This window comes from Megalobrama amblycephala, linkage group LG13 (assembly GCF_018812025.1).
Source record: "Megalobrama amblycephala isolate DHTTF-2021 linkage group LG13, ASM1881202v1, whole genome shotgun sequence".
NCBI lineage: Eukaryota > Metazoa > Chordata > Actinopteri > Cypriniformes > Xenocyprididae > Megalobrama > Megalobrama amblycephala.
In genome coordinates, this window is record NC_063056.1 from 2,942,862 (window position 1) to 3,014,950 (window position 72,089).

Below are 72,089 nucleotides of genomic sequence, written 5' to 3' on the forward strand. Positions count from 1 at the left end.
CTAAGTATACTTGGCTTGTAGTTGTTTACTTTTTTGATTGAGTAGCCTATTAGCCTATTACACAATGTCTTATAAACTTATATAGTTTGAAAATATTGATTTAAACAGATATGTTCCTAATTATGAATATCTGAAATTTTGTGTATGCTAGTCCAATGGTAGTGTACATAGGAATTTACTTCAAATCTACTTTGATTTTTTTCCTGCCACTGACTGAATTTTCCGGCTATACATGTTTTCACTGTTATACAGTAGGGGGGCGCTGCTACGCTTCTTCTAGTAGAAAATCTCTGATCAAAACACAGGTGAAGAAGAAGCAAAAACAAGTAATAGAAGATTGCTTACACAAATGTAAAATAACACAATCATCAAACATTAAACAACATATAAATCAAAACTGGCTAGCATTACTGAATGAAATGTCGACCCAGGGTGATGGATGAAGTCGATCTGCTCCATCTATGTTTTGACCATCATTCTGAATTCCATTCGGACAAAGTCTTAACAAAAATACAGTTTTCTCAGCTTTTTGTTTAAAATATTGCATTTTAAATGAAATTACCCACATTCAAGTGTTTATAAAAAGGGATGCATGAAGCTAGAATAAAATGTTTTTAAAATGGAAAGCTAAAGTACAGTAAATTAATACCTAAATAGGAACATAGTAGTATACTTAAAGTGCAAATATAATATGTAAATAGAACACTATAACTATACTGTTATGCAGAGACGGGCGCTCGAGTTAGAGACTCGGACTCGAGTCGCACTCGAGTCGCATTTTAACAGACTTCAGACTCGGACTCGACCTGAAATGACTTCAGACTTGACTCGACTCGGCACAAAAGACTCGGAATATTTTTAAAACGACTCAAGTCTTTTACCCTTAACTATTGATATAATAAATAAAGAATTTTTATGTTATGTTTAAATGGTTTTTATGATATCTGCATACTGCGTCACATATATTTCCTTACGTGTCGTGGTAGATTGGACGCCTGTCATAGAATTTGATTACGTATGTCTGTCCGCATAAACTCCGAATGTCATAATAAGAGTCCCATGCAACATGACTAGAGCCACCGTGCCATATGTTCTTTCGTTTGGGTTTATTATCACGTCAGATCAGCTAGACGAACAGAATGTGGGAAAACAATTAAAGACACCGGAACAACATCATCAAATTTTATGAGACATTGCATCTACAAAGGTTAGTCACATTAACTCACACAGCTAGCTATTATACTGTGGTGTAGCTGCATGGCTCATTTGAATTGCCAGCCTGTTAAAATATGAACAAAAAAAATCTAGACTTTAAACCTAGCACTACGTTTTATCAATCTTCGTATTATTTGCAGCTTTTCTATTTCTTAATGTGTGTCCATAAGAGAGAGAGAGAGATAGAAAGAGATGTTAATCCATTTTTTACTTAAAGCTCATATTTTAATGTATCACAATCAGCATGTGTAGAGTTTTCATTTGACATTCTTAAACATTCTGAGGTTTGATATTTTCTGATAATGACTGTCGTCACTATCAACGAAGCTGTATAACAATCTGCTGTATAACAAACCGTGACTCACTGGCGCCATCTTGTGTCCGTTTAGCGACTGTATTGAAAATGACTACTCGTGTTGCCAGGACGACTGTTTTGTACATTGTAATGGATTATAAAGTAACAAACTGGATATACATTATCCCTTACATCATATGACCTTAATTTCAAATAAAACAGATTATAGAAAGATCATATAATTTTGTCTATATAATACAGCTAGGATAAAATATAGGATTTGATTATGAGAATTTCTTTTTTTTTTTTTTTTGTAATGACTCGAGACTCGACTCGGACTCGTGACAAAAGACTCCAGACTTGACTCAGACTCCATCTTAAAGACTTCAGACTTGACTCAGACTCCATCTTAAAGACTTCAGACTTGACTCAGACTCCATCTTAAAGACTCCAGACTTGACTCAGACTCCAGCTTAAAGACTCCAGACTTGACTCAGACTCCAGCTTAAAGACTCCAGACTTGACACAGACTCCAGCTTAAAGACTTCAGACTTGACTCAGACTCCAGCTTAAAGACTCCAGACTTGACACAGACTCCAGCTTAAAGACTTCAGACTTGACTCAGACTCCAGCTTAAAGACTCCAGACTTGACTCAGACTCCAGCTTAAAGACTCCAGACTTGACTCAGACTCCAGCTTAAAGACTCCAGACTTGACTCAGACTCCAGCTTAAAGACTCCAGACTTGACTCAGACTCCAGCTTAAAGACTTCAGACTTGACTCGGACTCCAGATAAAAGACTCGTGAACATCTCTGCTGTTAAGAAGGATCTTAAGAAGGATCTTACTTGAAAACTTACAAGTATACTTGCAGTATAAAACTACTAAACTAGTAGTTTACTGAGAGTATACTTCAAAGTGTACTTTCATGAACTAAACAAAAAAAATGTATTACTAGTATTAAAATAGTAAACTACTAGTATACTTATAAGTTCACTTGTAGTACAGATGCAGTACGAATGAGAAACGTAGTTGTGAACTTAAAGTTTACTACTGTTACACTTATAGTATACTAAAAAGTTTTGAAAATTTTGTATTTTTTAAATTGTACTAGTAGTAAACTTGTAAGTGTACATTGATATTAGTATACTTACTAAAAAAAAGTATACTTAAAAATATACTTGAACATTACTTGTACACTTAATAAAATGAACTTGAAGTATACTTATTTTTCATAAGGGTATTATTATTATTATAATAGTTGAAAGAATATCCCACATCTGACATTTGATATTAGAGTTTTATTTTGCAGCAATTAGCAAAATACTAATTTGAAACCATTTTGAAATGGGTATTTGAAATCATCCACTGCATGAGCTGAGTTGAGTTTTTTGTTTTTTTAAACACTGGCCCGTCAACCTTTATCTGCTTCATTGATGTGGTTTCTACTTTATTTAGTTAAACAGATTATAAAAGTTTCATAAAGTCTTCCAAGACTTTATCATTCATACCAGTGAATCCAGGTAAATTGGGGCATTTTTTACCAGTCATCTCAAAGACAAAAGTGTCCCAATTCATACTTTACGGTTTTTGAGTGTAAAGTCAAAAAATATATTTGCTCACATCACAGTCTCAATCCATTTCATTCCAAAAACTTATTTTACACTCCACATTGATTATGGAGTGGTTCATTTTCATATTTGCCATGGTAACACAATGCTATTTCTAGTATCAACGGAGCACACTGTTTTTACTCTGTTCCCTCCCTTCACCTCGCTGTTCAAAAAGTTGCGATAAGATGTGACAGTGTTTCCGATCTCTCAGGGGCCTTTGAGCGGTGAACACGGCAGCGCAGTTATCTCCACGGTATTTTGGTGGCGATATAACACAGAATCAATTATGAGTACACAGATATGGGAAAGGTTTAGTCTGCAAAAGATGCTACTTGACAGCTAGGATGATATGATGACAGTAAATAAGCCATGTACATTTCTTGGTCTATAAATACCAACCCCTTGAGGAAATGGCTGCGTGTTTAGATAAAGAGTTGAAAACAGTGACAAAAAAAGCATTGGAATTTCAAATCAGGCTTGAAGAAAGGAGAACTATAATGATGACAATAATACAAATGACAAGCAGAATTACAGTGATGGGGAGCGTCCTTATTTTAACGTGCCAGATGAGCTGTGGGGGGCATTATAGGACGAGTTCTGCTTAGTTAGCTGAAAACTCAAGTGTATGAATATGAAATATGCCAGCAATAGATGTTGTCAAAGTATCTATTAGCTGTGCTTGATTTTTCTCTCTCTCTCTCTCATGGTGTGTTGACAGAAAAATGGGTTTCCAGCTGTTAAAAATGAACATTGAGTCTTGCAAGAACATATGTCAGGTCAACGGATTCACACTTGACTGAGCAAAAGTCTGAACAGTGTTACTTCAGCCATGCTTTCGTACTATCCAATTTTATGTCACTGATGGACACTTTCACCAGCACTGTGGATACAGACTGGTTACAATAAAAATGGAACACATTTTTGTACTTTTTTATACTAAATTCAAAGAGCCCAGAAACCAATTAGTAACTGAGACAGTGGTGTAGAGAATAAAGACAGCAGATTTAGCTTTGGATTTGACAGACCCAGCCTTTTTCCAATCCTATGCATTCTTCTCCCTTTTTCCCACTGCATATCAGCTCAGAGAGGTGTTTGTTTAAAAGGGGTCATGGCATGGATTCTTTGTTATTCACCTATAATGTTAATAAAGTTTTTTGCTCTCTGTCTCTGAGTCTCTGTTTGAAACAATCTGTTTTTAAGGCACGGCCCCTTTACAGTTTGTCAGTAAATGATCACATATGATTGGCTAACGTCATTGCATAGCAAACACTATAAACTGGCTATTAGGGCTGCACGATTATGACAAAAATCATAATTGTCGATTATTCCCTTGAAATTGTAATTGCGATTATTAATTACGATTATCACAATTTACATTGAATGATGTTTTGAATAGCTTTATTCCATTGTTTGAAGCAATAATAATTTTTTACTTGGTCTGCTTGATTTCAAATGGTAAATTGAATTAAAAAAAAAAAATTAACAGTAATAAAATAAGAAAAAATTAACAAATTACTAACAATAGCACAAATAAATACAATAAAATAAAGATAGAAATTAAATAGACTGCTTTCTTTTTCAGGTAGGTCTAACAGTAGTGATCAGGTAAGAAACTGAATAAAGAAACAAAGTAGGCTAATCAAATGTAAAATAACACTGGATAATCTTCATTGTAAAAATTGAATACAGATTAAATCAATTAAAGTGACAGAAGTTAATCAGTCAAGAGCAGTAAGTGTTTTTTTTTTTTTATTTGATTCTTGTGTTGTTTGATTAACATTAACATAGAGAGCGGCATGTTTATTCGGCTACTGTCCCTTTAAGATTTGACAGACACATCCTTCCTGAACTGTTTTACGTTAATACTCACCATGATGGACATTGTGACATCGTTTCTGAGTGTATTTGACCATTAATAATCCGCAAAAAAGAGCTTATTTTGGTGCTTGTATGTCAAAGGCGGCTTTATTATGTGTCTACGCTTCGTGTGAGCGCGAAATCTGCGGGAATGAATAGAATTATGCGCAATCCCGCGCCGAAATTCAGACCCGGTCACACCAACACTATAGAGTGCCCCAGGGATGACGCGTTTTTGTAGGCCAACCCAGAAGTTAGCAGCGCACGGGTTCCCTCGGTTGAAAGCCTATGCATTTTTCCCATAGACTTTTGTAAAATCGCAGAAAATAAGCTCTGTGTTTAACAAAGGGTTATGACACTTACACGTTTTGTCTATCAAGATAATCTTTACAAGTGAACAACATTTATAGATTTTGAAGCCTAAATAAAGTGGTCAGATATAAAAGGCTAACAGTAGGCTATAAACGGACTACAGCACACCATGGTTGCGGATCAACGTCGTCATCACCAATCTTCCTCAAACTGTATTTAAAAAAAAAAAACTTTATTTACAAACATGCTTGCTGATTATGATATGCGCTGTGTATGAATACTTATCCACTTTTTTCATGAGAAATGCTGTCCAAATGTCCCGTTTTTAATGATGACGTCTAAAGTCCCCGCCAAAGGAAGTAGTCCCTTTTAGCAATTTGTTAGCAACCGCCGATTTTAAGACACAGTAAAAATTTAAAAAATCACAAGTGGGTTATAACTGGTGTGTTTTATATCATAGATCAAAACATGAAAGTATTTAGAGTCTTTGTTAACCACAGACCTTATTTCAGGCGATTTAAAAAAAAAAACATAGACTTTACGGCGTTGGAACCGGAAGTCCAAAAATGCTAACTCGCTTTTCGCTCCGGGTTTTGCCTACAAAAATGCGTCATCCCTGAGGCACTCTATTAAACTGGAGAGCATGAGACGATTGAATGAGAAGAGCGCGTGCGTCTCAACTCGCTGTCAGAGAGGACAGCAAGAACGCGCAGCTGGTATCATTGTGTATTGATACTGCAGAAAGGAGTATTGTAACCTTTCTGATATTTCAGTATATATACATATAGAAATATAGATACTTTTGACAGCACTAGGCTGTGTGCACGGCTTTTTGAAAATGGCGGGTCCTGGTGTTTCGTGTGCGTTCGACATATCAGTGTACACCTACGTCACTGGTAGCTCCTTTTGTGCTGGGTTAGACCGTTAGACCTTTTACACTCTGAAGTAGTCGTGATTCGCCTCTCACAACATGACATGCTCATAACACACCTCTTAAACATGCAGAATAATCTAAGTGGATATTTTTCCTTGTAATCGCGCCTTGAACGATTACGAAAATCGTGGCATCGCGATTAGAAATTCGATTAATTGTGCAGCCCTACTGGCTATTACTCACGAGTGAGTGTCTTGAAAACATTATCCATATAAAACCATCATCTACAGACAAAGCATTATGAAATAATTTACTTACGGTTTGTGATGCAGCTGCTGTCAGATCCAGAACAGTTGGCTGCTTCATCTTTCAACAAAAATTTCTTTGCAAACTCTCCATTACACATGCCTCGTTTACAAAACGATCTGCACTCACATTCTCCATACAAACAATCTTCTGACGCGATCCAGGACGCGATTAAAAAGAAACCATCCACTTGTTTCCGATGCTGGGATCCTTCTTAAGTCTGTACAGAGACCCAAACGAGCTGTTAAACTGAACGGGATGTTCTTTCACTCTACAGCATCAGCGATTTTAATGCCAATTTGCTTTTGACGTGATGCGCACATCTGTTGGCAGAAACAACATTTATGGACTCAGATTTTGTTGCTGATTTGAAATTGTGAGTTCATTAAGCAGTTTTTGACATTTCAGGATTTCCCCATTCAAGTAGACAGGATTTGGTCTTGGATGCCCGAAATAGATGCCTGGAGGTGTTGCAAATATGGCCGCTGAGTGAAAAAAAAACTTTCATTGAAAGGCGCTGTGATGTTAGCCATATGCCAATGTATTTACCCGTGTGACGTCAAAGATCCTGCAATATCAAAATAAGATGATTTTGTAGTTTAAATAAATACTTTGTTGATAATGAGGAAGTTTTAGGCTCTGAAACTTGCAGGATGTATTTATGTTACAAAGGCCTCTTACTCTATGTCAAAAGATCAAGGCACAATCATAAAGACAGCATTTCACCTCATAATTATTGAATAATAATAATAATAATAATAATAATAATAATAATAGGTACCCCAAAGTTATTTTTCTTTCTTTCTTCACTTTTAAAGGTTAGTTCATTCAAAAATTAAAATTCTGTCATACTCATCCTTCATGTCGTTCCAAACCCGTAAGACTTTCATTCATCTTCGAAACACAAATAAAGATATTTTTAATGAAATCTAAGAGATTTCTGTCCCTTGATTTACAGTCCGCTAACTACCACTTACCAACTACCAAACTAATCCATAGAGCGATTTAGTCCAAAATTTCCAAAGACACTAGATCCCTTTATATGATGAACAGATTGAATTTAGGCTTTAATTCATATAAACCTTAATCAACAACAATAAGCTCACTTGTACCTGTTTGACATGCGAGAACAAACCTCAATCAAAGAGTATAGAACCCAAGAGGTGAAACTCTTATCCTTTTTGGGCAACAACCACTAGATGGCGCTCCAGTAGCGCGGCCGCCATTATGGGGTGAAAATGCCAAATGGACCATAGAATCCTTCACATCTCACACACCCAAAATCGCTGCAATAGAACATTTTTCAAATTAAGTCACTACAGTAAATTGTATGGCTCCGACAGTAAGAAGCGACATGCACGTGACGTCACCGTCGACTGTTATGACTGCGGTCACGCCCGCTAAGTGGCAAAAGACTGAGTTGAAGCATTGGTTTTCAGCGTGAATGCAAACACACAAAACACATCCAAAACGGGAAAGAGCTTTGACACAAAACATGAGGTATATATTTAAAGACTGCTGAAAGCTACAGAAAAGAGAAGCAAATGGATCATTGAAATTCACAGAAAAAGCTGGACTCCAGCAGAGAAACATGGATTTGGAGTAATCATTTTGTGTCAAAATGCTGGATTTTGAGGTAAAATCATACCGTATATATTGTATTGTTATATATTGTGTTGACAACTCATAAATTAAATATTACCATCATATATTCTTCATAATTGGGAGTTTTTAAATAAACACTGACAAAAACTATACAAGTTTTAGGGCTGGACAATATGACAATATATATAACATAAGTGATTACTCGGATTTAAACCTACCTATATTGACTTCGGTAAAGTTGGTTTTATATTCGCACATTCGGCCATCCGTATTCAATAGCTTTGTTAATCACACTACATTGGACATTCAGTGGACATTCACAAGTAAATATGCCATTAAAACAATACTTGCCTATTCTGATCGACTGTGAAAAATGTTGTAAGTTGACAATCGTTGGTTGTCAATATCATGTCGCTGCTTAAAATTCGTAAACATTAATTTATTGCACATTTATTGGAAAGTCTGAATTTATCAGAAGTCCGAATGTGCGAATATAAAACCAACTTTACCGAAAATATTCACAGGCAGATTATTTCCCCGGCGTCGAAATCAGGCACATATAAATGTCAGGAAACACGACTGCATGTCAATATCCAGATGAAAGATGATTAGGTTTATTTGACAAGTTGTAAGAGACACTTTTGAGCCCAAACTTTAGTGTAATCGTTTGTTTTACTCGCGTTTTCGCAGTTTCCCCTATTAAATCCAGTCATGCTGCAGAGGTTCTTTAACCACTCAGTCCAGCTGAGGGAGCGTGTTCCGGCGGGAAAGTGACGCCGATTCATACCCTCTATTCTTTGCCACAATTGGTTCCTGCAGGAACGTGCTGCAAAACACACTAGAATGAATTTCACATTCAAATCAAATTTCAAATGAGCTTCCGCCATAACTGAAGTGTGCGTTGATCAATGTTGTTCATGTGAATAAAATCCTAAATTAAATCGAAACTTTTTCTTCAGAATCAATACTGATACAGTACATGAGAAATTTTCTCTTCAGAATATAGGTATTTTCTCTTCAGAAACCGCTAACCGCTTAACCGCTCGATTCATATGGATTTATTTTGATGAACGAAATTGGGTTTGGAATGAGGGTGAGAATGATGACAGAATTTTGATTTTTGGGTGAACGAACCCTTTAAGACTTTAAGTCTTTAAAATAGTTCTAAATTTTAATGTTACTTAGTTTTAACTTTAACTTTAAAATGTCTGTAGGTGGCGAACTGCGCTAGATTGATGAGGAAGTGACGTTCTGGCAAACGGTCAAATATTCAAGAAAGCGCCAGAACGCTGTAGAGTCCAATCTGTGTTGACCTCGTCGCTTTCTACAGGTAGGCTATGTTATATGTTTTTATGGACCAATATCCATCAATATTGACACACGAGGGATTCATAAATGTTCAGTAATGATGTATGTCCAGTTAAAAAGAGATTGTCCAGTTTTCAAATGTTACTTTATTCTCAATTCAATCCACGCAATTTCTAAGAGCAAGTTCAGAATTCATACTCTGAAGAAAATACGATTTCTATTGGTGTTGAACTTACCTATATCCAAAATAAAATGGCTTAAAGACAAATTAAAATGTTGAGTGAACTATTGTGTTGGTCAGACACACATCTGTTTATTTGTATGCAGATTGAAGTTGCTTAAATGTATTACGTTTGCAAATTTAAATTTCGTACAATAAACATTGTACAACAAAGTGCCAGAACGCTGCACATACAACTACAACAAAAATAAGTGTCCAAGTCTGAGATCAATAGTGGAAAAGTTTGTTTTGAATTTATTTAAATACAACACCAATACATTGTCAGAATTTATTTGTTTATTTATTTTATTTATGGGCTTTTCACAGTTATTTTGATAGGAAACTTGATGGAAAGGAGAGAGGGGAACAGGAACGAGAGAAGACTGTGAGCTGGGACTCAAACTTGGGTCACTCGAGGTATAGCTGATTTTGTTGTTATCTAAATTTATGTTTGTTGATCATTACTATTGTTGAGTTTATATATAGATTGCAGTTTGTACATCTCATACTAAAGAGACAGCATCCACTCAAATCTATATATTTTTGATTGTCTTCTGTTCCATACACCAAGTTTTTCAAAGTAAACTGCAAAGTACACAAATCTTTACACTGCAAGACAAATGTCTGGCTGTGCGTGACTAGTTCACGTTAGACAACAATGTGAAATGTGCAGTCTATATACGGTGACACCAATCAGTCATGTTTCATGATGTAAAGCAATACTGTGTCTATGTGACACAGTAATGTTCTTCTGTGCAAATTCATTGCAAAGAAAATATTTTGAGACACAAAAAAAGCTTTAATTTTAGATAAATTCAGAAATGCTGTGCAGATGCCCTGCTATGCAAATTTGTGTATTGGCTAAATTTGTGTATTGGCTTAGATGTGCTGCAAAGGTTTTTTAAGTATGCTCTCATTTGAGGTGTGTGTGTGTGTGTGTGTGGTGCACAGTGTCTTTGTGTGGACATCTCTCGTGTCCTTTCAGCAGAACAGTTGAGACCCTCAGCTCAGGTGATTGCTCATACAGAAACATGTTTCCCTCAGCATGTTTTGCCCTTTGGCTTCCATTCAAGATTAATAGATAATTCCCCCTTGTTCCTGTCTCCAAAACACCCTGCTCCCCCTCCGTATAAGGTGGCTAACACTAGCATTGACAAATGGACAAGGACACATATTAGCTTACTCTATAGGCTACACATCACCTTCCCAGTAATGGCTTCACCTCCCGGTGATCATAGTCCTCTATTAGGATGAGAATAAAATCGATAGTTTGTTTAAATGCAGTAATGGTTTTCATCCAGCAAGTTGATGCTAACCTGTTGCCTTTCTTTTTCCTATGCAAATTACTGGTTGATCCTGGCAGTCATAACGATTATGCTGCCTGCAGGAAATATTTGACAGGATATATTTGGATTCATAGACTGTAGATTGTAAGATACTATTTACACCCTGCGGGTGTTTGAGATAACTAGGCCACTACCTAAGTCTTGACATGTAAAAATAAGTTTCACAGTTTTCTAATCTTAACACTCTGAGGTCTGAGGGTATCGCCGGCGATACCACCACGTTTTTTTCTTACCAGTGTGAAAGAGACTCAAAATACTCCGTCAATGTTGCACATACAATTAAGAGTTATACACCATTTTAATCTGTTGAATATCTTCTTTCATTTGTGTACACTCAGAGTAAAAGCAAAATGCTGTGCTTTTTGTAAAATAAAGAAAACTAACATGATGCGTGATCTCTCATCTCCCTCTGAACGAAGTCCAATCTGATAGTTCTCAGAAAATGAACTGTAACTTAGTGAATACGAATGACAAAAAATTAAACTTATGTCTAAAGAAACGTTGAAATGTCAGGTTTTAAATCGTGCAAGTCATTTCAGGTCATTATTATGTGATTCTTTTGTCTTCTCAGGTGTAAATGGCCCATTATTCATCATCATTCACGCCTCCACGCATACTATGTTTCTTGACAAAAAGTGACTTACAAAAACTAAATCAATATATTGTTTTATATGAAGGAGTAGGCAGCATAATTTTTTACATAATTCTGAAGCAAAAACTCTAGTCTACAACCTCCAATACCCAGAAGTCTTGTGAACACAGATTTAAAGGTCCCGTTTTTCGTGGTTTTTTGAAGCTTTGATTGTGTTTATAGTGTGCAATATAACATGTGCTCATGTTTCGCGTGTAAAAAAACACAGTATTTTTCAATAAAGCCCGGAAAGGTCACGCCTCTTACAATAACGTGGAGATGCACGCGCTCAGTGTTATTGTAAACATGTCTTTAATTTTACCCTATCAATTTGAGCCGGAATCAGACCCGGTGATTGGACTGCGGGATGAAAATAACAGCGTTTCGACGACATGGCGACAAACACACTCTACAAACGCAACTCTTGTGTATTCCTGTGGGCGGAGGTTAGTCAAAAAACTGTTTTAGTGACGTCATTAAAGAAGGAAGTAGAGGGATGTAGTCCAAACTGGCCGTTCGATGTAGGCGACTTCTGTTAAATAAAATATCTCGCTTGGCACTGAACTTTGAGCTTTAACATTTTACAGATTTTATTTATACTCTAACAACAACATTACACACTAACTAAAGTTTGAAACATGGGATCATGAAGAACGGGACCTTTAATATACTTTTTTGGCCTCATTTCAGTGACTTAAGTTTTTTGTTTTTTCAATAACCACGCATAAACATTATTCCTTCAAAAACAAAAACATGTACATACATGTTCCTTTCATATTATTGTAGCCTAGTTTGTGTTGAATACAGTGTAATGACACTTGTGTCATTAATGTGTTTATGAACAAATGAAAAAAGCACAAATGTCAGGGCATGTCAAAACTTCTCCAGGCCCCAAATCAGCCTCAGACTCCAGAGGGTTAACCGAAACATTAATCTCCCCTTCGTTGAATTAAAAACCTCACATATCTGAAAACATCTAAAACAGTATCCATAACGCCATGATAGGGATGCGCTGATCGATTGGTCAGAGATCTGTATCTGCTGACAATCACATACTATGACATGATCGGGAGTTACTAAATCTGACTGATCGCAATATGATGAGGTACAGTAAAACTGTAAAAAGTTGCCACCAACGCGCATATAAACAGTATAAAGATGAGGCTTTTGCACCACATACTGCTTTGTAACTTTGCGAGACATTTGTAAACCTCAGTAAAAAACAGATCTTTATTTAGAGCAGTTTGTCTCGATTCAAACAAGCCCACGCACCATAACATGATGCAGAGATCTTGATGTTTAATGTGGTGTGACTGATGGCTGTAGCGCCTCAGTTCAAGCGGCTCGTGAACCGATCATCTCTTCCTCTTTACTACTAGTTATATCACCAAATAAACATGAATGAATGAACATCAGAAGGTATGTTGAATGATACAGAACAACTTACTGAAATATATCATGTCTCGTGTAATTGCACTTTTAGTGTTTCAAACGTGGAAAGACATCAATAAAACCGCTTATAAACAATGTCAAGTAATGTAACTTTTACCTCAGAAAAACCTTTCAATGACTACAGCTTGTTATCTAGAAAAACTTATGCAGAACTCTTGTTGTGTCGAACACAGTGCTGAAATTAGGTTGTGTTTGCTTTTTCTTGGCAAATCGCCCGCTTGGAATTATAAGGTTCTGGCCTGATGTGTTGTGCCCCTTTTATCGAGGATGCATCGAGAGGTGACTTGTGCGGACTTGAGACAGCCAGGTATCACAGAATGCATGTCACACTAACCAGGATGCATCATTAGTAAAGGAGAAAACCTGCGTAATTTAAACATACTTCTGTTATTATTTAATGAAATGTAGTTTTAAAAGTTCTTCAGGTGAGAATGTAATTGTTTAAAGCTCAAATCTTTTGTTTATTGATAAAGAGAGCATATATTTGAAAATTTGATCTGACGTTTTCAGAGTTGTGAGATCCAGGCGATCACCGGGCGCTCATGTACCCAGTCGAGAACAGTCTTACCTTGGCTAATCCTTCTGACACTCTGATGTCACTGTAGTGGTTAAACATGAGATATAATAATTAGTCTTTTGTATATCTAATGGGCGGTCTCATGAATCTATCATTTGTTCCCTGCTGAGGGCAAAGTGACATTTCATAACTTTAGCCTGTATATTTAGGCTATTTACTAGCACTGACTTTGTACATTTGACTGACTTGTTTGCTTTATTTCATATTGTATAGCTTCTTATACAGTTTACTTAGGCCTTTACTTTTATAACAGCTATTATTGATCATTAAAACTGACATTTAACAAAAAGATACAGGGTTGTGTTTTATGTTATATTGCATTTTATTACAGTGAAGATAATCAGAGTATGCACATAGGCTTTTGCCTGAATAAACATATTAAACATATTAATATGTTTAATATATTTAAAATGTAGGCAGGGTGTGTTTTTATATTTTGTTTTGTTATAAAAGATACATGCAGTGAAGATAATTAATGAACGTGTGAACCACATTTGGGAGGCTATTAATATGTTTACAGTTTTTTAAATGAAAACAAAAAGAGGCAGAGTGGTGCTTGATAAAATACGTAATTTTATTGTTGCCTAAAATATTCATACAGAGATAACGGGAGTCCGTTCTCCTGAGTCGAACTTGCCAAGTCCGAACTACCAAGGTAGCAAGTCCAAACTTTGCATACTTGGTATTGAGAAACACCTTCTATCTTTATTCTGAGCAGTTTTGAGATATTGACCTTCAAAGTTTTTGCATTCCATTCGACTTTGTAGATCAAAGCTTTTTGATTTCTAAATTAAAAGTCTCTAAATGTACTCAACATTACCAAAAACATCACACAATGTAAATAAGTTGTCACAGAATATGAATATGTGAATAACTCAATTTTGACAAAAAAGTCAGATAGAACCTTGCAATTCCAAGGGGAGGAAATGTACAATACTATACAAACTCCCACAAATCTTTTTGGAACAACACAAGGTAACACTTTGGGGCTGTTTACACTTGGTCACGTCATGTGTTTTTACTGTTCGGACAGCTATCTGATGTTAAAACTGTTCCATTTGCACAACGAAAATAAATCTGATCTTCAATTCCTGCTCTATATGCAAATTTAAAGGAGTTCACGTCAACGAAAGCAACAGATATGATCTGCATTTTATTGATTATCAGCTAATTTCAAGATCAAAGACTTCAGTAGGAGAAAGAGCAGCATCAGCACTGGTTAGATAATTTAGTCTCACTACTTTCACTGAAGATGGTTGTGTGTTGAGGGCCTGTGACACCTTATTTTCAGTTTCAGTTGCATCAGTTTGGACATAGGCTTGCTGAAGAGATACTCAGCTACTCATCTGTGGTGATGTGTGTTGCTGTAGCGCTGTCATTTCTGGCTATGCATGTCATATAGCCTATAATAAGCTCACACGTTCATTTTCATACAGTTATTTTTTATAACATTTTGGGAAGAGTAAAATTGAATACAAAACAGAGGTTGTGCTAAAAATGTGTTACTTGAGGATAGATCAGTAAACTGTTTGTGTTCAGCTTACAGCCTCCAGAGTGATACTGGATAGGGCAGTAATGAATGTGAGAGCACTTTATTACAGTTCATTGGAGTTGATTTACAGATATAAAGTGTACCAGTTTATTAAGCACCACCCGGAAAGGCATAATACATTATTGTGCGTCCTGACTGACTCCTGATACCGGAGAATCAGCTCGTGAAGCTCCGCCCTCTTAGGTCAAGTGCAGCATCTCATTTGCATTTAAAGGGCACACACTGGAATGGCGTGTTTTTGCTCAACCCAAAAAAGTGGCAATTTTAACATGCTATAAAAAATTATCTGTGCGGTATTTTGAGCTAAAACTTCACATACACACTCTGGGGACATCAGAGACTTATTTTACATCTTGTAAAATGGGGCATAATAGGTCCCCTTTAAAAAAAGTATTTTTAAACAATTTGTGACTGCATTTCCAAAAAAAAAAAAAAAAAAAAAACTGGTGGTAGTAAAGATGGTAGTTCTGAAGCTCATATTACCATTTCTGGTTGAACTTAAATTTTTGTGTGGATCAGAGCGGTTTGCATCCAATTTTAGCATTTGTGGGCTTACAAAATAGGTCACAGGGTTTGGAAGAATATAGTGCTGATGTGGCTTTACGGGCAGTGGTCACTAACTGCAGCACTGTGATTAATTAAAGCAATGAAGTTCATTATGGTGATGTAGGGGGAGTTACAGGAAACTTATTGATCATTATCCCTTAAATAACCTTAAAGTTTGTTTGTGTGTGTCTGTTTAGAATGTAGGTACTGGGAAAAAAGCAAATAGATGTTTAACAAGTAAATACCTCATTCATAAACATTAGATGTCATAGACTAATCTAATCTAATATAATCTCAATCACAAGCACAGCTGTCAATCATGACGTCACACCACATTTTTATAGCATCAAATAACCAACTAATACAGAACTCATTGTGAAAACGAACACTTGAACATACATCTGCGTGATGAGAACTACCTAAAATGACAAACCATCTTTGTAAAAAACAAAAAACAAAACAAAACAAAAAAAAACTATTATTATTATTATTATTATTATTTTTTTTTTTTCAGTTTGGCTCACATCCCATTTGATTACATGGAAAGGGTGGGGTTTATGACCTATACTGCAGGCAGCCATCAGTAACCTTAGTAAAACCTTAGGAAACCATAGTAGATCACATATCTTTATTTAGAGCAGGTGGTCTCAAACAAGCCCTAACACAACATAAGACAGTCGCAGAGTGAAATTGACTTCAAATTGACTAGCAAAAGCTATAGGACTTCCAGGATCTGATCCTGTTGTGATCATGACGCAGTAGGCTTGTTTGACTTCATGCGGCGCCGCAAAGATAGGCTGCCACCTGACAAAAGCAATGCATTCTGGTTAGAAAATTTGTCTGACTTTGATTGGGGCTGAAGCTGACAAAACGAGACCTGCCGCCTAGGTCAGGTGCTGCAGTTGCTCAAAATCGGCTGTGAAAGCTTTGACACACTTTATTCTCATTGGTTAGATTCTGTGATGACAAGGACAACGTTTGTTGCTTGTTTTTGTTTTTTTTTCTTAGACACGTTCCTGTATTTGACCAATCTTGATATCTGATATTCAAACCATGGGAATTTCAATCGCATCCACTTCGGTTGAGCGCGAAGCAGAGCGGAGCAAAAATAATTAAATAAACAGCAGAGCGGAGGTAGAGGAAAGACCATCGGAGAGTAAGCAAGTTTGTGAATATTTTTAATAAACAAGGAAAAACAAAATAATAGCGATCCATCTGTCATTCAGTGTTATTGTGGCTGCGTTCAGCGCTCGTGACACGCAAGACGCGTCGCTATGGAAACATTAAAGGCCAACGTTCTAAAATAATGCTCGCCTTAAAACTCACTCTGGGGGGACAGTTAAGGTGATGATACACGGGGCAACTTTTTGAGCAATGTTGCCGTCAAAGGGCAACCTGATGAGACACAGGGCAACTAATTAGGGCAACGGACAGCAACTAATCAGAGAGGAGCAAATCTATTGCCAACTCAATAAATACTTTATTATAAACACTTGTTAGGCACTTTATTTCAACTTTTCAAATATTTTCTTCAGTTTTATTAAAAATAAATGCCTTTCCGATCTGATTTGTGATAGGAAAAGGGAGAAAAGCGAGTTCGGCAAAAGGCGGATTCGAACCCGCGTCGATCGCATCAAAAGCTATTCAAATGTCAAACGCCCTACAGCCTACGCTACTGGAGACGTTAAATAAATCCCGTCTTTTTAGTATTTAACTGAAATCATTCAATAGCTTCATTACAGCATACACACATTACTTTCGGACAGTTGTTGGTATTTTAAGCAATATATGAGGTAAATTTCCTGTTTTGGGTTGACGCATGACAACTTACTAGCGTAAAAAGATAAAAGTTCACACTCCTTTTCTCCGCTCCACTGCCGCTGAGAGGCCGCCATCTTGTTTGATTTTTTTCTGAAATTTCCGAACCGGTCACGTGATCGGCTGCTAACATTCTGATTGGAGGATCTCAAAAAATTGCCCACGACCGATCTAACGTATCCAGATATATATTTGTTGCTCATTCTCAGTGTGAAAGTGCCCAAGCAACATTGCCCGGCAACATTGCTCAAAAAGTTGCCCCGTGTATCATCACCTTTAGAATATTTTAAACTCACGCTCGAAAGGGTTAATATTAATCAAACAACAAAAGACAGAGAAAATCACTCACTGCTCTTTAGCTTTAATAAGGATTTATTATATATTAATTATATTTAATCCATAAGGAATGTTGTATGCAAGTTGTTATAAAGAATGCATATATCATTCATTGAAAAGAAGACATTGTGTTCTTCTTTAGGAGGAGTGGTTTTATTGGATTATAAGATAATATTTTTTTTATGTCCCAGCAGTTAAATCTGTGTCTGTATTGCATGTTCAAATTTTAATATTATTCATATTAATAGGTTAATACAGTAGATGTTTTCTCCAGGAGTATATAATGGGTTTGGAAATTTTAGAGAAATTCTTAATGCATTACAATTTAAAGGCAGGGTAGGTAAGAAATTTTGTTCCAAATTTGTTTAAACTTTCTATATATATACATGCATAATTAAAATGTAAGAACTCTGGTAAAAAGAGTATAAAAATCGAGTGACTCTAGACCGTTTAATCTGTATTAAACACAGCTCATTATTTCCATCCGGGACGAAACATAGGATTGGCTTAGGCGGCTGTCACTCTCTCGCACCATGGCAACCACCCTTTTGCCACACATGACCTGCCACTTGCGCGCGCACGTTTGATTTGGGGAATCCAAGAGGCACGGATCCTAGGAATACCAAAACAATGGCAGAGAAACAGCAAGCTAAATTCACAGTATCGGCCTATGCAGTTAGTGAAGGCAAACCAGGCAAAAAAAGGAAGACAGTAACAGTACAAGAAAAGGCAATGAACAAAAAGTCTTTGGATAAACAAAGAAATAAAACGCGAGTTAATATCGGCGTGGCTTTCCAGCGATGGCGAGAACTGAGGGAACTCAAGGGGCTGAAAAGTGACTCCTTGATGGCTTTATTTCTGCTGGACAGGTAAATCTTTCTTTTGTATTTTGATCATACATATTTTTTTGTTTATTTTTTCATGAAGCATGTGTCATTAGCACACGTAGCTGCGTAATATAGCTAACATAACATTACTTAGCGAGCCGTAGTAGAGACGATAAATAATGATAGCTATAGTGTTGAATTGTGCATAATTTTACCCTCTGTCTAAGTCTTTTACCATGTTCACCTGCAAGTTTACCTGCACGTTTTTTTCGCCTTTGTTTTGTTTTATATTCTCTACCTATGTTTACTGATGTCTTTATCTTGTATCTGTGTGTGTCGTACACACTTTGTTGTATGTGTGTTATTATTTTGTGTCTGCAATGCAGTTGTGAGTTGATATTTGAGTGTATGTTACTCTGTTGATCTGTAGAACAACGTATATGTTATGAATCTTACACGAAATTCATCTTCATCACAGTGTAAATGATGGTAATGGAAAAACGTGTATCATGCAACCTGTTTTTAGCTTTGCCTTATAGATAACTAGCTCGTTAGCGAATCAAAAAATATATATTTTAAACTTTACCAATATCAATATGCTAGCTTGATAGTGAGTACTAAAATACATCTTGTTTGTTTATTTTTAATTTTTATTTTTTTATTACATGTGATTCTGACATGATGTCACTACATGCACTGTGCTCCTTCCTCTCCGCTCGTCTCAGGTAAATAATGCGTCTTCCAGCTCAGTGGTCGGAGTCACACGTTCATGCGTTTTGGGGGCGTGGCTTTGGAAGGAGCAGAAGGGAGGGGGTGGAGTGAATGGAAATAATGAGCTGTCTTTAAAACAGTCGTGAGAGGTCTACAGACACTCGATTTTTATACTTTCTTTTTCAGAGTACTTACATTTTAATTATGTATTGATATATAAATAAAGTTTAAACAAATTTTGAAAAAAAGGTTTTTATACATTTTTTTGCCTACCCTGCCTTTAACTAAACCCGTTAGATTTAGTCAACTAAAATCTTGTGATATTTAGTCAAAAACTAAAACAATATGATAAAACATTGGCATTTTAGTCAAAAGACTATGACTAAAACTAAATAAAAATTTGCTGTCATAATTAACACTGATCTGTTGTCATGTATTTATTCTGTGCTTTGTCCCATATCGGTTATTGTTGACAAATATATTTGGGAGTGATTGAGTGAGTGAGTGCAGTGTAGAGAAGAAGTTCTACCGTTCAAACAAATCCTGTTAAGTTTACTGATTTTTATTTTTATTTATTTAAAAAAAAAGATGTATTGTTCTGACAGCTCAGGTCCCTTTAAACAAAAATATACATCTTTTTGTGCACTTTATTTAAAAAAAAAAAAAAACTATATATTTGGCCGATGTAAAGCATACATGTGTATGTTTTTTTTTTTTTTTGTGTTAGTTCATTTGTTTTTTGTTTTTTATTACTTTAACAGCTCAGGGATGTTAAAAGAGCAACCTGTTTTTGCACGTTCTGAGGATTTTTTGCACTGTCAGTTCTGTTTTTGAATAAAAGGTTGGAAATTAATGTTTTTTTCCCCCCGATACATTGATTAATCGTAAAAATAATCGACAGATTAATCGATTACTTAAATAATCGTTAGTTGCAGCCCTAGTTTTGATTTATCATGCACCACAGCTGAAACAGTGCTGAAGATCCTCACTCATCCACCAGGATCTGATTACTTGTTGTTTATTCTGCATACTATTATTGTGGCATTTAGACAAGTAGTTATGTTCATTAAATTCACTTGTATGGAAGATTTTTTTGGACCCTTGGTTAATTATGTTTTGAAATAAATGGCTAGCCTACATAATCCATTGCATGACTTGAAGACATTAAATGGTCATAAATCGAGAAATCAACTTTTCTTTGAGCTTTTGATATATAAGAGGTTATGGTACTATAAGAATATCCTGTTTTCAGAACTAAAAACTTCCTTGTTAGTCCAATAAAAGCTTTTATTGACACCAGACCCAGAGAACGACTGATCCTGGAATGTGCCTATAGGTGAAACTCCGCCTCCACAGAAGAAATCAACGCCTACTTCATCATTGCAGCGTTAGCCCCACCCACTGGTGTGTTAGTGAGATGAGGAGGAGAGAAGAGCGATACAGGACTAAAATAACATTACCTTTCAAAGGATCCTAGTGCTAGGAATATGGTTATTTATTTTCAACAATGTGAATGTCTCAGTTGAGCTTTATTTATTAGTATTCGGCACATTTCACTGTGGATTCTTTGGTAAATCAATCGCATTTCGGCGCAAACAGGCTTTTACGATATGGACTCGAGAGTAATGCAACAACATGTCAGTAACTGTGTTCATTCTAATGCCTGATCTGATATTAATGATTCATGTACAGTCAGATGATCTTTGTCCTTGTGTCAGTAAATCAAACCAGCGACTAAACGCTCAACTTCATGTTGTTTCTCTTAGTAGGATGAAAATGATCTGTTACTGTATTTAAATGCTGATTAAATTATATAAAGAAAGCGATCAAAGAACGCTGGAGCTGTCAGTCAAACAGCGCGAGTGTCAGTTCTGGACTTGCACCAAAACTCACGTTTTATTCACGTTTACACTGTTAGTTATGATGAAAGCAGAAATTTTCAATGACGAGATCACTGCAACAACATGCTCAACAACATGTCTGTGATCGCTGTTCATCGCTGCAGCCTTTCATGCCACGATCTAAGTGCCATAGATCTAAATGTTAAATAGTACAAACGCGCTAAAAGAGAGAGTAATACTTGGATATTTCAAATAGAAAGATGTCAGCCAATCACAGCAGTGGGCGTTTACCCTGAAGTCTCACAGCAGACACGCCCCTTAAAACAGAGCATTCAAATCAGAGGGTTTAAATCAGGGAAGCAAAAATGCCTTTTATTTCAAAATGATGACAGTTTTTGATGTAAAAAGTAGAGATGTTCCGATACCCCTTTTCCATTCCCGATACCGATTCCGATACCTGGGTGTGTATCTGTATATATATATACTACTAGCCCTGTATGAATTGATAGAATTATTTATGGTGTGCTTCAGACTTATCCCTTAATAAAACAAGAACAAAAACATACAGTGAACTAGAGTATTTTTATTATCTGACATTTGTCAGTTATATTATTTATTTATTTTAAGTGAAAAAGAACTTCAAATGCAGCCACAAATCTAACACTGTAAACTGAAAAAGGTATATTAGTTTTACAATATAAATAGAAAATAATCTCTTTAAAACTTGAAGTCCAGAAACAATTTTGTTAAATAAAAATCTCACGTTTTCGACGACTGACAGCAGCTGGTCATCCAGAACAATAAACCCGACAATTTTGTCGGTTACCTTTATTTGTCTTTTAAAAACTTTTCTCTTTGTTTGAATGAAGCTGGCACGCCTCATCCTTCTCCATCTTAAGCGCGTCAAACGCCCGAATCGCTCAATTCGCACCGCGTCATTCACGCCAATCGCGCCGCAGGGAGTCAATTCGCGTCTTTGCATTGACTTAACATGTAAATCACTCGCGCTTATCGCTTCATTCGCGTCTGGTGTGAACGCAGCATTAGCCTTTATGTAACCATCGTGTTGCGCGGGGTGACGCGTCTTCAAATGCTTTATTAAGTTATTTGTGTTAAAGTTGCCAATACTTGTGCCACTCGAAATTGCAGCATTGCATATGAGACATTCGCCGTTTTACTGGTCTGAAATACTGCCAAACAGCAGACATACTGCTAGCACGTTTTCACTTCTCCGCTGCTCTAAACAGTGGTTGCTTGTGGCAACACAGCACAACTTCCTGTGTTTGCATTCTGAGCCGCGAAGAAGAATTGAATTCCGATTAGCTGCGTTAAGCAAAGATAGCGGGCACAACTAGGTATCGTTTAAGAAAATGGTATCGGATCGGTACGTGAGTTTAAATACTCGCCGTTACCGATGCCAGACATTTTTGTGGTGTCGGTGGTATTTCCGATACTAGTTGTTATGATCCCACTGGGGATCGAACTTGGGTCTCTGGTGTGTGTGCGACCTTGATGCAGACCACTCCACCACAGGAGGAGATCAAACCCAAATGCAGAGGAATAAAATACAATGAGACCCCAAGAATCTGAGTCTTGTCTTTTGACTTTTACTTCAAGAAGGGTATACAGAACATTAGCACAGTCATAGGTAGCACATTAGATGGGTCTGAGCAGGTAACAAAAAACTGTCCTTGATAGGTTTTCCAAAAAGGTTTTCTTTTTTCAAACAGAAAAGATCTTCTCAAACATCAGTCCAAATGAGAAAATCAAGGAGTCCACAGTTCACAAAAAGATGACATAAAAAACATGTAATCCAAGACCAAAACAGAAGGCAGAAAGTTTCAAACCCGTAAATCCTTAGAGATGACAAATGCATAGGCCAACATCAGGACTGAACAAGAACAACAAAACAGTGAGGCCTTAAATAGGGTTTCCCATTAGAAGTGATTAAACACAGGTGAGATAATTACAACCATTAAACAGAGAAATTAGTCTGGGTCGAGACAGCGCCATCTAGTGGTGAAAATAAGGAATTACAGACAAAACATAACAACTAGTATCGGAATCGGAACAACCCTAGTAAAAAGCATACTAACATTATAAGAGCACCCCAGGAAACATCATAAAACAATAAACAACGCAGTTCATGACCCACTTAGAATACATAATTTCTGTGCGCTCACTTCATTTTTCCTGGTGTGTCTGCCGCAAGTGTTTTGCACACACCTCAAAACTACGCACTCTAATGATGACCTTACTTAATCGACCATTGATACGTTTCATCGGTTAAATTATTATAGACAAGTAATCGATCATCAATTAATTGTTAGAATCCCTAGCGTAAATCATAAGAAATAACATTGAGCGTTAGACGTGTATCGTCTTGTTCTTTAGTTGCCCAGTTGCAATTTATTCAGTTTTCTTTCATCTCTGCTGGCTTCTGTTTTATTTTTAACAGTTCTCACCCCACAGAACCAGTTATTTGAAGACATAGGGCCTTGTTATTTCATATAACTGTGTCTAATAATCAGAGTTATACTGGGCTAAAGGGAATTCCCAATAGCTGCTTTGGGGTAAAAAATGCTTTATGATGCTCTAAAATGTTCTTTATAAATTTGTACTAAGTGACAGCTTATTAAATGAGATGTCTGGTTGCTTAGATAGAGCATTAAGCACTGTGCTTTCACATGATTATGGGTATACTGACAGGGTGACCCAAGAATCCATACTTCAGATCGCTGGATATTCCCAGTCACTCCCATGCAATGTTGGGCAGGACTGATTAAGCAGATCAGCACCTGTTTGTACAAGAGGTGTTGTCCTGTAACTCAAGGTTAGTTATTTCACAAAAGACTGTCAGCTATAGGTGAAAATCTAAAAACACCTACAGGAAAGAGTGGGAGTAGAAGAAACAGAGGCAGAAAAACATTAAAGCTGGGGCTTCCTGTGTCATGTTGTTACAAGGCATTCTCTTAGCATGCTAATAGCGTGTCTCCCTCCTGGTTGGCACGGGGGCGTTCTGGGCATGTCAGTGTGATAACGAAATAGCAGCATGTTCACACAACTCAGTACAACTCATCAAGTGAGTGTTGCTCCTGCTTTTAACCTTACCATGATGAAAATAAATGCAGAGGAAAGGCGTTAAAGTTAAATGGGTAATTTATTCCAATAAATGTATTCACGATATTATGATGGTTAGTCTGAGTTGCATTTAAATGTGATGTGCATAATTGTGTTGATGTTAAAATATGTTCTTTTTTCCTTCATTATAATGAGTCAGTTGTAAGTTAGCTATTTTATGGGGTGATTGTTAGTGGTCGACCGTTATTGGTTTCTTGATGGCTGCTGCCAATAGAGTAGGGTGCCATATATATATATATATATATATATATATATATATATATATATATATATATATATATATATATATATATATATATATACACACACATTTTTTTAAAATTAATATTTAATACATTAGAAATAAATAATTTGAAAATAAATTCAAATAAATCCCTAAATTATGACATAGTGGGCAACTGAATATAGCACAGCATAGTTTGAGATCAAGGGTTTCAAGTTTGTTGATCATGTGTTTCCAGTGAAGCTGAACTCTCCTGACCGCATTCAATTCACACGGACAAACCGTCACGCACAGAATAACATGTTCATGCAGGCTACAAATGCTCACTTCAGAATATCTAACTGCTGGATTCAACTCAGTTGAAATGTTTACTAGATATTCAAAGATTTGTTTAAATGCATATTTGCTGAATGCTGATGGTAAATGAGAGTATTAGTGTTTGTCTTTTCTGTTACTAATAATATAAAAGCAAATGCTGTAATACGTTTTCGTATACAGTTTACTTTCTTGGATTTACAGTTCTATCTAGTAACTTATTAGACAAAACTGTTAAACAGACACCATAACTAATGAAGATGGAGAATAGGAGCACTGTGTGCTCAGTCAAGTCCCGCTTCCAACACATCAGCCAAACAGAAAAACTTATCGGCCGATACTTAAAGAAAAAGAAAAAAAAATAATCGGCCATGTATTATATGCTGAACTTTTTGACCCACTTAAGTAGGACTTTAGTATATCTTTATATGTAATTTCCTAATTAGTTATATCATCCTTAAATTATATATTAGTTTACCATAAATGCTTGTCAGTACATTTAACAGTAAAATGTAACCATATTTCATTGTCATTTCTGTTGAAACTTGTATGCTACGTATTTAATTAAATTAGGGTTGTCAATAGATTTTTTTTTTTTTAATCGTGATTAAGGGTGCACGATTAATCGCGATTAAAAAAAAATCTATTGACAACCCTAATTTAATTAAATACGTAACATACAAGTTTCAACAGAAATGACAATGAAATATGCACAGCAAAAAAGCCAGTGTACATTTCACTCCATTTGAGTCAAATTTAACACTCCTTAAATGTATATATGACTCCCTCCATTTGGGAGTTAAAATAACACTTTTAAAAGTGTGAAATATGTACATTACTCCCAGAGTACATTTTAACACTGTAGGAGTTTATTTGTAAATCCAACAGAAGTGTCACAACTCTTACATGAGTGTTAAAATGTACTCTGGGAGTAATGTACATATTTCACACTTTTAAAAGTGTTATTTTAACTCCCAAATGGAGGGAGTCATTTTTTTAAGTAATACTTTTTTTGTATTATTAATGTGTGTGATACAAGTAACAATGATGAAATTAACTTGCAAAACTTTTTTTATTCATGAAACTTTATTCAAAAAAAATAATAATTTCATAAAATCTTTTATAACTTCATAAACTTTGCCATTCTGACAAATCAGAAACAAGTGCATATAAAACAGTATAAAAACTGTAAAATATCCAATATAAAAACAATGACTTGACAAATTATGTATGTAACTCATAAACTTGGTTACCTGACAAACATTCTTAAAGGATTAGTCCACTTTTAAATACACTTTTCCTGATAAATTTACTCACCCCCATGTCATCCAAGATGTTCATGTCTTTCTTTCGTCAGTCAAAAAGAAATTAAGGTTTTTGAGGAAAACATTCCAGTATTATTCTCCTTACAGTGGATTTCAAAGGCTACCAACAGGTTGAAGGTCAAAATTACAGTTTCAGTGCAGCTTCAAGGGCTTTAAACGATACCAGATGAGTAATAAGGGTCTTATCTAGCGAATCGATCGGTCATTTTCGATTTATAAACAAAATATCGCCTTGAACGTACTTTCCGCTTCCGCATTCTTCATAACGCTTACGCTGAATGTTCTACGCATTCCCTATTCTACTTACGGAACGAACGCGGCGCCAGTTTCGTTTTTTTCCGTAACTTGAATAGGGAAGGCGTAGGACATTCAGCGTAAGCGTTATGAAGAATGCGGAAGCGGAAAGTACGTTCAAGGCGATATTTTGTTTAAAAAGCATAAACGGTTGTATTTTTTTCTAAAATGACCGATCGTTTCGCTAGATAAGACCCTTATTACTCATCTGGTATCGTTTAAAGCCCTTGAAGCTGCACTGAAACTGTAATTTTGACCTTCAACCTGTTGGTAGCCATTGAAATCCACTGTAAGGAGAATAATCCTGGAATGTTTTCCTCAAAAACCTTCATTTCTTTTCAACTGAAGAGAGAAAGACATGAACATCTTGGATGACATGGGGGTGAGTAAATTTATCAGGAAAAGTGTACTTAAAAGTGGACTAATCCTTTAAACTTTCTTTCATACACTAAGCTTGAACATACCGAAAAGCAATAAGAAGTCAAGTATCGGTTCAACTGACATCATTTAAATGTGACAGTTCATTATCTCCATGAATTTGATTTTCAGTCTCTGTTTGGTCTAGAAAGTCATTTCTATGAACACTGAAGTATTTTCGAAATCCGGCATAAGTCATGAAGCTATATTTACAATCATTTTGTGCACATTTCAAATTCAATTTTTTCCCAGGATAGTAAGCATGGATAAGTTTCAAATGACGAACGAGGTCATTTACAGTTGAATGTACCACTTTGCAAACAAAACAGCGGAACATTTTAATCCTAGACAGTTAAGCTAATTCAGAAGTTTGGCTCTTAAGTCCTTAACCCTAGGGGTTTCACGAACTGTCCCAAAGCCAATCTTGTAGATCGTTGTCTGAATGAATGTAAACATCGCATTTAGGCACTGGGGGTATGATACGCTAAAGAAAAAATATGTCTTAAAAAGCTCGTCAAAAGCAGCAAGGGAAGACTTTGCCTGACATGGTAGGAGTTGTCCATCAAGCACAATGTAGAAATCATGGATGGTGTTCTTCGCTGAGCCAACTGCAAGGAGATGTGGCTGAAGGCCTTCAGTCTTCTCAACATGTTCAGTTAGACTGCGGCAAGACTGAAACAATAAGGGAAGAACAATTAGAAACAAGTAACCCAAGATTAACATCTCACTAGTGTTTCAGCACAAACCTTGTGAAACTGCACAATATAGTCCATTGCCTCCCTGATGCTGATCTTTGTGGATTTGTTTCTACCACCAGCTGAAGGTGGCAAAAGGAAAGCCAAGAGTAAAAGAGAGGACATGTCACTGTCCCACCCTGCAATGAACAAAGAGGGCATGCAGATAAACAAAGTAAATTATATGTAGCAGACCAAATTATATATCTTCACAAGTAACAAAATTCTTTACCTTGCCATTCATATTCCTGGTTTTGTCCATTGGCCTGAGCAGCTGCAAGCAGGCTGTTGAGATGCAAGTTGAAGTAAGTGTTTTCGCCTCTGCAATGACCTTGGGCTTTAGACTGTCCCATTGTTCTAGAAGTCTGGAAGCCGTTTCAGTTCCAAATTTGATGTCAAAGTCTTGAAGTACCTGTAAAAAATATTAATAAACATGACAACAATACAAGTCCAGGACACCATGCTTTCCCACATGATATAATTTTCTCTTCACATTATACTATCTTCTGTATCTTACCAATCCTTTAGTGTCGAGAAATCTTGGAAAAACCGAAAACACTGTATTGGACTTGATGGCATCATGAATAAGCTGCTGCCTGTGCTTGAACGTTAATTTCATCTTCTCAAAAATCTGGTCCTTTTCAGTACAATGATTCATAAAAGATATAGCTTCCTTGCACTGGTCACCCTCCAGCTGCTTTTCCAAGTGAGCTGTTGGTCCTCCACTGCCCTCATCATCAGATGTTGCACTTGACCTGGCATTCCTTGTGCTGTGAGGTTTGCTTTGACGTGAAACTGTTTTTAGTCGCCAGGATGTGTATCCTTGATTGCTCTTGGGATCATAGAAATGTTCCTTTAGATTAAAACAAAATGAATGCAAACATTTTAAAAGTCTGAACTTCTAAATTAGGCAATATCTATACTTGGCATCAATGAGCAAATACTCATTGATACAGAATACAATATAATGATGGCACTTAATATAATTATGGATACACCAAAATGAAAATTCTGGATGCTCTTGGCCAAAAACCAAAGCCAAAAATGCTTTAAAAATCATTTCTTATTTTAAATTAGCTTATTTGTGTATAATTGTATTAACATTACACTTTTTAAATGAAATAACTTTAATGATACAGAGTTTAAAAAATACAAGCCAACACATGCGTGTATATATATGTATGTATATATATGTATAGCAGGGGATTAAGATCATCGAAACATCGAAAATACATTTTGGTCCAAAAATAACAAAAACTACGACTTTATTCAGCATTGTATTCTCTTCCGGAATCCTTTCCATTGAATTGATTCCACTGAATTGATTCCATTGAATCGTTTCATCTGTCGCCGTTGGTAATGCACTTTTACGTCGCTATGGTTGTTTTTGGTGATTAGGACATCCGCGACATGCACACTTACGCACCGTTTTAAAAAATATAGCAATACGAAAATATAAACAATGTAGAATAGCTTGAATACAGCGTGCGTCTCCCTCAGACTGTAAACGAAGCTCGGGCGCACTAGATAACACATCAGCAGTGTCACTGCGGAGTCATGAACAACGCGGATTGACAACAGACCCGGAAGAGAATACAATGCTGAAAGTCGTAGTTTTTGTTATTTTTAGACGAAAATGTATTTTCCGACGTTTCAAAAACTTCTAACTAACCCACTGATGTCACATGGACTACTTTGATGATGTTTTTATTACCTTTCTGGACATGGACAGTCTACCGTACAAACACTTTCAATGGAGGGACAGAAAGCTCTCGGACTAAATCTAAAATATCTTAAACTGTGTTCGGAAGATGAACGGAGGTCTTACAGGTTTGGAACAACATGAGGGTGAGTCAGTAATGACAATTTTAATTGTTGGGTGAACTAACCCTTTAAACCTTCTATTAGGTACTTTTGCAGAATGACAAAAGGTTTCAATACTTACATATCCAGTTTTTGAGTATGGATCCTTGAGTGCTGGAAAGAGTGTTACAATTCCCAAGGCACAGCGGGTTTTGGTTTCTTTGGAAGGGACACGGCTTTATAAAAAAAAAAAAAAAGAAAAAGAAGTTAAGGGAGAAGTTAAAACATTATTTACTCACTAAAAATGGTCCGATTACAAAAACGTAATAAATTATGAAGATTAAACTGTGCCTTACCCTTCTTTATCAGTTATGTATGCAACTACAATATTGACCAAGAGTCGCCGCGTTGAGTCCGTGAGTTTCCCCATGTTCTTTATATTAAGCCAAAATCACGTGTCCACCTGCCTTGTCCTCCAAAATTCTATTGACAAACTATAATATATACATATAGAAAAATATTGTAATATTTTTAAAGTGCTATAAAGCTCTTATTATATAAAAATGTAAATAACTGCTAAATGATTTGGCTAGTTAATTAAAAATTTTAACAATCACCTGTTTTGCCTCAAAAGCTTCATCAAAACGAGGTTTCTTGGAGCTTGGTCCAGCACCTTCATCAGTCTCAGAGGACATTGATAGTGTGTCAGGGTGGGAGCTACAAGAAGAATCGAGGACTGGGCATTCTGGAAACATTTAAACATTAATGAATTACATGCTGATTATGGAGACCAAAAAAAAAAAAAAAAAAAAAAAGTGTAAAAATTTTTTTTTTAAATCATATTTATTCCTTAACCAAATATCTTAATGTTTAGGATTTAAAAGCAGGCCTATATTTAACATGACCTAATTATTTTAATTATAAATCATGACTCATTTGAATTTAAAGGGTTAGTTTACCCAAAAATTAAATTTCTGTATATAATATACCTCCCAGATTTCATCAAAAAATATCTTAATTTGTGTTGTGAAGATTAACGAAGGTCTTACGGGTGTGGGACGACATGAGGGTGAGTAATAAATGAAAGAATTTTCATTTTTGTGTGAACTAACCCTTTAAAATGTAATGCTGCACTCCTCACAACAAATCTTTTGAAATTAGCTATACTGATTAAAGAACATTCTTCAATTTAATTTAGGTAAGAAAGCCCTATTAGGTACTATCATGTTTCAAACCCAAGGGCTATGGCAGAGGAAAAGTTTTTCAGCATGATGACTTGACAAATAATACTATCCAGTAATTTTGAATTATGTGAAAATGGAAGATTAGTTCACCCAAAAATGACAATTCTGTCATTACTTACCCACATTTCATTTCAAACCCACAAGACATTCATTAATCTTTGGAACACATATTTTAATGAAATCTGCAAATCTCTGTCCATCCATTAACAGCTGTGCAACTGACATGGTCAAGAGGCCCAGAAAGATAGTAAAGACATCATTAAAATAATCCATGTGACCACAATGGTTTAACCTTAAGAAGCGACACAATTGCTCTGTTTGCAAAAAAAAAAAAAAAAACCATAAAAACATAATTTGCCACTTAGTATATAAAATATTAATCTCAGATCATTAAAATATCTTAATGTCTAATGGGTTTGATAATGACAGAATTTTCATTTTTGGGTGAACTAACCCTTTAAAGGCAGCAACGTTTAAAGTGCAACATTATTCAAATTAAGTGTTCCACAGAAAAAAAAAACTAATATAGATTTGTCATGAAAGAGTGAGAATTTGTTTATTTATAGGTAACTATTTCTTTAAAGAATTTAATGACATGTGCTAGGGAAGTATTTGTATATCATAGACACTTGCCTGAATCTTGGTCAACAACTCTCCAAAGAATATCATGAGATTTCTTCTCCAGCACGTAAGAGAAAACATCCTCATCAACCTCCACACCGGTGTCATCTTGTAATACCAGATCCTTGTCTTCGATGGAAAATTTCTTCTTGACTTTACGTTTGTGAAGAGATAAAAGATAATTTTCTCCACATGCAGCAACTGATATAAAACTCAAAAAACGATAACGCCTTTAACTTGGGGTATGTTTACACCTTTTTCAACTGAAAACTGTAGACTTTTTATGCGTTTTGGCTGTTCTACAAGACAACAGCGTTTTGGGGTATGAAAACGCAAACTTCTAAAAAATAATTTCAAAGTGAATAGTTTTGAAAATGATGCTTTTTACCGTCTCCGTGTAATCAACAAAAACGCGAATCTGCGAAAATGGTGCGTGTGCGTATTTCGTGTTCGCAAGCTGTTTCTTGACAAAGCGACATCCCCAACTACTGGCCTGGCATGCATAATACAACCTTTTAGGCATAGACATATGTCTATTAGGGCTGTGAATCTTTGGGTAGACAGCGAATCGATTCGATTCACGATTCATGGGTGTTCGATTCGATTCAAGAACGATTTTTGCAAATTCAGAACGATTCGATTCGAGACGATTCACATTAAAATTCGATGTGATTCGATTAATTCGATTCGATTCTCCATTTTAATAATGCATTCATAGGGTTATTGAAATGCTTCTCCCAGTGTGTCTTTTAGTCAGGGTGAGAATAAAACAGCGACCTTCAGGTGGTTAGACAGTGGGGGCAAAAAAAAAAAAACTTTTGTCCATTATTAATGTTAGTTCATGTTAGTTCTTAATGATGCTACATAACTTTATTTTAATAGCCTATAAAAATGGCATTTGTGGAAATTTACATAAGCCAAAATTTTAAAAGGCTTTAAAAGTATTGTTAGGCCTAACATTAGTTCATGTTAACAATAGTGTAGGATAGTGTAAATGGCTACACAACCTTATTAAAGTGTTCCAGGTACATTAAACATACTACTGTAATGCTTACATGGAGAGACTACCTAAGAATATCATGCACTTTTCCAACTAATCCTAAACTAACTTTTCTTCACGGAATAGTAAGAAAAGCCCTCTTTGTTCTCTTTATACGGAGCATTTCCCTTATGATGATTCTGAAAGAGAACGCGCTGATTGTTTACTGTTGCCATAGTAACGAATGCAACTTTAATGCGCATTTGACTGATAGATAAACCGCACGCTCTTATTTCAGTGTTGTTAATGTTGTAGTTACTTCAGCACTTTCCTTCGTGCATTCAGTTTAATGACATTAGGTTCATAATTTCATTTATCATTCACTGGAACTGTGCGTATGCATTTAGACACTTACATTATGTGTTTGGTCCGTCCATGCAATAAATGCGCGCCCTTGAATAAGCGGGGATTTACTTCAACTGCTCAGGTAATGTCAATGGTATATACTATATGACCCATTTCCGTAAAACTTCAGTATTTTATTGTGTAGAAAATAACGGCGACGTTTCCACTCAATAAAAGCGTTTTATTTCAACAGTAGTGGCCACGCAATGACTTGGCAGCTTTATCAATAGCTTGAGCAGTTTGACTCAGGACTATTGCTATTATAATAGAGAGCTGTCATCTGCTCATGTTAACAACAGTGGCAGTCCTGAGGAGAGCTCAAATGCAGGCTTCTCAAAAATATGTCAATGAGAGGAACGGCCGGAGCGCGAGCGCATTCCAGTGAAAGGCAGCCGCACGTATCTGTGAATGAGAGCTGTGAGGGCGCGAATTAGGCGCACAACGTCTCCATCAATTCGCGCATGTAGTAATTTAATGTTTATATATTTTAAAGCACTGACTCGATATAGAATCGCGATTAATCCGATTCATAACATTTTACATCGATTATCGGCCGAAATTAGTGATTCACGATTCAAAAAACATGTTTCAAAATCGATGCATATGCATCGTCAGGATTTGTAATCGATGCATCGAGAAAACGAGTGAATCGTTACACCCCTAATGTCTATGCTTTTAGGCCCCGTTTTCGCCTGGTATTAAGCATTTTGGTTGATCAGATCACAAGTAGACAAGGCAGACACATAACGTTACCCATTTATACCAAGTGTTTTAATCCGTCTCTTTTGTCCACTTTCAACCACTTCTATTCTGATTTTTTCGAGGTCTAATTTATCATTTTCGCAGATTCGTGTGAACGGGGATCGTTTTGACAACGTTATCGTCTGTTTTTAGAACATCGTTGTCATGTAAACATACCCTAAATGTATAACTGAAGAACTTACCTTCTTTAATTAAGCCGTTGTAATCGGCTCTGTCTGTTTTCCTCCATATGACTTTGAAGAGCATTTTTGCTGGAGTAACAAACAAAGTTTTTGTTTGATTACCCTTTGATGCAGAAGCTGCAGTTCATTCAGTACGCTCACAAAACAGAAAAAAAAAAAAAACAATTAATTCGAGTTAATTGAAATCCATTAAAAAACTTTATGGAAGAGCTCTGTGCTAACGACGGCCATTCTCAAAATAGGCGCGCCTCGTGAGAGGGCGAGTCAAGACTGAGGGCGGGAAACCCCGCGCAGGTCAGGTGCAGTGAGAACCTCGAATCAATTTCTTAAAATACATTTATAAAACTTTACGATTAAAGACGATTAAAACTGTATCTATTGAAAATACTGGTTTGCCAAACATACAGTCATTAATCATGAACCGATTAGATTAACTAATCTAACGATCTTTCGCATACATTTGCAGCCCATGTGCAATATTATCTAATACATCCCTGATATAGCAATATATATTTTATGGTTTATTAAAAATACGATTACATATATACAAATAATTTTATATTTAAAGCCAATACACGTGCCATACACATAAGCTGTTACACATGCTTAAATGAACTGGCTCAGAAACGTGCCGACAAATAGCAAAAACTTGAAACGATTCGCTAAATATAATATAGATAATTTATTCTCTTTTCAATCACACAATTCGTTAAAAAAAATGATTGAAACTTACCATTGAACCGGGAGCTACCGGGATCTCCCTAATACATTTTCCAACTGAAATGAGTCGTATGGAATTGTGGGAAATACACTGCATGTTGAGTTAAAAGTTTAACACTGGAAGAATAACTCTCTTTCCCATTCAGTCGGTCACGTTCGACGTACGTACAATCATATGCATCAGCTGCTCGCCTCGCAGCGCGGGTATATAATGAGCAGCAGGTGCGTTGCATCTTCAGCTTTTTGCTTCGGAGCCGAACGGTGTTTGTTCCTGTTCTCTGCAAGCGAGTGTCTGCTAGAAGACGAGTCAAGCTTTTTGGTTGAACTTCTCTTTTTTTTCCGAGTGCAGGCGAACAGCACAGCAGCGGGGTTGAAGTCCTCTCTTTTTCTGTTTTTGTTTCGTTTGCCGTTTTTGAGCAAATAGCTGTTTTGACAGCGTCGGAAGGCTGTTCTCACGGCCGGTACGGTGCGCTTTTGAGCGCTGAAAAGCCGTTTTTACGGCTGGTAAGAGTGAGCGCCTTCAAAGAGAGAGAGAGAGAGAGAGAGAGCACACGACAGGCTGCACACAATCCCTGTCTGTGTTGCGGCGGCCGTTCCCCTGCGTGCTTCAGCACTTTTAAAAGAGTAAAGTCCCTGAAAGAGCTTACACAAGTAGATTCGCGTCTTTTTAAAGATGACATCCTACTTGTGTTTCTGGATGCGGTCGTTCCTGTCCTCACTGACGGCCACGATCACTGTTTCACATGTCTGGGCGCGTGTTGAAATGATGTTCGTGGGTGTTTCATGTTTTCATATGAGAACATGATCACGTCGACACGCCGGTCGTGACTCTTCTTTCTCCGGGAAGCTTGAGTCCCCTCTGTTGTTGGCCAGCTGCCGCTTGTGTGTAAAAGCACAGCCGCGGGTCTGCCCGACACTCTGGGAAGACCGTGGAGATCAGCGAGGAGCAAACCTCTCGCTCCTCTGCGTGTCGTGTGCCGTAGAGCTGCCGGGCTGCAGCGCGGGTTGTCACGGCAACCCAGCGCTCGCTCGGCGCTCTAGATGCGCGGTTCCCTTGCATAATCTCCATTGTAGCGCCCTCTCTGGTGCACCAGAAGAGGTCTACTTTGCTGATATGGCTTGGGTGACATGAGGTTGAGGGGTTCCTTCGGGAACCAACCCCCTAGGGCCCATCCCTCTCTAGCGCATTGCAAGCTGTGCAGTTTCTAGGATTGGATTGCTGGTCCTTCTCATAGGGGAACCTAGCATTTCATTCAGAGCTCCAGCTGAGGGACAGACGTCGATTGCAGCATCGGAGAGAGTGCTGTTATGCTCTGGAAATGAGGGTGACGCTGCCCACTGTAATGGTGTGTGCTTATGCTGACTCAGATTCGGAGTTTACAGCCATGCTTTCCTGGGTCTTCCAGATGTGCATGGAAAACTTGGCAGTATGGGGGTATGTTGGTGCCATAAATATGGAATGCCAAAATCTGCATAAGTTTTTCCTCTCTCACTACCCTCTTGGTTGGGGTGGCTGTACACAGACCACACCCACCCTGCATGTGAGGCCAAGGCACTCTTTTTGCATGAGGGTAGTTCTGTGCTGGGGTTGAGCTGCGCTTGTTGACTAACCGTGATCAAAGTCACGGCGCAGGCCCTCAGCCAGACGATGTCCACCTCAGTGGTCCAGAAGTGCCCCCTGGCTTACCTTGTGAGGTGCGAGAGGTTGTCAAGCTAAATGCTTTCTCAATGCTCCCATCTTACGAGGTGGCCTTTTCGGTGACACTGTCGAGGACTGAGCCCAGCGGTTCTCCTCAGTTAGTAGCGGATCGGGGAGCTTCCCATGGCAAACCATTGAGTTCCTCTTGGGCCGCCCCTCGGTCTGCTCGTCGCCAAGGGTGTCGTCCCCTGCAAGAAACTCTGGCCCAGCAGGCTCTGCTGTGTCCATTGCGGGGAGATGACGCCTCCCGTCTCTGCAGCGGTTAAGTGGTTGGTGAGAATCACCCCTGAGACGGGCGACCCAGAGATGGGTGGGGCTGCTCTTCCACCCCTGGAGGAGGGCCGGGTGGTAAATCCTTTTATTGGGTTTGTTTCTGTTCCGCCACTGACCCAAGAGGCAGTGGTACCCAAAATTAAAAGAGCAGTTCCTCCATTTCCAGGTCTGAAGAGGGTTTGGAGAGCAGTGGGAGGAGAAAAACCTCACCACTCTCATCCCCCTCTTCTGTCGCCAGCGGACAGCAGCGAGCAGCGGGCAGCCAAAGCCTCGACTGCTCCCTCTGACCATCTGTGGAACCAGGTAAGTAGTTGCCTAGCACACTGTGACGCCGCTTCGGGCCGCCTCACAAAGAGAGCCCCCCAAGCCGCGTCCCTGTGTTCCACCTCGCTGCCCCGCTGCGGGTACGCCGGTGGTCTCTTTGGTCCCACTTGTACGGTCTCTGCGAGCCCGGTTAGCGCTCCCCAGTCCGTCTCGCTGGCTCATTCGGACCATCAGGCTCGGCTATGCGATTCAGTTCGCCCGGCATCCCCCCAAGTTCAGGGACGTCCTCTTCACTACAGTGAAAGATGTCGTTGCCCCTGTCTTGCGTGCGGAGATCGCAGTCCTACTGGCGGAGGACGCGATGGAGCCGGCCCCTCCAGCCGATATGAGGTCAGGGTTCTACAGTCCCTACTTCATTGTACCCAAAAAGAGCAGTGGGTTATGACCGATCTTGGACCTGTGAGTTTTGAATCGGAGCCTGTACAAGCTACCGTTCAAAATGCTGACGCAGAAGCGCATTTTTGAGTGCATCCGTCCCCGAGATTGGTTTGCAGCGATCGACCTGAAGGACGCGTACTTCCATGTCTCGTTTCTTCCGCAACACAGGCCATTCCTGCGCTTTGCGTTCGAAGGTCGAGCATATCAGTACAGAGTCCTACCCTTCGGGCTGGCCCTGTCTCCCTGCGTCTTTACGAAAGTCGTAGGGGGAGCCCTTGTTCCCATGAGAGAACAGGGTGTTCGCATTCTCAACTACCTCGACTGGCTCATTCTAGCACAGTCCCGGGGTTAGTTGTGCGAACACAAGGATTTGGTGCTCAGACACCTCAGCCAGTTGGGTCTTCAGGTCAACTGGGAAAAGAGCAAACTCTCCCCTGTGCAGAGGATCTCTTTTCCTGGTATGGAGCTGGATTCGGTCGAACAGATAGCACGCCTCACAGAGGAACGTGCTCAGTCGGTGTTGAACTGCCTGAATACGTTCAATGGCAGGACAGCGGTCCCACTGAAATTCTTTCAGAGGCTCCTGGGGCATATGGCGGCCGCGGCGGCAGTAACCCCGCTTGGTCTGCTTCATATGAGACTGCTTCAACACTGGCTTCACGGCCGAGTCCAGAGATGGGCGTGGCAACGCGGCACGTTCCGGGTGCTAATCACTCAGGAGTGCCGCCAAGCCTTCAGTCCGTGGCGGACCCTTTGTTCTCCGGGCAGGAGTGCCCCTAGAACAAGTGTCCCGGCATGCTGTGGTATTCACAGATGCTCCTGCCACCGGCTGGGGTGCCACGTACAACGGGCATGCAGTGTCAGGGGTTTGGACGGGACCCCATCTGCATTGGCACATCAATTGCCTCAAGTTGCTAGCAGTACGTCTTGCTCTGAGCCGCCTCAAAGGGCCGCTACGGGGCAAGCATGTACTGGTCCGTACGGACAACACTGCGACCGTTGCGTACATCAACCATCAAGGTGGTCTACGCTCCCGTCGCATGTCGCAACTCGCCCGCCATCTCCTCCTCTGGAGTCAGAAGCGTCTGAGGTCGCTTCATGCCATTCTTGTCCCTGGTGTGCTCAGCCATGTGGCCGACGAGCTATCATGAGCTGAGCTGCCAGGAGAGTGGCGACTCCACCCCCAGGTGGTCCAGCTGATCTGGAGAGAGTTTGGAGAGGCTCAGGTAGACCTGTTTGCCTCACCGGAAACCTCCCACTGCCAGTTGTTTTACCCCCTGTCCGAGGGAACACTCGGGACAGACGCACTGGCACTCAGCTGGCCCCGTGGCCTTCGCAAATATGCGTTTCCCCCAGTGAGCCTACTTGCACAGACCCTGTGCAAAGTCAGGGAGGACGAGGAGCAGGTCCTCTTAGTTGCGCCCTATTGGCCCGACCAGACCTGGTTCCCAGAACTTTCACTCCTTGCGACAGCCCTCCCTGGCCCATTCCTCTGAGGAAGGACCTTCTTCTCAGAGACGGGGCACTCTTTGGCACCCGCATCCAGACCTCTGGAAACTCCATAACTCCATGTCTGGTCCCTGGACGGGACGCGGAGGTTCTAGGTGACTTACCCCCTGAGGTACTTAACACCATCACTTCGGCACTTGCACTGTCTGCGAGACGTGCTTACGCCTCGAAGTGGAACCTGTTCGTCGAGTGGTGCTCTTCTCGCCGAGAAGACCCCCGAGGATGCTTGATCGGAGTCGTGCTTTCCTTCTTGCAGCAAGGGTTGGAGCGTAGGCTGTCCCCCTCCACCCTCAAAGTCCATACTGCTGCTATCTCCGCTTACCACGACCACATAGATGGCAAATCTGTTGGTCAGCACGACCTGGTCGTCAGGTTCCTTAGGGGGGCGAGACGGTTAAATCCTCCTCGTCCCCCCTCCATACCCTCTTGGGACCTCACTCTGGTGCTAAGAGCACTTCAGATTGCTCCCTTTGAGCCTTTGCAATCGGCAGACTTAAAGATTCTGTCTATGAAGACTTTGCTGCTGGTTGCATTGGCCTCCATCAAGAGGGTAGGGGACCTGCAGTCATTTTCGGTCGACGTATCGTGCCTGGAGTTCGGGCCGGGTGATAGCCATGTGGTACTAAGACCCCGGCCTGGCTATGTGCCCAAGGTTCCTACCACTCCTGTAATATATAACGAATGTAGCGGTTCGTACAGTTATTAATCAATTTATGGATGAAATATGAATATAATAATTCATAAGGTTATGAATAAATTATGATTCATATATCGACCCAACGGGGAATTAAACATATATTGTGAATCAATTACAACGAATTATAATCAATTACATATATGATTAGTTCTGGTTTAATAATTATTTAGAGAAACTGTTCGTTTGTCCAGCAAACTAAGTCCCTCACAGAATATTATAAACAGAGTTATTCTCTGGCCATGAAAATAACTAAAGCATAAAGCGATCGAAAAACGTTAAAGTGACTTGGTCTTCAGTTGAAAGAACGAACAGAACAATCGAGCATGAATTAAAGTGTTTAATATATGCAACTATGACTGAGATTATACGTCTAAAATATATACAGAAGGTATACACATATATATACACAAGAGTGAGAATGAAGAAAAGACATGGAAAGAAAGATGATCAAAGGATGGCAAATTCTTTGTTAAACCTTTTTGAGAGAGAGCCAGCACAGAAATCAGTTTAGACAAATTCAGATAAATGATAATACTTGCTTATTGGTTCAAGTCCGTGTGTAGCAGTTTCAATGCGCCTGGCTGGGTTGGTCCTTTCAGAGAGGGTTTCTCCGGCGGGGTTTTCAAAAGAGGTTTAAGCTTAAGTAACTTAGCCGAAGAGAGAGAGAGTCTAAAGAAGTGGTCCTCCCGAGCTGCGCGCGTGGTTGGGAAGCGCGGTCACCTGAGGCGTCCGTGCACGAGGTGCTCGTGAGTCAGTCGGGAGACAAAGGAGAAGAAGAAGAGAGCGCGAAGAGACAAGAGAGCGAGCGAAGGTGTGTGTCGTTGTCTTTATGGAAACCCAAGCTAACACACCTCCTGAATTGTAGCAGCCAATAGAGGCGCAGCACTATTCGGCGGGCAAAGTTGCTTTGTTTGGTCTCCTAGCTGAATTTGCATACTTAATGGCTATCAGATCGGATTTCGAGATGGAGTGTGTTCTTCACAGGATCATTAAACACATAGAAAAATGCATTTGTCCGTTTTGTGACATGTCTCAATGAATAGCTCAAGTCCGGAGCTTTAAAGCGAGATCAAACTCGACAGATCAGAAACGCATAGACAAGAAGTTATGGTTTACAGACGGGATTCCCCTATTAAAATGCACACTAGCACAAATACACTCATTTAAACACTAGGAAACATGCATAGGCTCTAAAATATATCATATATATATTCCAGCATAGTGGTAGTTCACATATACAGTTAAAAATGTATGATTGTGTGTTTCTGTATGTGTGTGTGTTTTTGTGTGTCCCTGTGTGTGTGGGGTGTTGGAATGTGGATCTGGTCAGTCTCTGGGGGGGGGTGCTCCTTTGAAGTCACCAAAGTGAGGAAGTTGGACTTTTTTTGTTTACCATCGCAGGCCCACAAACCTGCCGAAAGTCACAGCCATCCGGCGCCGATTTAGTGATTTATAAACAAAGTTCACCAGGTTAAAAGCGTTCTGAAAACTCCAAAGTTTATTGACTCTGAACGGATCCATCCAGACGTTACAACTCCCTTCAGGGACCAGGTGGTGAGCCTGCAAGCGCTGCCCTCGGAGGAGGCAGACCCAGCCCTGGCTTTGCTCTGTCCAGTTCGCGCTTTGCGACAGTACATAGACAGAACCCAAAGCCTCAGGACCTCAGACCAGCTCTTTGTCTGTTATGGAGGCCAGCAGAAGGGAAAGGCTGTCTCCAAGCAGAGGATGGCCCACTGGATAGTGGATGCCATCGCCCTGGCTTACCAAGCTCAGGGCGTGCCCTGCCCGCTCAGGTTGCATGCTCACTCCACGAGAGGTGTCGCATCCTCCTGGGCGCTGGCTCGTGGCGCCTCGCTGACAGACATTTGTAGAGCTGCGGGCTGGGCGACACCTACACGTTCGCTAGATACTATAGCCTTCGTGTCGAGCCGGTCTCCTCCCGTGTTCTCGCCACAGGTCAGAGGCATGGAGAAGCCCCGGCTTAGTGTCGGCTTGCTGCGCTACATGCGCTTCTTTTCTCCAGAGAGTCCCTACAAGGCAGACCCTGTCGAGTCCTCCGATATCCCTTTCGGCAGCCGACGTGGCGGAGCGTCTGGCGCCAGGCCTATACTCCGTTGTATCCTTGAGAACCGGGTTTAGGCTGGGTTCCATATGTGTGACCCTACGGGGATCCCATATGGTTGGTTCCACAGTTGCTCCTAAACGAAGCCCGTGTCTTTCCCTCTGGGAGAACCTACCCTTCATCGGGTTGGAGTCACCCCAGCTCTTCCATATGTAGCACAGCCCTACAGGGTTAGTCCATATGTACTTCTCCACATAACTCCTTCGGGGAAGGATGTGGCTTCCGCAGCGTTCCTTTCCCAGCGAAAGGGTACGCTTTCCCAGCATTATCCAATAGTCTCACTGAATGGGTTTTGGGGAACAGCAGTGATCGACTCTCTCTGTGTTAGCCCTGTCCCACCATCCTCAGGCAAGGGGGTTCAGGTGGCTTACTACAGAGCGCTGGAAGGGGCAGCTCCTGTGGCGCTTTGGTAGGGATTCCTATTCGTCGGTCTGTCCGACGTACGTCGAACGTGACCGACTGAATGGGAACGTCTCGGTTACAAAGGTAACCCTCGTTCCCTGAAGGAGGGAACGGAGACGTACGTCCCGTCGCCACAGTCGCTGTACCCAGCTGATGCTGCTGCCTATCCGGTTCGGCTCCTCAGCGAAAACCTGAAGATGCAACGCACCTGCTGCTCATTATATACCCGCGCTGCGAGGCGAGCAGCTGATGCATATGATTGCATGCCAATGTGCATTGGCTCATTTTAGTTACACTCGAAGTAGATTGGCCTCTCTAGCGAGATTCCTATTCGTCGGTCTGTCCGACGTACGTCTCCGTTCCCTCCTTCAGGGAACGAGGGTTACCTTTGTAACCGAGACGTTATAGATGCTATTTTACACTTTTGGATCAAAATGTACTCCAGTTTTAACACTGAGCAACACCAAAAATTTCACACCGTATATTTAACACTGGTAAATTTGCTGTGTGGTTACATTTTACTGTTAAATGTACTGATCGCACACTTATCCTGAAATTAAGCATACACCATTTATCTTGTTCAACACGTCCATTTTGCCCCCCCCCCCCCCCACACCACACTTTGAATTCTTTTCCTTTAATGAAAGGTTAGATTTTTGCTAATTTTATGAATTAAAGATCAAAAGGATAAACAATGCAGATTTATTTTTACAGTCATCTTTCATCATATTTATCAAGGGTGCCAATAATTCTGACCACAAGTGTACTTTAATGCATGACAGAATATTAAAACATTTTTTTTTTTTTACAAAGTTCACTTTTAAAATTCCACCACAACATTTAAGTGGGCTTTTATTATCAATATTATCTGCAAAGTACAGTGTTTTATTTTATGTACATTTTAATATTTGAAATACAAGTGCACATTTAATACTATTAAGTGCACTTCTTCATGAGGGTGTGGTGCTATCAACGGCTCAACCAGTATCACACATTTGGGATGGGACACTGTTTGGCTGAGCAGTGGCAAACCGGAAATCTGTTCGAATACAATTATTATTCTTGCAATAAGCCTTTTTTGCAGGTTCTTGTAGTTTCAGTAATTGTCTGGGTGGACTTGGGAGAACAGTTATGTCTGTTTCCATCAAATTATTGTATTTCAGAAGAGCATGGAAAATCATATTGACCATGATATGCTCCTTTGAAAGACTATTAGCTTAAACCAGCAGTGTCACTAACTGAAAAACAGATGACTTGTTTTGGGGCTCTAGATATTGTTCTGATTCTCAAGCACGTTTTGCAGAAGAAACACATACTCCTGATTCATCCTAAGCAATAGAGACAGTTTAATTATCTCCACTGCACTCTCTCAAACATTTGCCCTGTGCCCTCTGGACGAGACTACCGATATCTGTGAATTCAGGGTCTGTAGCTCAGCTCTGGCTCCTTTGTTCAGAGCTCAACCAACAACACTTCGGTATCGCAGATCTACAGGTAAACGTAGCGCCGCTAGGTGGATGCAGATAAGCAGATTCATTGACACCTGTGACCTGCTCTCTCTTCATTCTCACAGCCCATTATGTCTTATTGATCTGCAAGCAGCTGAGGGAGTCTGGCATGTTTTTGCTCCTTATTTCAATCCCAAAGAAACTCCAAACAAAAATAAGCACATAAACACTAGCTACTTTAGCTGTTTGTCTCTGTCACCAGCCCTATAATTTATAGGGATTTTGGATCCATAATTAAACTTTCCCCACTGCTGAATCTGTATTAAATCAACTTTTAATCACACTGTGCGGTGGTACATCAAGTAGATGGTTACAGCAAATGTGGCAGTGTAAATTTTGTCTGTGGATAGGACTTTTTTTTTTTTTTTAAATCAAAATTACACTAGCTTTTTTCCCTTCTTGTTTTAACTTGTAGTGCATTACATTATATATCGATTACATGTGCTCTATTATATCTTTAAATATTTGATAAAATATTAAAATAAATAACTTACAATTTTAAAAGATGGAAATGATTGTCAGGGTTAAGGGAAAAAAAAAATAATAATAATAATAATAAATAATTAATACATAATTAATAATTGAAATAAAATATAAACATTAGTTATTAGAAATGTTACCTTGGCAATAAACTGAAATAAGGTTAGGTTGAAATGCTAAAATTATTAGGTGGAAATAAATAACTAAAACTAACTAAAAAATAAAACTGACATAAATTTATCCTAAATAGCAGTGTATAATCTCCTAACAAGACAAAAGCACAATGAAATTACTAAGAAATGTAACTAAAATTAATGTGAAAACTGAAAATATAAAAATAAAAGCCAATTCAAAATATTAAAATAAGAAATCTAAAATTAAAAATTAACTTGCTTGATTACAATCACAATAAAAATTAAATCCGTCCGTCCGTCCATCCATTATCTCACTTATTACACGGCTTCTTGCCACATAAGTAAATAATTAGACACAAAATGAAGAGTTCAGATGCAAAAGCCTCTAAGTGCCGTCTGAAATTTTCTTCTAAAATGAGCATTTTTATCAAGCTCACATGTTTAGGTTTAGTAATTTCACTTCAATTGCAATTAATAGGTCATTTTCATTGCCATTAAAGTGAAATTACTGAAGATAAACATACAAACTTGATAAAAATGCTCATTTTAGAAGAAAATTTCAGATGGCACTTAGAGGCTTTAAATATTGATCTGAGTCGAAATGTTTTATTAGCTCTTTAAACGCAAAGCTTTCAAAGAGAGAGCAGTTGCTAGCGCGGCAAATTCAAACTAGACAGACATTTAAGGGATGCGGTACACTCACACCACTTATTAAACGGCATTTCGCCACATAAATAATTATGGGGATAAGAGATATTGATCTGAGATGAAACTAATTTCAAATTGTACCTGTTTATCTTATAATCCAACAGTGAACAAAACAACAGTTGCAAAATGGCAGCAGCTGTGTTTGTATGAAACGAGAGAACGAGTCCACGAAACTGGATGACCTGAGTTGTAATATTTTATTAGCTCACCAAAAGCAAAATTTCCACAAAGAAAAAAAAAAAAAAAAAAACGTTCCTAGCAAGCGTATACCGCTGCAGACTTAAAGGATTAGTCCACTTTTAAATACACTTTTCCTGATAAATTTACTCACCCCCATGTCATCCAAGATGTTCATGTCTTTCTTTCGTCAGTCGAAAAGAAATGAAGGTTTTTGAGGAAAACATTGCAGGATTATTCTGCTTACAGTGGATTTGAATGGCTACCAACAGGTTGAAGGTCAAAATTACAGTTTCAGTGCAGCTTCAAGGGCTTTAAACGATACCAGATGAGTAATAAGGGTCTTATCTAGCGAATCGATCGGTCATTTTCGAAAAAAAAAATACAACCGTTTATGCTTTATAAACAAAATATCGCCTTGAACGTACTTTCCGCTTCCGCATTCTTCATAACGCATCGTTTAAAGCCTTTGAAGCTGCACTGAAACTGTAATTTTGACCTTCAATCTGTTGGTAGCCATTCAAATCCACTGTAAGGAGAATAATCCTGGAATGTTTTCCTCAAAAACCTTCATTTCTTTTCGACTGACGAAAGAAAGACATGAACATCTTGGATGACATGGGGGTGAGTAAATTTATCAGGAAAAGTGTATTTAAAAGTGGACTAATCCTTTAAGTTACCCGGATGAGCCTGTGTTATCTGTTTTCAGCGGTTGTTATCGGCAAATAACATATCTTTGGATGCTGTGATTGACCAATCAGAATCAAGTATTCCACAGAGCCGTGCAATAAATAGATATAAATTAGTGTTCAAAAGGCACGGCAGAACAAGAATGACTCAAATTTTGCCAAGAATGGCGAAATGATTTGTGCATCCACGAGCGTAGCAGCTGCCAGTGAAATATACAGCATTGCGAGTGTTGTGACACACACATAGTGGGACTCATTTCTCATGTAGCAAGTCCCATCAAGCTTTATCATACTCAGACCGGCTTCTGTTTTCCAGACCGCTCGGGTTGTTGACAGCAGCGACCCTCTATGTTCAGACAGGTCATTGTCGAGCCATTACTCCAGTCACAGTGATAGGAAGCTGCTTTATCAGATGTTATAGTCAGAGGCACAGGTGATTAATGGATCAGTGGTGATAGACACACCGAGAGGAATTTGGCCATCTATCTGCTTACAGAAAGGCCCATAGAGGAAAGATAAAATGGGCTATTATGATACAGGGAAAAAAAATAAATAAAAAAAATAATACATTTTCACTTTAAAGGAAGAGTGTAACGTGTAAAGTTATTTTTTTGTTATTTGGTTACTTTCATATTGTTTGAATCCTTCATTTTCTTTTTTTTTTTCTTTTTAGAGCAATACAAAATAATGTTTTTGTGTTCCCTTCAAAGAAAGGCAACTCAGGCTCATTGGAAAAAATGAGCCTGTGGTGACATTTCTGCAAAATGATGTAATGATATTCTTCTTGCACTTTCGCCACACTTTCAAAATGAAGACAGCGGTGCAAAAAGCACGTTCAGTTTTATCCAAGATAGATGAACATGAATGTGGCAACATTTTATTACAGTTTGAAAATGAAATTCCCTGTAGGAGGTGCTAAAAGGTTAATACTCTTTTGCATTTGAAAAAAAAACGTAGCACCAACACTAAATCCTATAACCGACAGTGTTAACAAAAGAAAACGTGAGATAAAAACACATTCCACGCCAACTTCGCTGCTTCTACATGTCTTTGAGCTCTTTTATCAAGTGTTGTGACTTGATAAAACGCTCCTCATTACAAATGCAAAGCTGTACTAGAGATGAGCATCAGAAAAGCCATACATATGGATCTGGTTATGTGATGCAAATGTGAAAATGTATTAGTTTACAAATCAGACACTGTGTTTGAAGTCACAACATAGTATTATGCAAGGAATTGCACAAAAGTCTTTTTTCAGTCGATAATCTGACCCTGTAATCATGATTTGTGTAAAAAGGAATAAAAGTTGTTGGCATTTTACTGAAACTAGTGTTCATTTCAGCTGGAATGTGAATTGTATGTTTAGGTATGTTTATGAAGTTTTGCAGAAATGTAGATAGAGGAACGTTTTTTCGAATGAGCTTATGTTGCAACCAGGCCTTACGACAGGCCGTTTGACGTCACTGAAAAATACATTTGATTCGGCCAAACAACTCTTTAAGATCATGAAACAAAGAAATGATGAGAAAATATTAGGGTGAACTATTCATTTAATCCCACACAGAGAAACATTTATAGATAATGGCCTATAAAAGCAGGAAGAACAAAAATTGCACATTACTTTCCAAATGCATTCAATTGATTTTTTTTTTTTTTTTTTTTTGTGGACTGACATTTACCAAAATAGATTGCATCAGTTTTGTTTCTTGCTATTGTCTCTAAAAGTACCTTATACATAAAAGTACCTGGTTTGTTAAACATGTTGGTTTTGTGTTTGCACAGATGCTCAGTTGGTTTGCTTTGCTCTTTTCCCCTTTAGCCAACTCCATAAACAATAAGCAATGTAAAACTAATTAGAATTTTTAAATTGGACTATTAGCTATTTGCAGTATTAGCCACCTCAGTTATGTTTTTTTTTTTTTTCTTTCACGTTGTTAATTAGGGGTGTGAGTGACAACTTGGCCATCTCCCCTCGCAGCGGTCTCAACTGAAAGCAGACAATGATTTTTTATATAGAAACAGTTATCAACCAAATCTCAGCAAGAGGAATTAAGAGATAACCTGGCTGTAGAAGCCTAATATGTTACTGGAAGCTCTTTTATAATAGATTGTGTAGATGATACCATAATGAAATGTCAGGGGTGTGTATTGCTAAAAGAGCTGAGGGGCATGAAATATACAGTACCAATTAATTTTGCATTGCAATCAGTTAATTATATCAGCTCAAAAAGATAAAATAAAATAAATACACTATACATTTTTTCATCCTAAGTTATTTTGCCGCATTACTATATATAGTGATATACAAATTTTACTATGACTGTATTATTTGGACTCTGTTATGTGTTTCAACAGAGAAACCCAGATACTCTTATCTGTGTCAAGTAATGAATCTAGCCCTTAAAGAGCCTTTCAACAGACTTCAGTTCAGTTCAGACAAATCTGTTGCTCTAATTTTTTGATAACTAACGCTAGGATGACATTTAAATAACTGGTCATAGGATTAAAATGACAAGCCAGCAGTCTCAGCCTTTATCCTTGTTCCAATAAAAGAAACTGTAATTCTTGTTATTGGCCTGAAAAACCATGCATCATTTATGCAGTTGACAAAATTACTTGACAAAATGTTGAAGTCTTGGTTCACATCTCACATAAGTGCAAAAAGTGTAAGAGTTGTTAGTCTAGTGGTACATTCAGGGCCTAAAATGAACACTCGCCATGCGCCAAATGCGAGTAAATAACGGTGTTGGCAAGTATATGAAACGGTGTCACTCGCTAGTTGGCCAGTAGGTATTCTAACAATGCATGAACGTGAATGGCACTTGTGACAGTTGACGGGCCAGCACTGCACCATCACGAAAGTTTAAGACTGGCCAATTTAAATATTCAAGCGCAAGAAGATGCGAAATGGTGCTCATGTAGTTATTTGTGCACTGTGGAGAAAGTTTAGTGTGCGCAAACATATGAAGCACATGCGCAGAAAGCCGCCTCTCAGACAGAAACTGAGCTCTCTTTCACGTCGTCTTGCACTTGTGCAAACAAATACATTTTATACTTAAACTGTGAACTTCACAGCCTGTAATCATTAATCGTTCGAACAGGAGCACAAGCAACTTGAGGGTGTGTAGATTTCCAGCTAAAAGCAAGGAATCAGTGTTAATTTCGTTGATGAATAATTTTCATCAACAACATTTTTTATAAAAATAAATAAAAATGCGCTTTGAATGACTAAAACTATGACTAAAATCTACTCTAGTTTTCCTCAACGAATAAAAACGAGGCAAAAATGATAGAGAAGGACGATTTGGGAAGATATCCAGTCCGGACTGCTGTCCTGTGTGGAGGATGGGCACATTTGAAGTGTAACGTGCTGATCTAACCGCGGGAAACGCGGCGCTGTTGCGCCCTCTACAGGCTCGTCAGCAGCACTTCAGACTGCTTCACAATTAATATTTGTGCCATTTGTGCATTTATGCCAAATGCTTGCTTATGAGCTAATGTTAATGAATTATGACAATGTTTACTACACAATGCTTATATGGTAATATGTAGGGCTGGGCGATATGGCTGAAAACTGTAACACGATATCAGTGTTTCATATCGGTCGATATCGATAATTATTGATATTTTTTATGACCCATTTAAAATAAGGACCAGGAGAAAAATATATTACATTTAAACATTTTTAATTTAAACTTAACCTTCCTCTGATCATAATCCCCTCAGTTATTAAGACAAAAATGTCAACAACCATGGAAAACTCAAATAATTAAAATGTAATCATAAGTCTAAAGTAGGGTGACCACCCGTCCCGCATTTTGCGGGACAGTCCCGAAATTAGGAGCTTTGTCCCGCAAGACTTAAGTAGTGTCCTGCATTTCATTTATGTCTAATTTTTTTTTTCATCCCTGAAATTACAATACCACAGTAAGAAATATAATAAAAACTGTGAGCATTTAAAAATCTATTTGTGCAGCCGTCATATTCTAGCTGTGAAAATAACCAGCCAGCACAATCATAGAGAGAGGTTTTCCCGCTGATGACAACTGAGTGGACGGTGCAAAGAGCGGGCCTCATCAAAGTCGGTAAACAGCTATACCAGCGAGGATTTCATCTTCCAAACTGGATAAGAACCTCAAGAGCTGCCCAAATCGATGATTTAAAGCATGTAATCATCCATCCTGATGTTAAATATTTCCAACGAACAGCGGCGATCAAGCGCCACACACTGAAATGGTCAAGCACCTGCAGAAAAATGAGATATTCTCCTTTTGTTTTAACCAATACAAAATTGCGAAATTCAGACACGACTTTCTTCTCACGTTAATATTTCATTTAATGCGGGTTCTATTAATAAAATTAATACGGTTACGTGATTGGCTGTTAGCGTGTCACTCCCTACGTTGCTAGGTTACCAGAGAACGAGTGCCTTTGCTAATGCAACCAAACTTGCTTCGCAACCTCTGTTTTCTTCCAACGAAGAATAAAAAATATTGAATGTTTTATCGAACACATTTTTTTATTGATATCGATCACGTGTCTATCGCGAAACATATCGTTATCGTTTTATCGCCCAGCCCTAGTAATATGTTTTAGACAGTTGTAAGAATGCATATTTTATCTCCCTCATCTGAACTTAAATGAGCAGCCTGCTACTGCTACAGTGCTGACTGCAGACATTTTTCAGTTCATCATTGTTATTTCATTTACACAATAAACTGTATTTAATTTAATTTCTATTTAATTCATAGTAAACTACTTTATCTTGTCACAGGAAGGAAAGACTAAGAACATTATTTAACAGACTATTCAATATATTTATATACAAGTGTAAGGGTTATTATAGTTAACTAGCCCTAAGACCATAAAAAAATCTTCATTACTTGAAATAAACGTTAACTGAAATAAAAAAAATGAATAAAATAAGCTTACATTTTTTTTATATATATTTATTTCATCTAGTTTCCAAGCTTTAGCTTAACCTGATGTAAAATAACTAGAACAGGAAAAAAAAAAAAAAAAAAAAAAAAAAACTATATAGACATTTAAAAGCAAAAACTAAAAGACAAACATACAAAAAATTGAAAGCAGAACTAAAAACCTAATCTCAATTTTAAACAAAAACTACCTCAATGACAACTTTAATTCCTGCAAAGTACTGAATTGAGCTCTCTTTCTCAAAAACCATCGACTTTGGCGAGTAAAGTACAGTTGGTTGTCTTAAGTGAACATAAACAGTTTGGAGAATATCAGATGTATATCAATGTATTGGATCTGAGAAATGTTTACTTAATGCATTACAATCTACTGTAGATTTAGTTGGCTAAAATGTTATGATAATTAGTCACCTAAAACTAGACTAAAACTAAAACAATTTCTGATGACTAAAATATGACTAAAATTAAATGGCATCTTAGTCAAAAGACTATGACTAAAACAAAATCAAAATTTGCTGTCAAAATGAACACTGCAAGGAATAACTATATTGATGTTTATGATTTTGGCTGATCTTTTAATCTAAGGCGACTTACATTGTATTAAGGTATGCATTTTAAATGTTCATGTATTGGAATTGAACCCATGGCATTGGCGGTGCTAGCATTATGCTCACCTGCAACAATTATATGACTTATTTATCAAAGATGAAGTTAAAAAGTATTTTAAAGACAAAAGTTTTAAAATAATACAAGACTTCTCATCATTGCTTAAATAGAGTTCTCATCTCTGAGCTAGAGGGCCCTGGCGTTGTGTCCTTGAGAAAGGATCTGCCTCTCCTTCGTGTACCTTTTTTCTCTTTCTTTGTCACTCAATCCCCTCCAATCACAGTGAGCAGATTTTCTAATATCCATTACTTCTATATCGAGGTCAGTGCAATCCTACTGGGTCTGCCAAAGAATTGGCAGGTGCCGATAAGAGCCTCACTCCAGACACTGTAATAAGTTAACAAATCCAACTATGACCCAGAATCCCCTGCACTGCCATTCCACACCTATTTCCATAAGCCATTACAATACACCTGGTGTCATACGAGGAAACAGGAGCGCACACCAAACATGTTAAGCCACAGATGTCAGAGAGCGGGATCCTGGATTAGTGATACACTACATTTGAGGAATCATTGATGGTGCTGTTCTGAGGATTGAGGTAAAGCTAACCTGCTCTTATCTGATTTTATCTCTGTGTCAGAAAACAATTTGGACGTGACTTAGCCACTTTCTATCTATATGACTCAAACTTTTAACACTTTGTATGACTTTGTTGCAAAAAAATAAAAATAAATAAAAAATAATAATCAAATAGCAACGTTAATCATCGTTAACGTTTATTTCCTTTTCATTACACTATTGGTCAAAATTATTATTATTTTTTTAAGTCATCAAGGCTGCATTTATTTGATCATGTAAACATAATAAACAGTAATATTGTGAAATATTATGTGAATATATAGTAAAATGTAAGTTATTCCTGTGATCAAAGTTGAATTTTCAGCATAATTAATCCAGTCTTCAGTGTCACATGATCCTTCAGAAATCATTCTGATATGATGATTTGTTCACATCGAAAACAGCTCTTTTAAAGTCGTCATGAAACAGAAGTTGCGCTAGTCTTTTCTTCCCTATATTGACGGATATCAGAGTGAAACGACTTCTGGAACAAGAACAAATGTAGGGCGGGGCTTGATTTTTGTCTGTGGGGAATTGATTGGATGGTTGGATGTTTGTGGTTTGCTATTGGTGGATCTCATGTGAGTGACAGGTTGCCCCGCCCTCGTCATTAGAGAAGAGAAGAGATGCTGCTGCAAGAGGGAGTGGAAGTTATTCTGAATCAAGATTATGAGGAACATTACAAAAAAAAAAATGTGCATGGATAAATAATTCATATACTGCAATATTCCATTTTAAAATTGTACTTTTACTGTATTTTTGATAAAACAAATACAGCCTTGGTAAGCATAACATACTTTTCAAAAACATCAGAAATTGTAATTATCCAAATGTTTGATTTTTAGCGTGTATAAATAATTTAGAATCAATCGAGACCTGATCTAGAAAAAAGAAAATTGGAGACAGCGCCCTCTCTCTGCAACTACACTGAGAGCTGCTAATGATCCTCTTCCCTTGTAATGCCTGATCCAGCTGATAATGCATGATGGTGGCTGTTTGGAGATGTTTGTCATTGTTTGCAGAATTAATGTAAATCCAGACAATCCATACACTGTGCTGCTTAAAAGCCACAGACTGCGAGACCACAAAAGATAGTTAAGCAGCAGCATATATATGTTGGGGGAAAAAAAGCTTCGATTAGCAGTTTACAAGATTTATTAGACCAGAAGTGTATAAATCAAGCTGCTGTGCACACAGTGTTACCTGCTTTAGAAAGCATCAAGATGTGTGCTGCAATACATGTGATTTGTTTTGACAGTGTGTAAAATATATCTGGTAAAAGTACAATTGTGAGCCACTGGACTTGATGTTCATTTCGTTTCAGAGATTTCATCATTCAATCAAGTGGCTTTGTCAGTTGACGAAAGGTTGGTGTTTGGTAAGGAGTAAGGTAAAAATCTTATGGCAGCATGATAAGTGGCTGTTAAGTGGTGTTGCACACTACCCCTCAGTTAAGAGACTCTTCACATAGACACTTCTTCCTCTCCTGCTTCCTGCTCTTTAAAACCATCTTTACAAAAAAGGGTGAAGGTGGACTGTAGTAGAGCAGGTGGAAGAACAGTTACTGTATGATAGGCGTATCAGAAAAACACTCAACGGCACACAGAGGGGAATTGTATGGAATTTGTATGTAGTACCAATCAAAGGTTTGGGGTCAGTAAGACTTTTTGATGTTTTTGAAAGTCTCTTAAGCCCAAAGTATACTTGGCTTTTTATGTATTTTACGTGCACCGGCTGTGCCTTTCGAGTGTGAAGTAAAAAACCAAAAAAAAAAAAAAAACTACATTTACTTTTATTTGATCAAAATACAGTAAAACTGTAATGTTGTAAAATGACTTTTATATTTGAATATATTTTAAAATGCAATTTATACCTATGATGGCAAAGCTGATTTTTATCAGCCATTCTAAAGGTCACATTAGCTGCAATTCTGTGAAATTTCACTGGCAAGAAAGGAAAATCGCCTAAAGAGTGCTGCAGGGACAGTGGCAAAACCCAGAAGACTAATTTGCCAGTGGTTCCCTCTAGATTTCCCTTTTATAATGGGGTTTTTACTTTGAGTACAGTAAGTTCTGTGGTAAACATACAGTACATGCATGATACTTGTACGTTTTGCTCTACAACACCCATATCGAAAATGTAATTCTGAAGTTATGTTTATTTAAAAAAAAATATATGTTTCTAATAATTAACTAGATAAGAACGTTTGGGTTGTGAATGTGTGCAGTTTACATTGTAGAACAAAACGTCCAAGTATCGTCAAGTTATGTTTATCAGACCTTATTTTACTCAAATGCAAAAACTAGGGCCGTGATAATATTTTCCGAAAACATCGCAATTCTCTCGAATCGAATAGATTCTGAGCTTAGTTTTTAACAGCAGATGGCGCTCTAGGCTAGTTTTTAACTGCACGTTCAAATGCTCATGAAGAAGAGCGCTGAAGAGTGCTCATGCATTTGTCTGAGTCTGAGAATGTATTTTCACCTCAGAATGCTTTTATGACGCAAGATTAATTTAAACGGCGCACTGCAAACACCCTTGTAATTCGCTTCAACCTTTTTGAACTTTATAAATTGATTGTTATAGAAGGTTCAAGTGATGTGTTTAAGGAATTAGGAAGGAAGCAGAGTACAGCTTTTTCTAAAGCACACAGTGCCATCTGCTGTTTAAAAAATAAGCTCAGAATCCTTTAGAGAGAGAGAATCGCGATACATTTTAGCCCTGGTAAAAACTTTAGGGTACATTTACAGGACAACTATGTAAAACGCTGTATTCTGCTGCAGGGCCAGTAGTTGGCAATGTCACTTTGTAAAAAAACAAACAAACAAACAAAAAAAAAAACACTACGTGCCTATAGACTGAACACATATGCATGCACATGACATCACCGTTTTCACAAATTTGCGTTTTTGTAGTGTACATGTAAACGATAAGGGTATCGTTTTCAACAACTTGCACTTTGAAACCCGTTTGCATTTTCAGGTCCCCAAAATGCTGTTGTTGTGTAAATAAATGGCCAAAACACAAAAAGTTTCCTGTTTTTAGTTGAAAATGGTGTTGTGTAAATGGCCCCTTAATACACTGATTTGGTGCTGAAGCAACATTTTGTGATACATTTATTTTTAAAGATTCTTTGATAAATAGAAATGGATGATGATGATGATGATGATGATGATGATATAGAACTCCGATTGTGCAAAAGACTACATCTTTAGACTGTAATGGCCTGTTTAATAGATAGTGTACGACTATTGAAGAGCAGTTAATTTATAGTTATCTATTAACATGAATTTGTAGATATTTTGCTGTATTCTTCAGGAGGCATAACACAATTCAATATAGTTATTGTTATTGATAAGCTAACTATTACTTACCACAATCATCATATGTTATTACATGCTGATAAGGTAACACACCTTCCTTAGTAGTTAATAGGGTCCCACTTTATATTAAGTGTCCTTAACTACTATGTACTTACATTTAAATTAATCATTTGATACAATGCACTTATTGTGTACATACATGTTTTTGCATTGTACTTATATTTTAAAAACACCTGCATGTAATTACATCTATAACTGATTTATGTAATTACATTTATAATTACACTGTTGACCCCTACCCTTAAACCTACCCATACCACCAAAGCTTTCCCAAACCTTACCGGTATCCCACCTCAAAAGCAGCAAAATGTTTTGCAATTCAATATGAACCCAATAAGTACATTGTACTTATTTTTTGATGTAAGTACATAGTAGTTAAGGACACTTAATATAAAGTGGGACCGTTAATAGTGACTTCAGTGTTACTGCAGGACAACTAAGTAATGCTACATTAATTCATACTTTAGTAATAAGAAACAGTATTCTAAAGTGTTACCCACAAATGTTGTAAAGTATATGTAGTAACATGTGACCCAACAAAGGACACAAAACAGTGATTAAACGATGAAGGTCATGTAATGCGTGATTGTCATTCCAGTGCAATAAAGTTCCCCTAGACAAAAAGCGGTATGGACAGATTTTGTCCTTTTACTGAACAATATGGGTGACTTTTATAGGAAATGATCTTTTTTAATGAGCTTTGGTATTTTATTATCACATAAAACTGTAATTGGACAGACAATCTGGTTCTGTTATTATACATGTATAAATCGGGTTCTGTTAATAGAAATGTTCTGTTGGCATAATCTTAAAAAAAAAAAAAAAAAAAAAATAGAAACAGCAACAGGAAGAAAATAAGGTTGCAGGATATTTTGACCTTTAATCGAGGTTCTGTCAGCTGAAATGACCTTGTTTGGTTAGAGTCTTATCATGCTATACTTTAATTCAACAAGTAGTTTTGTTAAAAAGGCAATGTTTTGTTCTACACGTTTCAGGTCACATTGTACCTTCAGTGTAGCTGGAGCTTTGGCTCTCTCATAAAGACATCAGGCCAAGTGGCGGTAGAGGTAATAACAATGTTCATGGAGCCATAAATCTGTTCCATCTAATGATGTGATTCACCTGCAGTAGCAGTTTGATATGTCATGGTCCCTGCTCTGTCATTTCAAGGGGAAACAGCTGGAACAAACCTCTCTCTCAGCTATAAGAGAGTCTGATTTACCGTGGTCTTCTTATTCTCTTGCACTAAGTTAAGAACAGGAGCTACCGATGCCAGAAAATAATGGCAAGATATATGTTACCATCCTTGTGAGGGGGACCTCTCTTAGCCAGGTGATTTCTACAATCAATATTCAAGTCTAGATCATATTAGCCTTCTAAAAAGTGCTGTCTAGGTGCAAATGTCAGTACATCTATGGTCCAGATGAAGGTTTTAGCGTAGAGAGTGTGATCGATGGTGCCACGACTTGAAGACACAACTTTTTTTTTTTTTTTTTTAATAGCTGGAGCTGTAAAAAGAGAAGTCTTCATGCACAAATGGTACATACTCACAAAATTCACCAAATTCACCAGTGTGAACTGTAATCATTCTAATGTTGACTCAAACAACAATTATTTACAATTAAACTCTTTAAAACCTAAAACTGATACTTTTTTTTTTTTTTAATTCTATAAAATATCATGGATTCTGATTTCAACTGGTTTTGTTCAGTTTGTCTAAAAGCAAATAACATTCCCCATGGAGGAATAAAAGAAACAATTTTGTTTAAAAAGTATATTCACTTGACAGCAGAGTGTTGATGTGCAGAAACAATATGATGGGAAAAAAAGAAAAGAAAAAAAGACTGAATTTGGCAATAACAAATTAGAGCATTTTGGTCCAATTCCATGGACCAAATATGTTAACTAAATGTATACATGGTAAATAAACCTACTGTATCTGAAGTTTATTTAATTTGTATCTCTATAGTATTTGTTGTATTGTTTGTAATTTATTTATTTTATATAACAACAATTATATATATTGGTAATTATGCCCTTTGAAGGTTATTGGACACTGAAATTTTTAAGTTTGTGACAAGCACATAAAAATGATTACTTTTTTCATTAGAGTAATAATAAAGAAGCTGTCCTACATTCATTAGTCTCACTGTGTTGTGCTTGGAAAACTACAAAAAAATAAAATAAAATAAATAAATGAGAGAGAGAGAGAGAGAGAGAAATTAATAAATGTATCGGTATCAGCGAGTATTAGAAAAAAAAGTATCGGTACTCGTACTCGGTCCTTAAATGTTATCGGTGCATCCCTATGGCTTATCATTCGAAACATGTAGTAGTAGCAACTTTACATGGCCACTCGCTCTAACTTTAACCTAGGTAAACGTGCTCTACTATTAGGCGCATATCCAATGAGGCATTGGCGTGATCATTTTTCCTGATAAAAGCGGCAACAACTTAAAATATTTTTTGGTCATACAGGTAAGAGTAATACATCATTCAAAACTGTTTTCTTTATTTGCGTAAACTCACAATAACAAGAAAACATTGTGCTTTTGTAAAATAAAGAAAACGAAGAGGATGCGTTTTCTGCCGTCTCTGTCTCTGTGAACTGGAGCGCATCACAAAAATGAACCGAAACTCAGCGTTTAGGCTGCTTGCCTTATTGACATGAAAAATATATCTATAGAAAGCTTGAAATGTCTTTTACTTTTGTCTACCAATTCAAATTGATAACAGATACTCTGATTATATAATGAAAGTTGCATTTCTCTCTAAAGGAGCATCCACTATACTGCGGAGATGGTGAGGCAGCATCGTCAACTTCATCTATGCTGCAGACACTGACTCAGAAAACACTAGTTTATTAATAAACAATTAAAATGTCTCCTTGATATTTACATTTATAATCATTACTTTTGCTGGTGCTTTGTGGCAAGTTTTATTCCGCCATGCACCCCCCCTTTTTTTAAGTAGCCTAATTAAATTAATATAAACGTGCGCTTAGTTGACTAATGCCTTCAATGAATGACTACTAGTTGACTAGAAAATCTTTAGTCAGGGGCAGCCCTAGTATTTACACGTGTCACGTCCCCAAGTTAACCAAACAGAAGCATGAGAAACAATACTCTTTTAAAGCTTGAGATGGTTTAACTCTGATAGTTAAATATAAATATTTACCTTACCCTTTTAAATATCTTAAGGAGTAAAAAGATTACATTTTTGGACATGTTTTTCAGTAAAAGTACAAGTAACTTTCAATAGGAAATTACCCTTCACCCAAAATAATACAGTAGCCTTAAATGCTGCATTTCTATTTTTCATTAGGAGCTGGTAAACCAATAGCGGATCACTACATTACATATGTATGAGATGCTATAGTGAGGATAGCACAGAGATACATTCAATGATACAATGTGAATAGACAAACAATTAAACATACTTGTGAAATCAAATGTTGCGATGCCAACATTAACATGCTTCCACAATTAAACTTCCGATAGTTGAGAAATGAACTCTCCCTGGCCGTTCTGGAGGACGCATCCCTCATCGAGTCACCTGCATAACTGGCCTCTACACGCTGTGACTTTATAAATGCCTGTAATCACTGGTGCTTGCCAAACATACTGAAAGGCACCTTGGCTTCTTGCTGTTTGAAAGGACCGCAGATGCCCCTCATAAGTTTAATGAAACAAAGTTTTCATGGTTTGTACATTAACTTGCATACAGTACCTACGATTGCTAAGTTGGAGAGGAAGATCAATGTCTCTTCATAAAAGAGTCATGACATGAGCAATCAAATTTTCTCTGATCTTTGAAATTTGTATTAACCTAGATTAATTGATTCATTGATAGTTAATGAAACATAATGCATTAATTACTGTTAACAAGGCACCTAAAATAAAGTGGATCCTACATTGGTCACAAAAAGCATTTTATTTCAGTTAAACATTGTCATTAAGGCACAGATAAGATTTATTTTTCTTAGTTGGGGGTAAAAGCCACTACAACACTGAGATGCATTATACATTTATTCTGTATTTTTTAACAGACCAACGCTACTGTTACAGTGACCCTAAAAGAGAGAACAAAATAAGGTTTGGTTTTAGTTGTGTCACCACAGCAAGCTTAAGGATTTTCTAAATCAGTGGCTAGCATGACCCACATGCAGCAGCAGTAATGCCCGAGGGAAAGACCTTTTGCGCTCAGCACAGACAGAACATCTGAAGATGTAGACGGGGCCTCTCTGGACACTCTTCCCTGAGAGCCTATTAGTCACATCAGTCTGTTACAGTCCTTAATGACTGTCCTTGAAAATAAAAGTGGCCACACAGATGTGAAGAGGCTGACCCTGCATTTTGTCATTGCTTACAATGTCCGAGCTGAATATCTGAGCAATCTGTTCTAGACAAATTTACAAATTAAATTATGTCTAATACTACTTATTAAAATGACTAAACAATTGAAAAATAATTAAAGAAACATATCTGGTCTGGAAGCTACCAATTCACCTAATATGAATTTATTATTTTGGTAGCACTTTATTTTACAGTCCTGTTCCGTATGTTCGAAACTTCTCTAGCCATATATGGTTCCTTCACTGAGTGCCTATGGCTCGACGGAAGCTCGTGTCGATTTAATTAAAAATCTATTTATTATATATTTTAAAATATTACATAAATCACCAATGCCGGTTAGTCATGTTTAACACCCCGAACAATCGTGATCTGGCTGGCACGACAAGTTCAAATTTCATTAGACAACGTGAAGTGAAAATTACATGGACAGATGAGCGATTTCTGCTGTTTGTCTCATTTTATAAATTAAATTGCATCGCTGACAAAATGGATGTTAACTGACCACAAAGCGAGAAGTCGCATTAATGGTAATGTTCAATTCATTTAGTGTTTAATATAGGGCTGGACGATTATGGCCTAAAATCAAAACCTCGAATAATTGAACATTTTACCTCGATTACGATTAATGAACGATTATTTTATTTCTGATTTTTTTTTTTTTTTTTTTTTTTTTTTTTTTTTTTTGCCCTCGTAGTTCACTGACAAGGTTTGTACTGTAAATAGCCTATGATTGACTATTAAAGGCAGGGTAGGTAAAAAATGTATAAAAAAACTTTTTTTCAAAATTTGTTTAAACTTTATTTATATATCAATACATAATTAAAATGTAAGTACTCTGAAAAAGAAAGTATAAAAATCGAGTGTCTGTAGACCTCTCACGACTGTTTTAAAGACAGCTCATTATTTCCATTCACTCCACCCCCTCCCTTCTGGGCTCCTTCCAAAGCCACGCCCCCAAAACGCATGAACGTGCGACTCCGACCACTGAGCTGGAAGACGCATTATTTACCTGAGACGAGCGGAGAGGAAGGAGCACAGTGCATGTAGTGACATCATGTCAGAATCACATGTAATAAAAATAACTTTATAATTATGAAGATAAACAAACAAGATGTACTTTAGTACTCACTATCAAGCTAGCATATTGATATTGGTAAAGTTTAAAATATATATTTTTTGATTCGCTAACGAGCTAGTTATCTATAAGGCAAAGCTAAAAACTGGTTGCATGATACACGTTTTTCCATTACCATCATTTACACTATGATGAAGATGAATTTCGTGTAAGATTCATAACATATACGTTGTTCTACAGATAAACAGAGTAACATACACTCAAATATCAACTCACAACCGCATTGCAGACACAAAATAATAACACACACATACAACAAAGTGTGTACGACACACACAGATACAAGATAAAGACATCAGTAAACATAGGTAGAGAATATAAAAACAAAACAAAGGCGAAAATAAACGTGCAGGTAAACTTACAGGTGAACATGGTAAAAGAGTTAGACAGAGGGTAAATATAGTTCTAAGAAAAGTTCCTAGATGCAGAGTAACGTTAGGCCTACTATCTGTTAAACATGTATTTAGTTATCTAAAGCAAAATTATGCACAATTCAACACTATAGCTATCATCTTGAGCTAGGCCTATAGATTATTTATCGTCTCTACTACGGCTCGCTAAGTAATGTTATGTTAGCTATATTACGCAGCTATGTGTGCTAATGACACATGCTTCATGAACAAATAAACAAAAAAATATGTATGATCAAAATACAAAAAGAAAGATTTACCTGTCCAGCAGAAATAAAGCCATCAAGGAGTCACTTTTCAGCCCCTTGAGTTCCCTCAGTTCTCGCCATCGCAGGAGAGCCACGCCGATATTAACTCGCGTTTTATTTCTTTGTTTATCCAAAGACTTTTTGTTCATTTTCTTGTACTGTTACTGTCTTCCTTTTTTGCCTGGTTTGCCTTCACTAACTGCATAGGCCGGTACTGTGAATTTTGCTTGCTGTTTCTCTGCCATTGTTTTGGTATTCCTAGGATCTGTGCCTCTTGAATTCCCCAAATCAAACGTGCGCGCACAAGTGGGCAGGTCATGTGTGGCAAAAGGGTGGTTGCCATGGTTGCGAGAGAGTGACAGTCGCCTAAGCCAATCCTATGTTTCGTCCCGGATGGAAATAATGAGCTGTGTTTAATACAGATTAAACGGTATAGAGTCACTCGATTTGTATACTCTTTTTATCAGAGTTCTTACATTTTAATTATGCATGGATATATATAGAAAGTTTAAACAAATTTGGAACAAAATTTTTTACCTACCCTGCCTTTAAGGTGGGATATTTTTTTTCCTGTTGAAAGAGTGATCTGACATCATAGCTCACTTTCAGCAGTTATTTTATCTATGGTTTGTAACATTTCTTAAAGGTTTTTGCTCTTTGTAAATCAGATAAAGATAAATTAGCACAGTACCAGTAGTGATTGCGTGTGTGAATTAGTCATACCGTCTCTCTATTAATTGTGAAGCTGTGGGTTGTAAATAGTTCCTTCAAAAGTAGAAAAAATAGATGCTATAACTTTTAAGTTTCTAAGCTATTTTAGTGATAAATCACAGGACAGCGCTGACAACAAGTTTCTGCTTTCCTCTGTGTGCGCGCGATCTTCACGTTTTGCGCAGCTGTTTGTATGAGTGTTCGTGCCACATGCAGCTGCGCGAGCGCGGCATAGATGTATATATCTATGCGAGCGCGGTAGCTCGATATAATAATACACATCCGATCGTCTAATCGCTTGAATGCCCAAACCATAAAACAAATACAACTGACAAAGTTTAGTCAAGACGCAAGGCTCACCGCTCGCGCGCCATCACTATGTGTTGAACCAGCGTTCACCTCCGTGTTTTGCTTTTATGCACTTGGGTAAAGTTGGTTTTATATTCGCACATTCAGACATCCGTATTCAATAGCCTTGTTAATCACACTACATTGGACATTCAGTGGACATTCACAAGTAAATATGCCATTAAAACAATACTTGCCTATTTTGATCGACTGTGAAAAATGTTGTAAGTTGACAATCGTTGGTTGTCAATATCATGTCGCTGCTTAAAATTCGCAAACATTAATTTATTGCACATTTATTGGAAAGCCTGAATTTATCAGAAGTCTGAATGTGCGAATATAAAACCAACTTTACCGAAGTCTTTTATGCCACTGACTGGACTGGGCGGAGTCACGTGGCTACACACGCAGTTATGTTTTTAAGGGGGAAGTATTAACAGGATTAAAAAACCGAAATAACCGACATGGGAAAATTACGTCGGTTAGAGGTTCTGAATTTCGGTTTCGATTAGTTTTCGATTAATCGTCCAGCCCTAGTTTAATATACCTCGTTTAGCATCTGATGAAACTATCATAGTTAATGAAGCCAAAGTGCCACCTACAGGCGTATTATGTGTAGGCTTGTGAAATGGTGATGTGAATATTACCTTTTTTGATAATTATTAGCTTATGCGGCATTACGAAATAAGTGTCTTATGTTCATCAAGCCTGCATTTATCTAATCAAAAACAGCAATATATATTTTAAAAATATTATTGCAATTTAAAATAATGGTTTTCTATTTGAATGTACTTTAAAATATAATTTCTGATGCAAAGCTGGATTTTCAGCATTATTACTCCAGTCTTCAGTGTCACATGATCCTTCAGAAATCATTCTAATATGATGATTAATTTTCAAAGTTGGAAAGTGGAGTTGTGCTGCTTAATATTTTTTATAACATGCTGTGTTCCTTCAGTCGATTGATTTAGAGTTGTCTCAGACCCAACCTTATGTGAACTTGAACTTGTCTTGGACCTCTTTGGTCTCGGTCTCGACTCGGACTCGACCCTTTCTGGTCTCGGTCTCGACTTGTACTCGACCCTCTCTGGACTCAGACTCGAATGAGCTGGTCTCGACTACAACACTGGTACATAATTTGTGCTTGTTATAGCAATTACAATAACTGGGTACTAACCCTGAACCTACCCCTAAAACTAAACCTTAACCCATGTAGTTACCTTATATTACCGTATTACTGTAAGACACGTACTGTAAAATAAACATTACATTACAATACAGATTGCTTATTAATTAATTTCTCCATCACCTTTGTAACACAAGGCAAAACTGACATTGAACGATATGAATTTGAATGAGTTTTATCACCCCCTTATAGATGGGATACAATGGCTATTTTCTAGATTTTAGGTATTTCCGCTGTAGTTATAGATGGATTAAAAATATATGCATTGTCTGTAACAACAATATCTTCATTTGGATTTTGCTTTTTTTGAGTATATATATTCTGATGTTGTCTAAAAGAAATTGTAGCAAATTAGCTCAAAGGGGAAATATTAATAATTATTCATAACTTATTAAGATTATTACTTATGATTAATTATGAATATTTGAATCAGTCAGATTAACTTGATGTAGCTACATTAAAATTACAATTATTCAGTTTCATTCTGTGAACACTCAGTATTGATTATTAATTAATTTTAAAATAATGTTTTTTTTTTTTTTTTTTTTAATGACCATAGAAAAATAATTCCTTATCATTTATAGCACTTAAAAGCTGGTAGCAAAATCTAAATCATTTAAGAGGCAATTTATTAGCAGACAGAGTCAGAACCAAACCTGTATTGTGCACAAGTTTTATTAACTAACTCACAAACGCATAACTAAACTAACAAACGCATAACATACATGCAGGTCACACACATACGTAGGTAAAAATGAGCAATGATAGAGTTGAACCGGAAGTGGGGCCGGAAAAGGAGCTATGGGAAAAAGTCAAAGACAATCTGGAAAAGAATCATCAGTTTCCTCAGTAATAAAACACCTTTGCTGACAAAGGTGGTTTACAAATTAATACTAAATCGCTGTTTAGTGTTCTAATGTACGATACTTGCAAAATGCCTTTAGGCTGAGGAGCATCGGATCTGCAGGCTTAGGAGAAATCATTGATGATTCGGCCCGCAGTTGTAACCAATATCTTCTGCATTGTTCGAAGACATATGAAACAACTTGAGCTGTTAATATGGTTGGGGGCAGGGCAGGCCCCGGCCCAAAGGCCCACAGGCCCCTGCAGTCGCTGTGTTGTCGGAGAAGTAAGAGAGAGGGAGGAGCATAGAGTACCGGCTTTAAGCTCTGGGAGAAGTCACACCCCTAAGGGTTGACCTGACCAATAAAATGGGTAGGATCTCTGAGCAGCAAAATTCCTTTATGTGGCTTTTATGACCGAGCGTGACTAAAATGGCTAAAATAGTTGTTGAAGAGGAACTATTAGAGATTCTTGTAATACTGATGTGTTACACAGGTATCAACATATCGTGTACACAAGCATTTAAATCTTCTCGATACAAACCCATAGACACTAAACATGGCATAATTGAAGTTACCTTAAATGTATCATAAAACATGTGAATACAATACTGAATACACTACAACAAACAGTAATAATGGATACCATTTCCTTGGGATATGCATGTTCATTTATAGAGCAGTCTGTCTATAAATTAATGCAGGAAAATCTGATTTCTCTGGGAAAAATGCAGGAAAGATGCAGGTCTTCTGTGTCTCTTTGTCTCTGTTTCTCCACGTGCAACACACACATACTTCAGGGCATAAAGCTAAGGCTGGTCTTCTCAGGGGATGGGGACAGACCCCAGAGTAAGTTTTAAACAATTATTTGTTAAATATAACAAATAATTGTGTCTGATTTGACAAAATCCAATCAGTCTCAAATTTGTCATCTAATATAAAGTGGGACCAAACAAACTATAAACAGTATTGATGATAATTAGATTGTAACTGTAATTGTAATGATAGGGTTTCTTAATAAATGCTCTCTTTATTGAGCTTGATTTTCAATTTACATTAATATTATTTCTCAGGTGATCTGCAGTCAGAAAACATATATTCACTTATATGTGGATGATACTATTCTTTATGCTGTCAGATTGTCAGTTTTAAAACAGGTACAGCACTATTTTAGTCCATTTTAAGTCTTTTACTGATTTAAAATTGGTTCTAAATGGTACAAAAACAAAAGTAATGTGGTTTAATGGTGCAATTTATTATTCACATTTACAGATTCAAAATGATCAAATACAAAGCATATTTGTTACATATTTTCAATGTGAATATAATGCATTTAAAATTTCAACCCGAAGAAGAAGAAAAAAAAAAGAGCGGAAACCTTGTTTCTCCATTTTGTTATTTTTATCTCTTTTTCCCCCATAAATCATTACTATTAGTCACCCTTTATGTCTATCTGTGGTTTTTGCAAGTATTTAACCAATGAAAAATATTAAGAGCTGTTGATTAAATCTTGCAACGCAATTTGATTTGAGCTTGATGTTCGTAAAATATTAATGTCACATTCAAGTTATCTGACCATAAATAAAGCCACAATATCAACTTTGACGACACAGTGTTTGATTATTTAAAAAAGACAGTGCTTTTTTTTTTTTTTTTTTTTTTTTTTTTTTTTTTCTTAAAAAGTAGTGGTTTTGGACATATGAGGTTTTGGAGATTTTGTTGTTGCTTTAATAATGAAGAAATGAGGACAGTAAAATAGGGGAGAAAAGGAGAGATCTGGAAACTTTGCAAGCTAGATTCAAACGCATATTCTTAAGACCATGGCTCAGTGTGTGTAGTTGTATATGTTGTAGCCGCTACGAATCTACGAATAGGCTAAGAATCTGATTTAAGTAGAAAGACCTTGAACTTTGCATTTGTTTGGTGTTCGGATTCCCCTTTTCTACTTATTTTGCTTGATTGAATCGACACACCCAAGTATATTTTTGCATTTATAAATTGGCGCAGAGAAGTTTTTTTTTTTTTTTTTTTTTTTTTGCTACAAATCTGATTTCACATTATTATTATTATTATTAGTATTATTATTATTAGCCATTATGAATAAAGATATTGTTATATTATTTGTTTATAAATTAAAACTTAAGATGAAATATTTATAGTATTTATTTATATATAAAATATAGTACAGAAATGGTAAATATAGTTTTGTGTGTATATATATATTATTCATTTACGCATGCAATTAATTAAAAATCCTTAACGCGTTAAAATAATTTGATGCATTTAACGGAAAAAAAAAAAAAAAAAAAAAAAAAAAAAAAAAATATATATATATATATATATATATATATATATATATATATATATATATATATATATGGAAGCATGTGAAATTGCGTCATAACGTAATTTACGTCATGCAGTTAGATGAGCTTAAAAGTCCATGTTGATTATATCAGAGATGGCAGAGATAATTATTCATTCCAGTGTCTGTTTCGCTTTAAAACAAGCCCTCCCACATCGCGCTGTTCCTGTCTGAACGGAACAGCGAAACATCCCACCGCTGTATGGCCAGATGATATGAAGACTATGTTTCTCGGCTGGATAAAGCAAACCAGCTTCTTGCTATAAAAGTTTTGATGGATGAGGATTGTAATCAAAGTAAAGACGATTGAGGTGACGTACAGAAGCACGCGTGGGTCCGTTATGTTGATGAGCAAACAAATCATGTATGAGCGCTCTCAACGCACTGATCGTACATTGTATTTATGCACAGACACATTTCAGTACATTCACGTCTTTTTCATACACATACAGGATAATGTTTGGGTTTGGATTTGTCCTGTGTATGTTGCTGTGTACTTTAGTTTAAATGCAGGTCAAGGCGGTTGGTTTAGCTTTTTTTGGCATCTCCATGTGGTCCTGTTTAGAATGGCAACTTGTCTAAAATGTAAACAAGCTCTTTGGTGTTGCACATACTGTGGATCATGAATTCTGAAACCTTTTTTTGCTTTTTTTTTTTTTTTTTTTTTTTTTTTTTTAATGGATGCTTTGGTGTACCTAAATGTATGAATTACATGAAATCATATCATTTGGTTATTTGGTGTTCTTTTTTTGGAAAAACATCTAAATTTTCCTTGAAAAAACCTGAAAAATACAGTTTTGTGAAAATCTCACTTCAGCCCTAAAATATATATATTTGTATATGTTGGTATATAATTGTTTTTTTTGTTTTTTTTTTCAGTAATAGCCACTTAAATTCTGTTGCAACATACTTTATTCAAACACTTTTACATTCAAATACTTTAAAGTGAACACAAAGCAACCACAAAGCCAGAATTCAAGGGCAAAACAGAACAGCATCTCTGAAGTTCACCACCAGCTGCTTGCTGCCGTCTCGCAGGCCTCCTGCACTCTGCCTTTCTGATGCTCACAAGCCGCTGTGCTAAATCCAGACCTGGCCACTGCTGATAAGGACTTTCCACGCTGCTCAAAGTCCATAGGCTTAGCATGTAATGGGAAGGAGCTCACTTTAAACTCCAGTTTGAGGACAGGACAGACGGGTCTCCTACGAGCAGTTCCCATGAATTGCAGAATTGTGCAATCACAAGCTGCACACATGACAGTTTGATTGAGCTCTCGATTACATAGATTTCATTTGGCAAAAAAATGGGTGATGTGATGGAGTGAAGAAGGTATTATAAATGACTAGAGGTAGCACAATGAGAAGACATGCTTTGTATGATGCATCCTGTTTTTTGGTGCTGTTTGTTAATGGTTTAAGGCGTTTTTGTCATCGCAGTGGAAAGGGTTTAAATAATTGCGATATGACTGCTGTCCGTGAGGCGGGGAATGGAGACTGTGAAATAAATGAGGCTGTATTCTTAAGCTGTCACCCCTCACACAGTTAATTTATTTTATCAGGCCCATCTTTGCAGGGGTTCTTGTGTAAGCCAAAAGCTGTTCTTAACAACACCTGTCACTCCTGCAAGCCATGATGTCATTGACTCTCTGAAATCTCCCAGACGCTGCCTCTGTTTAGCTTTGAGACTAAACCTCTCTGTTTGACATCAAAATTCGGATGCAACTCCCAAAATGTATGAGACATCTATTTTTTTTTTTTTTTTTTGTTTTGTTTTTTCAGTGATGGACTCAGATCAGAACACTAAAAACAAACCAAACACACGCCATTGGTTAAGTCAAAATTTGGCGTTTCAGTGCACTCAATGAAAGAAAGAAATGTCAGTGCTGCCAAGTACACACTCTAGACATACCTTGCCTACTGTGTTTTAAGAAGTAGCATGTGAAGTGTCCACATTATGTACATTAAACAGAAATATTCAGTTTTGTGTAAATAATCAAGTCAAACAATGATAATAAGCATGAAGAATAAGCATGAAGGTCCACCCCTAAAGCGGATCGCATGAAAACAACATATGATTTAAAACAAAAAAAACAAAAAAAACAAAAAACGCAAGTATGAAGTTCCCCTTAACTCTGTGGTGCTTAAAGTGGTATTTTAATATAAGTTGGCCGCCATGCAGCTCTCTCTCTTTTTTTTTTTTTTTTTTTTTTTTTTTAGTTGGTGCTACCTAATCAGAGAAAAAAGGCTGTTGTCTTCCCTTTTATAGGTAGCGAAACTGCATTGGTCATGTTGCCGTCCAAGGCCAACACCAGTCTGCTGTGTATAGGCTTGAATAGATACCACCTTGCTTTAGTAGGAAATACTTCTTAGCAAACTTTTAGTAGCAATGGTGTCAACTAAAAGCTGCAAAGAATTGTAAATATGAGAGTTTTAGTTTTAATGCCAAACATATCGGAAACATAGTGTTCTGTTCCACCTGAAGCAAAACGCTGTCACGTACGGGTAAGAAAGCTGATGCCATAGTATTCCATTTTTACCAAAGTAAATCTGTAAATCAAAGTAAATTTGTTCAAAAGTGAATAATAATAATAATAATAATAATAATAATAATAATAATGCAATTGAATTCAGAATGAACCCTTTCATGCGTGAGTTTAAATTAAAATATTCTAGCTAAGTTGTTTTAACGTGATATATTTTAGAACGTTTCCCTTTGTTTCCATGGCGACGCGTCATGCTTGTCACGTCACACGCCGCAGCCACAATAACACTGTATGACAGAAGTATCACTTATTTTGTTTCTCCTTTTTTATTCAAAATATTCACAAACTTGCTTACCATGTCATCAACTATCTGATATTCCGATTCTCAAATATGTGTGAGTGTGTTTTGTCCCCACCATGTTTGCGCAGCAGGTTCTGTCAGTCAGATTTACAGCATGTGAATTCATCAGTGTCTCCCGAAATCCATGTAAGTGAGTGGCTGGTGATGTGGGAGAAAAATGGAGTAAACTTTATAGTTACTTAGGCCTATCTGATATGAATAAAACACATTTGAATTGATTGATATTGCTGCTTACCGTGGGACCGTACCGCTCAAAAGGTTAAAAGAGACGGGCACAAAAATGACCAAATTTCCTCCCGTTTGTCCCACCCCACTTGTCATGTCTCTATTCTCCACCATACACTTTGAGAAACACTGCCATAGGCCAATTTCACACTTCTGGGTTTTTGGCTTCCGGATTGGCCCACACTTTACGCAAAGTACACAAGTTGCTCTCAAAAATGATTTAATGACTAGGGCTGTGCGATTAATAGAATTTTAGTTTCGTATTTGATTTTGGCTTTCAACGATTCTATAAACACAATGCCGCATTCCGTTCCTTTCCATTTAAGTGGTGCGCTGTCGCCCTTCCTACATAACATCCAAATCGGTCAAATCATGAAACGTGACTGTTGTGATATAGTGTGAAAGAGATGCTGTTCCCCAGGCGGCTTTCTGTGCATGCAATCCGAGATGGAGCGAAACACGGACAAGAATAAAAATAGATAAGAATAGTGACTATAAGAATAGTGTTTACAGTATCAACATGAAACTTAATACAAAACGGGAAAACATGTAAACCTATTAAAACTCAATTGTACATAAAATCATTATAATACATAGTTATGAAACATGCATCTTGTTTTACAATATCCCACCTACTCTTATAATAATTTTGTTAATAACCCTCTGTCGATACAATCTGTAGTTTTTACGAGTCCTGGGGTAGTCAAAAGTCACTCCAGTTCATCATCTTGTCAGCCAATCTTGAGAAAAGAAGAGATGGAGACAGAACAAACACAAGCAAGAGAGCCAGACGCAACCATTCATAGGCACATTCATATATTATACGACGTAACACAAGTTACTCAACGTAACAGCCCAACCATTAAATGTCAAATCAATATGTTGACTGCATCAGAAATAGCAAACTGCCACAGAGACACAGTTTTTACACCCTCAAGAAGCCAGCTGACAAATGGCTTACATATAGTTGTCTCTGCACATTAAATCTGGATAGGTGAAAGTATTTTAACATCGAAAAAATGACAAACATCAGCTTTGCTTGCCTTACTTACTATTTGTCAGTGATCCTGTAGCTGTGCTAAATGCCATGGTAATGGATTTTGCACTACATTCAGCCAAAAAGTGGTTTGGGTGGGCTGAGATAGATTAATGGTTTGCCATTTATCTCTCTACGGTTGTGGAGTAAAATGTCATCTCATCCTTTGTTTAGGTCAACTATGCTCTGAAATAGAGGTTCAGGATTCATGTGGGACGCTAGAGTCAGCATTGCAGTGAGTTTGTATCTGTCTGGAGTATCAGATCATTAAGAGCAATGCAATTAAGGCTAGAACGGTTCCCGGCATCCCATTTTAATCTTCGTTGAGTCATTGATTTACTTAATAAACATTCACTACATTTGATAAAGACTTGCTTATTATTGTGTGAGGAATAGGTGGAAATTTAAGTTGCTATTAACTAAAATTCTTGATATCCAACCTAACTCTCCTTGGCATGTTCATGTGAACAAATCTTTCCAGACTGACTCGGTTCTTGACTTTAACTCACTGACTCAAAGATCTTGAAGTCAAGCGTAAGATTATCAGTGAATGACTTAAATTTGTTTCTGTTTTTATATCATTTGACTTTAGAAGACTTGGACTACTTTTCACATGGACTACTTTTATGAAAATGTTGTGTTTTTGCATCTTTTTTTAATCCTCGAAAGCATCAACCCCCATTTATTTAAGTCTATGGAGAGAAAAAAAAAAAAAAAAAACAACAACTTACAAATTATTAAAAATGTCTCCTGTTCTGTTGTATAGAAGAAAGTCATAACATGAGGTTTAACGACAAGGTGAGTCAATTTTTTTTTTTTTTTTTTCGTCCCTGTGGCGTTTGAATCAACACAGGAAATGATACACCAAACCTCAAAGATTGAGATAGAAAGTGAACACAAAATCTCAAAAGTAAGAAAAAAGACTTTTGAGACACACACACAACAAAATGTCTTATTTTTCCTGTACTTTTTCACTTCTGCTGATGGATGCATTATTTATAGGTGGATTTCATAATAAAATCATCCTGAAATATGTAGGAACTTGATTCTCTAGAAGGGCCTGCCTATAAACCAAAATCTGAAGCAACAAATGTTGCATCAGTTTGGAAAATGCACAAAATGTCAAGGTGTAATACACACATACAACCCTCTAGTTCATCGTGTGTCAGATAAGGCTCTAGTTTTTTAGGTTTTTATTGAGTTTACACTAGTTCATACGCTCTTCCCTCACTTTAGTAATGCAATCTCTGTTGAATCTTTGTTGTGGTAATGTGCACAAGCAAAGAAAGAAAAATTGCTCTTGCAATATGTTCAAAGATAATTCCATGAAC

At 37.4% G+C, this 72,089-nt stretch overlaps 1 protein-coding gene across 2 annotated transcripts; it reads right to left on the reverse strand.

Annotated features, from left to right (window-relative positions):
* Positions 1 to 26,905: 26,905 nt before the first annotated feature.
* On the reverse strand, positions 26,906 to 34,534 carry LOC125244240. 2 transcript variants are annotated; one of them, XM_048154314.1, is made up of 7 exons: positions 33,687 to 34,534; positions 29,850 to 30,238; positions 29,636 to 29,729; positions 28,208 to 28,543; positions 27,923 to 28,102; positions 27,703 to 27,830; positions 26,906 to 27,628 (listed from the first exon to the last, which is right to left on the reverse strand). In XM_048154314.1, the coding sequence occupies exons 2-7, from the start codon at positions 29,921 to 29,923 to the stop codon at positions 27,613 to 27,615; spliced, it is 828 nt and encodes a 275-aa protein (XP_048010271.1). In that variant the 5' UTR covers positions 29,924 to 30,238; positions 33,687 to 34,534; the 3' UTR covers positions 26,906 to 27,612. The 2 variants fall into 2 exon arrangements, with proteins under 2 accessions (XP_048010271.1, XP_048010270.1); XM_048154313.1 differs by lacking the exon at positions 33,687 to 34,534 and having other exon boundaries at positions 29,850 to 31,074.
* Positions 34,535 to 72,089: the final 37,555 nt, after the last annotated feature.

Excerpts from the sequence above, each read along its gene's own strand:
- LOC125244240 (XM_048154314.1), bottom strand. The coding sequence starts at position 29,923 with ATGGGGAAACTCACGGACTCAACGCGGCGACTCTTGGTCAATATTGTA. Across the intron at positions 28,544-29,635 it reads CATACTCAAAAACTGGATAT|GAACATTTCTATGATCCCAA; the intron begins GTAAGTATTGAA and ends TTTAATCTAAAG. Across the intron at positions 28,103-28,207 it reads TTCTCGACACTAAAGGATTG|GTACTTCAAGACTTTGACAT; the intron begins GTAAGATACAGA and ends TATTTTTTACAG.